Raw genomic sequence first — 69532 nt, forward strand, 5'->3', positions numbered from 1 at the left:
AATCCACTTTTACTTATACTTGATTTGACAAAAATTTTTAAATGTTTTATTTGCACTTCTTAACACAAAAAGTTTGCAGTGCTTCAGAAGATGTTGCTTTACATTAGAGATTGCACCATAAACAAAATCGTTACGATGACACGTTCTTTTATTATAACATTTAATGAAACAAGTTGCAAATCATAGAACAGACAAGTGGCTAAGGAAAAGACAGAAGGATACCATGCATGTGAAGTAGCTTTCGCGAAAATTGTGATTCATTAAAGATATGGAATGGTCAGCTATTCAAACTGAGACTGTTTGTATAAACATGAAAGGCTGCGTCAAGCAAACTGAAGGATTAAAAAAAAAAAAAAAAAAAAACCACTTGATTAGGGAGAAAAAAAGGTCTCTGTTTTCCCGAGAATGTATTTTTATCCAATCTGCCATTATGAATGAAGCGCTTTTTTTTCTAACGCACTAATGTATTCTAGGCGAGTTACTCGATGTTATCAATTTCCATCATGATTAAACAAACGTAATCGTTTTTAAAATCTGCTGTTTCGGGGATACGTTGACGATTTGGTAAAACATATATGCAGAGTTCATGTCGAATATGCATTCAAAGTTTTTATTTGATTTTTCCGATTGTCAAGGTATCTTTTTTTATCATTCAAAATTATGTCTGCTTGAAGATGAGTCAAAGGCGCCATCTAACGAGGTGGCCGGAGTATTATGAGTATTATGAGTATTATGGTATTATGAGTATAATAATATATATGAACTTCATATATACATTGTATTATGAGTATAAGTTCTAGTCTTTAGGAGAATCTATAAAGACACTGATTTTAGTTTCCTACATATGTAACGTTTTTTAAGTCGCCTTTCACAGCGGAAGACCAGGGTTTTTGAAAATTAGTTTTGTGAATTTAAATGAATTTTCACGTTACGTTGGTCACATCCCACTGATCTAATGGCAAACATATCACGGTGCCACGCTACAATCGGAACTGATATGAAAACTTTCTGAATTAAATTTTATTTCAAAAAGCTTTCTTTATCTATCTTTTGATTTTATGATTCTGAGCAGCTTAGTGCTACTTACAAGCTAAACTTGATCTACAAATTAAACTCTAAACAAAATTGTTCATAGGGACGTTTCGTTTGAACTAGACGGAACATCGAATTAATTATGGACCAAATAAGAGGCCAAGAAATACCAATAGATGAAGCCTTTCTGCTATGGCTGAAAGTTTTGAATCGGGAAAATTACTAATGTCAATTTAAGAACAATTTTTCGTAATGGCTTAGAAAATGCATATTTTCCGGGTTCAATATCAGCGTCAAAAGGTTTTTTTGTTTGAGGTATTTCATGTATCCGGTAAAAAGGTTTATTGAAACAAGAAACTGGGGCACTGTGTTTCCTTCACAGAAAAGTAGGTCCGACGGTAAAGTTTCTTTCAAAGTGGCAACTCAGGAACAATTCCCTGACATTTTATAATTATTTAGAAAATTTCATATCCATATATTTTGCCGATACATTTGAATTTATTGTGTTTTGCAAAACAAAGATTCGCAGTTGAAGTTAAATGTTTTGATATGCTTGATTCAACTTGCATTAATCCTTACGAGCAAATGAGAGCCAACAGTTCCCACTTAATCAAAGAAATTTGTTTTTGATCTGCCTTTCTTAAAGAATAATAACTTCCTCAGATTCTGGAGAGGGAGACTTCATTGTCAATTGTCTCATAAGTTAAGTTTTTGAATTAGTCAAGAAGTCTATTGTTAAAAGATAGTTATGTCACAAAAGTTTTCGTCTTCCTTGCCTCAAGGCTCTGCCAAGACTTGTAGGCATTCGTCTTATTCACGTTCTTATTAACATAAATATTTATCTCAGTTCAAAAATAGCATTCAGTCGTAATCGTAACAGTATAAATGTTGTATCGGAGTCACTGTAAGTTCAGTCTTTATTAGTCAAAGCACGGAAAAACAAACGAGCCAGTCACCCACAATAACTGATTCGAGATGGAAACTCTTCGTGGATTGAAGTTCTTCGTTCTGATGAGTATTTTACTCGCCCAGTTTTCCTTTTACGGTTGGTTAGCAAGCTTACGCGCACACTTTTTTCCTTTCGCGTGTGTGGGTTTAATTTCTTAACATAAGGAATACAAAACCCATAGTCTTTAAAAATGTAGGGTTTCAGAACGAACGAGCCTTAAATATTTTCTTGTTTTCGTGTTTTTTTTACAGACGCCAATGAGAAGCTTCAAATGACGCTTTCCGAGCCCTCCAGCTTTAAACCTCCCAATGCTGCGATATGCCCCATGTTGAGGAAACTCGAGAATCTTGGCTATAAAAAAGAAGAAAGAACATCGGTGAAGAGGCTGGGAAAAGGTGGACCGGATGCTGAAGTAAGAATCATGCATTGTTAACTTTATCAAAAATGAAACATCATTAATCGTAACAAGTCCATAGAGTGTGTTTACCCTTCACAGCACGTATCGGGGTACAAGAAAAAACTGTGCTTAAAATCAGTCTTTCCTTTGCTTCTCCAGAAAGAGGCTTATTATTACAAATTGGTGAATTGCTCAGAGAAAGCCTTGCTTGAAACTGGAAAGGAATTGAACTCATCTATTCCAGGTACTGATAATGAGTAGATCTGTCTATGCTTGGTGAGAATAATTGCCGTCGAAGTAAGGGTGCGTAACAGTTGACGTTATCCAACTGGACTTGAGAGATCCCACCTAAAGGAATTTATAATTGGCCATCGTGCAAGTGCATGTAGTAAAAAATCCAGTTTAAAGTAGGGCATTTGCCTTTAAGCCTGATCCTCAAGGGAGGGAAAGGGGAAATCGATGTGAGGAGAAGAAATGAAATTTGCCTCCCGCTAAGTTTTTCATACTTTCGGCTTTCGCGAGAAAATTGGTGAGTCATGTCGTTTTTTTTACCTTATTCGGCCATTTGAAATAACAGGAAAGAAACCAGCGTGGCTGATTTTGTAAAACGTCTTCTCACATATGAATCTCGGTATTTTTAATTCCTGCCTTCCTGATCATCTCTTAGAAGGAGGGAAGGAGAATTTAAGCCTCTTGGTGGCTACTGCGTGTAAATCGAATGTCTCCAGACATGATATTGTACAAAACTAACAAATTAATGAAAAGACAAATCAAACAGAAATGGAGTATTATGAACCTTCAGGATCCTTTGGGGGCAATAATTGCTTGAGAAATCATGCGAAAAACGAATTATTCATAACATCATACATGTATTTGTTCCTCTTCAAGGTTCTTTTGGGAAGGAAATGACTCGCGAGGTGGTTAAAGAAGTATCATTCAGGCGTTTGAAAGATGATAACGGAATGTGTAAAGTGGGTTTGGTGGTTAATTTTAGGGGAGGCCAGGACTGCGATAATACGGAGCGTAAGAAGACTGATCGTTCCCACCAAAGTATGAAGACGAAAAAGAGCCCTATTCCTCGAGAGGCTGAATTAAGCAAAAGAAGATTCCGTTTCCGTGTTCGTATAAGAATTAGAATCAAGGTCAAAGTCGCTGTGACCGTAAAAAAATAGTTCTCGTCGTAAGAGGAATGATTCATGACACGCGCACATTTAGAATGGCACATTTTTAGAATGGCCTTTTGAACGACTGTATGTTTTTTTTTTTTGTAACTATTTCAGTAGGGCTGAATGGTCTTGTAAAACCAAACTCACGTTGAATGACGGTGTATATGACGCCCTCAGTGAAAGAGGATCGCAGATTTGTGTGTATTCATTAATCTATTTCTCATATTCATGTTATCCGTGATGAAACTGCTTGTAACGTCTAAATTATGGGGGCAAAATGTGTTGTAATAAAATGAGTGTTTAAATGGAGCAAAGTCTTCCTTCTGGTTTAACTGCAAAGATAAAATGTAATAAATTTTTTAACTGTAAAAAAAAGGTTGTAAAGAAGCTTAAGAAACTCGTCTGGTTGCTTGGACAATACTCCCAAAAGTGAATGATCAGCCCTTCGCGTGACACTTACAGAGCTTAAAAATTTGTCGATCCCATCTCAATAGTATTGAAGTTGACGATAAGCTCTAAACGAAAGAGAACGCAATTTTAATAACTGGAAGGAAGGGGGTGGGCAGTGGGGGAAGGTGGAAGGGGGAGAACCTAATTAAATGTTTCCAATTTCAACTCGTTGCTTGCGATCAATAAGACAATAGCGAATCAATTCAAGAAAGCGTCCCAGAATCCCTTATACCTTGAAGTTTCTCAACAGGAGGTGATGGCATACAGTGTCAAGGGCCTTACTTAAATCTTCAGACTCGCAGTAATTTTTTTCTCATCTAATGCTTCTCTCCTATCCTCAGTAGGGCTGTACAACACAATTTCCCTCCCCCCCTTAAGAAACCAGAGCTTGAGAGTATGTCATAGAGTAGGGGACGTTGTACAAAGGCTGGATCCAGTAACATGGCAGTCGTCCAAGTGATAAATTGGTGTTTCACTTTTCGCTGGTCTTGTTTTTACTTCTAATATGAAAAGAGGAGCAGCTAGTGCATCTGGACTAGCACCATAATTTGAATAATTTGGATCCTCAAAAAACGGCAGACTTGGGTGTCACTGTCAGAAAACTTGCATAAAACCAATATTGGTTCTTTCTTAAATTTGTGACCCGTCATTTTGGTGTTCTATGGAACACCTTCAGCAAATTGCTTAAGAGTGGCTGCTTGTCAAGATCGAGAATCGCCCGTCAACGATCCTTTTGGAAAATTTTTCCCTTTTTGCCCAAAGATATCCTTTGGTAAACTATTTTCAAAGGTTTACGCTTTGAAGTTCCAGCGATCTTTAAAATTTTTATAAATTTGCGAAAATCTTGAAAACGTACGGTGGTTTTCGGTTATCCGGGAAGGAGTCTCCGCATAGCGCACCATTAAAAATTAACTGCTAAAACCAAGCCCCGTTGAGGGCTTAAAATGAAATCAATCAGCACCAAGGTCTGCACGATATGAAGACAGCTATTCTTATCCATCGCTACTACGTTAACTTCTTTTGACATATCGCGATTATCTAAGCCCTCTAAAGAACATCCACATATACATCTTATGCCTCGAAAAATGAGTGATATTTCACGCGGTAAAAATGTATCTGGTACCTAATTTTTCTGTTTTTAAATTTATATTCATGCTATATTGCTATTTCATATTCACCGTGCAACGTTTGGTGCTCGGAATCGCACTGCTTCCGACTTAGGAAATGCCTGAAGTGTTCTTGACTTGTTCTTTTTCTTGTACTTGACTTGACTGTTCTTGACGGTTGAACTAACCGCCTCCCGGTTAGCTCAACCGCCTCCCGGTTAGCTCAATTGGTTAGAGCGCTGGACTGTTGTGCGGGAGGTCGAGGTCGATGGTTCGAGCCCTGGCCGGACCAACACTCAAGGTCTTAAAATAACTGATGAGAATGCGCTACCTTTCTATAATATCAAGAAATAGATAGACATTCTAGTCTTCTCGGATAAGGACGAATAAACCGTAGGTCCCGTCTCTTGCATCTATTAATTAGTTAATTTGGTTAGGCAGGGGACGTTAAAGAACCCACTCACGAGATTAAAGTGATGTGGTCTGGCCTGTTTACTGGGAATTGGGGGAGGAGGCATCTTGAAATAAGTTTCCTTCGATTGTTTTGTAAACTGCTGATGCAGTCCGGCCAAAGTCCCCCGAAAAGTGTTGTGATGCGCATTTGATGATATCCACATGTTCATTTGGGCAATATAAATATTGAATCATTATTATTATTATTATTATATTGAATTATTATTATTGACTTGAACGAGCAAAATGATGCAAAGTTTGTAAACAAAGCACTATCATTTTAACAGTTGATCTGATGAAACGGCCACATTAGAAAGAAATTAGTATACTTCCACCACAGTGAGCTACTTACTACTTGATTCCATAATGTCAAATTCGGTTTTTTTTTATCTGTTATTTTGCGAACTCATTTTCTGTAGATATGAAATGAATACATAGAGAGGCGAAATATAGTAGGCTTTTGACCTTCAAGTAAGTAAATATCAAAGTAACGCAACGTAACGCCAGGTATCTACAGATTACCTGACTATAATGGAAACGTGGCAATTAATTCATTAAATATGCACATTTCCTTTAATTCGTTTTTTATAACAATTGTTCCTTTATACTCCTCCTATAGAACGTCGATCACTTAAATCAAGGCAAGAAAAAGAATCAAGATTGCTCTTCATTTTAGCAACTCAACATGTTGAGAGTGCTAAAAATATACATGTAGCAACCAAAACTGAGATAATGATAGAATGAGTCGTTAAATTTAAGAAATAAATATTGCTACGTTAAAAATTTAGTAGTTTGAATGGTCTCATCTTAGTCATTATGCTAAGGTTGGCTACTAGATAAGTGAATTTTATTAAAGATGTAATGACCGAACAGTGAGGGTAAATATTGGTGTAATCGTCAAGGAAAAACAAAACAAAACGAAACAATCCTAATAACTGTACATCCATTTATATGAATAAGATAATTAACAAATGGTGAACGGCATAGCGTGTACTATTGAGTTATGGATGCACGCGGGAGGTTGCTAAGCACGAAAGAAGTGTAAGAGTCGCACGAGGCGATAGCTTCTTGAGTGCTTAGCAAACCTCCCAAGTGCATCCATAACTCAATAGTGCACGCTATGGCGTTCACCATTTGTTTTATAACATAACATTGACACATTGGAAGAACAGAAGTCCTTTTATTGAGCTACATCGCAAAAAAATGTTCGTGTAGTCTTACATAACAAGAGAAAACAAGTGTGCGAAAATTCATTCATAACAACCGACTGCACACCAGCAACTCGATAAAGTTTAATCGCGCTTCCTGAAATACCGACCAAAATCCTCTTTTTTATATGTGCACGATCCTTCGCAGTAAAGCACTATTTGAGCAATAGTGAAAATCAGACCTGAAAAAAATTTCAGGCCTGTACGGGATTCGAACCACTGACCTCTGCGATACTAGTGCAGCGCTCTACCAATTGAGCTAACAAGCCAACTGGGAGCAGGCATCAAATTAATTCGACATAAACCCGTAGATTGATAAATCAAACAACAACAAACATATGAAACATATGTATGAACTGCGGTTATGAAACGTATATGATGGCCTGCTCCCAGTTGGCTTGTTAGCTCAATTGGTAGAGCGCTGCACTAGTATCGCAGAGGTCAGTGGTTCGAATCCCGTACAGGCCTGAAATTTTTTTCAGGTCTGATTTTCACTATTGCTCAAATAGTGCTTTACTGCGAAGGATCGTGCACATATACGTTTCATAACCGCAGTTCATACATATGTTTCATATGTTTGTTGTTGTTTGATTTATCAATCTACGGGTTTATGTCGAATTAATTTGATGGCCTGCTCCCAGTTGGCTTGTTAGCTCAATTGGTAGAGCGCTGCACTAGTATCGCAGAGGTCAGTGGTTCGAATCCCGTACAGGCCTGAAATTTTTTTCAGGTCTGATTTTCACTATTGCTCAAATAGTGCTTTACTGCGAAGGATCGTGCACATATACGTTTCAGAACCGCAGTTCATACATATGTTTCATATGTTTGTTGTTGTTTAAAATCCTCTTTATAAGCTCTGTATCCAACAACCGGTAAAAGAGCTCAGCAGAACTATGAACAAACTGTACTGTGGTGTTTACCTTTTGTTTTAGTAACATAACATTGAAACATTGTAACAAGGGTTGCCTTTTATTTAACAAATCTTACGTGATCAGAAAAAACAAGCGCGCGCGGAAAAATAGTCTTAGTATTTGCTCACGTCAGCAGCATACACCCATGCTAAATTAAGCAATCAGAGCGCGCGCTTTGCTTTAGTTATGTTATAATCAGTAACTGACGATTAAGAGCGAGTCTCCGTTCATTTTTCCTCTTCTTCCCTTTCTAAGTCTGCTAAACTAAAGAGAAAGTCAACTTCATGATGACTTTTGGCAAACACGGTTGCATTGATTCGATAGTCTCCTTTGCCTCGCTAAAATTACTATCCTCCCGAGCTACTTGCAAATCAGCTTCATCTGGAGGCAATCTGTGAGACTGTGAGGAATTCCGATGACTGGAATAGTCGTGCACCATCGGTGCCCCAGACTTGCCGCAGTGCTTCTTTTAAGCCGAGTCTTTAAAAAAACACTAGTGCAGCTGTCTTGACGACATGAAGAAATCCCTGGTGCCTGGCCATACTCCATGGAAGCATCAGAAGATGCTTCTTTAGCCACATTCTTCATCTATTGACGATCTGTGGTGTGTACTTTTAAAGGAACAGAAATCTCTCGCGGAAAATGACAACTACAGTATCTCTTTTACGACGAAGATTGCTGTCCATGACAAAGATTGCTGGCTTGTCGTATCGCCCACAAACTGCTTTAAAAAAAGAAGAAAGCAAATCAGTTAAGTGATATCGATTACCATATCTAGCAAGAGAATATAAACAGTTCGATTCATAATCTCGCGATATCTAAATATAGATTAATCAATTAATCATCAATCAATTGATCATCAACCCCTCACACGAAAGAAAACGTCGGCGAAAAGCTCATTAATAGTTGATAGAGTGGAAAGATTTCTCACAAATGCACTTGAAAGAATATGATCAAAATTGTGTTATTACGTATGTTACTATAATAAGAAACCGCCCCTCTATGCTTGGCAATATTTAGTTCTTATTAACCGAGCGGGAGGTCTGTATGGCGAATCTTGACCGAGGTCGCCAGTACAGACCGATCGCAGTGAGGTCTGTACCAGCAACCGTGGTCAAGATTCTCCCATACAGACCGACCTAGCTCGATTAATAAGATTTTTATTATATGGCTGTGTCTTATAAGCCAATTTTTTATATTCTTTGTACCTTTTTTTCTAGACCGGTCTAGATGTCGGTCTAGACGGGAAAATCTAGACCGCTTTCAATATTGATTTTAGCCAATCAAATTCGTGAATTCGGTAGTTCCCAGTCCTTGTGAGACAGCCATATAATAATGACCTGTATTAATCCAAAGCGACTAGGCCAAAGTAGTGAAGTTGTAGTCCAAATCAATTGATTTAAATCCAAACCTGTTCTACGAATTTCTTTCTTTTATAGATTTCCACTAGGCCCTCGCTATTTTGACTTACACCTATATGGGCTGCACAATCGGCATAACAAAGCACCAAACTCTCTCCTTAACCTATGGTGCTCTCAAACGAAGGTTTTGTCACAGTCTTCACTGGCAACAGCACTTTTATAGAATTCACAATAGCCTTCCCTTCCGTAGCCAGGAGATATTTCTCCCCTTAAAAAAAGACGTCTATTTAGGAAACCTACCGATTTCTCTCTGATTAAAGCACAACTCACCCTCTACTCAAAAAGCGCAGCTCTCTCTTTAATCAAAACACAACTCTATAAACAAAGCACAGCTGTCTCCCTACACCAAACGTAACTCTCTTCTAATCGAAGCGCCGCTTTCTCCCTAATCATAGCACAACACTCTTCATAAACAAAGCACAACTCTCTACATAATTAAAGCATAGCCATGACAGGAAGGAAAATGCGTGCACTGTAAGTACCCCCCGTTGCCCCATACAAAGCCTTAGAAAACTTTTCTAAGGCTTTGTATGAGGACAACGGAAGGTACTTTCAGTGCACGCATTTTCCGTCCTGTCATGGTCTACCTAATCAAAGCGCAAGTAAATACATAATCAAAGGACAGCTGTCTTACTCATCAAAGAATAGCTCTCGCCCTATTCAAAGCAACGCTTTCTACTTGGTCAAAAAGCAGTTCTCTATCTAGTCAAAGTAAAGCTCTCTCTCTAATCAAAGTACAGCTCTCTCCCTAATTGAAGCGCACATCTCTTCAAAATCAAAGAACGGCTGTATTCCTAACCTAAGTGTAGCTCTCTCCCTAATCAAAGAGCAGCTCTCTCTCTCAAGTCAATGCACAACTCTCTTTCTAATAAAAGCGCAGATCTCTCTCTAATTAAAGGCGCAGCTCTCTCTTCAATTAAAGTACAGCTCTTTCTCTAATCAAAGTGTATCTCTCCCTCTAATTAAAGCACAGCGCTCCCAGTAATCAAAGCGCAGCTCTCTCTCTTGTTAGAATGCAGCTCTCTCTCTAATTAAAGCGCAGCTCTACCCGAATTTGCAGCGCCGATCTTTTGACAATTAAAAAACAGCTGTCTCCCTAATCTAAGTGGAGATCTCTCCCTAACAAAAACGTAGCTCTTTTTCTAGTCAAAGTGCAGCACTCTTTCCCTAATCAAAGCGCAACTCGCTCTCTGATAAAAGCGCAGCTCTCTTCCTTATCAAAGTACAGCTCTCTCTCTCTAATTAAAAGTGCAGCTTTCTCTCCGAATAAAGTGCAGCTATGCCTTTTTAATCAATCGCAACTCTCTTTCTAATAAAAGCGCAGATCTCTCTCTAATCAAAGAGCAGCTCTATCTCTAAGCAAAGCGCAACACTCTTTCTAGTAAAAAGCGCGGCTCCCTCTCTAATCGAAGTACAGCTCTTTTTACAATTAAAACACAGCTCTCACTCTAATCAAAGGTGCGGCTCCCTTTGTAATTATAGCACTGCTCTCTCCCTAATCAAAGTGCAACTCTTTCTCTGATGAAAGTGCAGCCTTCTCCCTAATCAAAGTACTAATTAATACGCAAGTCCTCTTTCTTCTCAAAGCTCAGCTTTCTCTTCAATCAAAGCACAGCTCCATTCCTAATAAAAGCGCAACTCTATACCTAATCAAAGCACAGCTCTATCTCATATTGCAGCGCAGCTATCTCTGTAAAGAGAGCTTAGGCCTATCATTTATCAAAAGACACAACAGTCTCTAATTAAAGCACAGCTTTCTGTAATCAAAGTATAGCTTTATTCTAGTTTGAAGTGCAACTCTTTCTTTAATCAAAGCGTAGCTCCTCCTCTAGTCAAAGCGCAGCAATTTCCCTAATCAGTACAGCTCTTTCTCTCTTTCTCTGATCAAAGCGCAGCTTTTTCTATAATCAAAGCGCAGGTCTCTCCCTAATTAAAGTGCAGCTCTATCCCTAATCAAACGTCAACTCTGTCTCTAATTAAAGCATAGCTCTTTCTCTAACCAAAGCGCAGTTCTCTCTTTAATCAAAGCGCACCTCTCTCTCTTGTCAAAGCACAGCTCTACTCTTAATCAAAGCGCAGCTTTTTTCTCTAAAGCGCAGCTCTCTCCCTAATCGAAGCGCAGCTCTCTCTCTAATTGAAGTGTAGCTCTTTCCCTCTTCAAAAAACAGTTCTTTCTCTAATAAATTACTTCAAAACGATCCAGAGACAAGCACTATCTTTTCGCAGTCTCCGCTCATTTCATTCAAACGCGACAAAAACATAGGCAATTTTTTGGTCAGAAGTTCTATTCAGACTAATGACCAACCAGGCACTTTTAAATGCACTCGTGCACGATGCAAAACATGTCCTTTCATTCACAACACTGATAAAATATTGGGACCTAAACGATCCATTAAGATCACCGATCACTTCACGTGCACCTCCGCCAATGTAATCTATTGCATAACTTGCACTTATTGCAAAAAGATATACATCGGCGAAACAGGCAGAAGACTAGGTTACCGATTCCGAGAACACCTTCGAGACGTGGAAAGGAATGACAAGGACACATCGAAACCAGTCGCTAGACATTTTAATTTACCTAATAATTTTAAGCAACATATGGCAATCTGCGGTCTTTCCTTGCACTTAGGTAGCACGGAAAGCCGTAAAAATCTTGAACAAAAGCTCATCTTTCAAACCGGCAGTCTAAATCCCACAGGGATCAACGAACGCTTTTCATTCCACTAATTTATTCATGGTTTTCTCGTTGCCATGTTCCCACCAATAACGTAGCTCCATTTTCCGTCTTTAAAAGCACACACAACCCACAATTCCTCTATTCGCTCCGACGAAGGGCTAACGCTCGAAACGTCAGCTTTTGTAATCGTTACGGTGGCCAATTTACCATTTCAACTTTGTTGATATATCCAAATTATTTCTTTACTCCCACCGACTCAGCCCCAAACAGTTTCTTTAAAAACTATCAGCCTTTCTCTAATAAAAGTGCAGCTCTCTCTCTTTATTCAAGGCGCAGCTCTCTCTCTAATCAAAGTGCAACTCTCTCTGTAATTAAAGCAGAGCTCCCACTCCTATGAAATCGCATCTCTCTTTCTCTAATCAAGGTACAGCTCTTTTTCTACTGAAAGCGCAGCTCTCTCCCTATTCAAAATACAGCTATTTCTCTGATAAAATTGCAGCTATCTCCAATCCTAGCTCAGCTCTCTCTCTAATAAAAGTGCAACTCTCTTTCTAATCCAAGCGTAACTCTCTCTTTATTCAAAGCGCAGCTCCCACTATAATCAAAGCGCAGCTCTCTCTAATCAAAGTACGCCTCTTTCTCTTATCAAATCGCAGAACTCTCTCTAATCAAAGCACAGCTCTATCCCTAATCAAAGTGCAGGTCTCCCTCTAATCAAACCGCAGCTCTTCTTCTAATTAAAGTACAGCTCTTTCTCTGACCAAAGATCAGCTCTCACTGATTAAAGCACATCTCTATCACTACTCAAAGCGCAGCACTATCACTAATCGAAGCGCACCTCTCCATCTAATCAAAGCACAAATCCATTCTTAATCAATGCGCAGCTTTTTCTGTAGTCAAAGCGCAGCTCTATCCCTAATTAAAGCGCAAATCTCTCTCTAATCAAGGCGCAGCTTTCTCCCTAATCAAAGTAAAGCTCTTTCCCTAATAAAAGTGTAGCTCTATGTCTAATTAAGGCGCAGCTCTCTCTAATCCAAGCGCTACTCTCTCTCTAATCAAAGTGTAGCCCCTTTTCTAATTAAAGGGCTGCTCTTTTTCTTATCAAAGTACAGTTCTCTCTCTAATTAAAGGGTAGCTCTCTCTCTAATTCAAAGTACAGCTCTTTCTCTAATAGAGGTGCAGCTCTCTCTAATCAAGGCGCAGCTCTTTCTTTAATCAAAGTGCCACTCTCTCTAATCCAAGCACAACTCTCTCTTTAATCAAAGCGGAGCTCTCTCCCTAATTAAAGCGATCCTGTCTCTTTCTAATCAAAGTACAGCAGCTCTCTCTCTCTAATTAAAGCGCAGCTTTCTTTCTAATTAAAGGACAGCTCACAATCTTATGAAATCGCATCACTCTTTAATCAAAGTTCAGCTCTTTCTCTAATAAAAGCGCAGCCCTCTCTCTAATCAAAGCACAGCTTTATCCCTAACTAAAGCGTAGGTCTCTCTCTAATCAACCGAAGCTTTCTCCCTAATCAAAATAAAACTCTTTCACTAATCAAAGCTCCGCTCTCTCTGATTAAAGCTCAGTTCTATCTCTACTCAAAGCGCAGCTCTTTCATTAACCAAAGCGCAACTCTCTCTCTAATAAAAACGCGGCTCTCTATCCCTAATCATAGCGCAGCTATCCCTTTATCAAAGTACGCATCTTTTTCTAACCAAAGCCCAGCTCTATCCCAGATTATAGCGCAGATCCTTTCCTAATCAAAGAACAGCTGTCTCCCTAATCTTAAGGCAGATCTCGCTTTGATCAAAGTGCATCTCTCTTTTTGATAAAAAGCGCAGCTCTCTCTTTAATTAAAGTACAGCTCTTTCTACAGTACTTTCTACATACATGGGACCAAAGTGATGATCAAGAAAGTTCGATTTCATCCAATCAGACAAGTGGTGTATCTCACTGAAATTTATCCCTACATAGAAGTCAAAGAGAAGATAAATACAATCAAACCGTTCCTGGATACTCCGTTTAAACACAAAATAAAAGCGGTAAAAGAGAGGCAACATAGCAAGTACCTATATACAAGCACGTTTTACACAAAACCTCGACATCTATATGTGATAAAGCGATTGGAAGAATTACAAGGAGCATAATCCAAAGACTTATTTAGCTCATATGATATGGACTTGCTTTACATGTGACGAAACATGACTAAAACGTGGAAACATTGCCACGGTCGTTACGCGACCGTATTCCGGACGCGCGCGCAGGAGCAGGAAAGAGGAAGAGAAGGAAAGAGTGTACATGGAATGACCACTGTAATAAACTGTTTTAAACTGTCACATTTGTTAGTGATAATGTCTTATCGTGAGTGTAAATGAGTCCCAAGAACTGAGTAAAGTTGAGGAATAAAATGACTAGAACGAGTGAGTAAATGTGAAGAATAATTAACAACTATTCACCGAAGTGGAGGTGGTTAGTGGTGGATATTTACCGAGCCGCTTCGCGGCTCGGTAAATATCACCCGCTAACCACCGACACTGAGGTGAATAGTTGTTTTAGTATATACTAAAACAGTGAGATAATATACACCACCAAAAATTTATTTAAATTCATAAATTCCAGCAACGATTCCAACATTTTCCCGCGCGTAACGATCCAACGCGGCTCGGATCGCGGTAAGTGATTTTTTGTTGTAAAAACTGCCGTCACGTTTTTTCGCTGACAGATAAAATTTTGTTTAGCTCTGGTGGCGACATTTCTTCAAATGGTGTTGCAAACTCTTTTTTTTTTTGAAACCATTCTTTAAAAAATACCATTCAACTTTTATTTTTAGGTGAACAAGTGAGGTTACGCAAGATTAATTTGCATTTGTAAACAAAACCTTTTTCATTGGTTTTTATCGATAAACTCCCGGTTACCATTACCTTTAAACACGGCCAAACCAAATTTAGTCGCTTTCTCTGTGTTTTCAGGGACTGCTTCGTCGTTATTCAAGTGATTTATTCGCTTTTCACGGATGCAAACCGGCACGCCATTATTTCCCGATGTGATAAAACTCGAAGTGTCTACCTCCACACTCATTTCTTACCTGCTCACGAAGAGTGTGGACAATGGCGAGTACTCAGGATCTTTTCGCGATTCTAAAGTCGTATTGACAAAAAATGCATGCTGTTCATGCTCGCGTAAAGTATCAGGAAAATGTGTCGAAGGAATATAAAAAATATGCTGAGAATGGAACGATCCCCAAAAGATTGAAATCAATGAAACGTCACCCTAAGATGCAAAGTCCTGAAGCTCAGAAACGTGTCAATGAAGCATACCATGAAGTAGAATGTGCGGTCTTAGATCAAGCGATTCAAGAGATTGAAAAGAATCTTGCCGTACACAAAGAACAATATCAATCCTTGCTACAACAGCGACAAAGTGAGCGACAAGTACTGGAAGGCAGGAAAGAAAAGACACCCAGAATATCTTCCCCCACACAGGTGAAAATTGAATTGGTTGAATTACAGAAAAAATACTATCAACTCTGTGCCAAGTTAGACACATTCTCAAAATCTAGCGGGAACAAAGATATCTTACACACGGGTGAAGAGAGTATTAGTGGTGTATGAGGCGGTGATAGTTTAGGGAAAGTGGTGAGACAATAATATATAAAAAGCAGAGAACCTTACATTTTTTCATTAGTATCGCTGTGACACGAAATGGGAGTCGTGCTACCTTGATAAATTTCTGATTGGATAATGCTACACCTTTGCGCTACTACAATAGAGCATTCACGCGTTCGGATAACAAAGAGCGTCACGAGAAAAATTCATGCGTGAACTCAAGGGTCAATCCAAATCAATGGTTCCCTTCAACTGTGAAGACCCATTCCATTCCACCCGTGACTACAGACCCGACTCAGTCGTTCCATCTATCACAAAGGTGGTGTGAGGGATTCAAATTCAAATCACCCAGTAGCATATTAATCGTGGGACCTTCGGGATGCGGTAAAACTTGCTTCACCAAATCATTACTGCTACAAAATTTGGATGAATTGTTTGCGTCACCCCCTGCCGTCATTCACTACTGTTACGGTGCTTGGCAAGATGGATACCGTGAGATGCATCAACATGGTATAAAATTTCACGATAACCTTCCCAATGAAGAACAGTTAAAGCAATGGTTCCCTAAAGATGGTGGAATACTGGTCATGGATGATCTTATGACAGAAGGAGGAGACGATAAAGAAGTGTTAGACCTTTTCACCAAACATTCTCATCATCGTAACATTATCTATCTTTGTCACGATATGTTTCCACCTGGCAAATATGCAAAAAGTATTTCAAGGAATGATCATTACGTGGTTGCTTTCAAAAACCCACGCGATCAATTGGGTTTCAAAAATTTATTGTTACAGGCCTATCCCATGGAATGGCAAGATATTATGCAAGTGTATTCTGAGGCGACTCAACGACCCTATGGGTATCACCCTGGATTTACATCCTGCTAGTAAGGATGCTCACCGCGTATTCAGTCATCTTTTGACATATGAAGGATGTATGCGATTGTATCCTAGAAAAGTGAAACTTTAAAACAGCCCTACACATTGGTCAGAAATCGTTTAGGAACATCTACCAGCAAGTACACATAGAGAAAACTTTAGTGCGTGTGTGTGACCATGACTTATAATTCACAGGATCTAGATGTCTTTGGCGAACCACTAGAAGAAGATGAAGAGACTGAGAACACAGATGATGAAGAAAATGATGATGCAGGTGAAGATGAAAGACAAGGATGACGGTGACGATGATGATGATGACAATGTCAGTGTGAATCCGTGGTCAGAATTGAAACAGGAAGTGAAAGATGATATGGAAACAACTTTGGCTGAACAAGAAGAAGAACAGGAAAAAGAGGGGACATCCGAGAATGACAATTCGCTCTTACTTTTAGCTAGGCGTAAGTTGAGAAGGTTATACTTGCATCGTCTAAAGTGGTATAACCGTATTAAACAGGATAAAATACATAGGGAAGTCATGCATACCGCTCGACGATTGATGAATGAAGACGGTATGGATGAGGAGGAGGCCTTTGCCGTGGACAGGAGAAAATTACTATTGAATCGTCTGATCAACAAACCGTTATTGGATGAAATCGATGATGATGATGATGATGAAAAAGAGGAGGAAATGAACACTGTGTAACCACTGTAGTATGCATGTATTTTTACGCGAAACAAAGACAAAATAGAATCATTTTGTAAACAATATTTTGTCGAATTTTATTTATGACCATACTAAGTTAAGAAATGTACATCATCTGCTAGTCCGTTATTAGAAACTTCTATCACATCAAACTCTCTGGGTGTTACCTGCGACACCTCTGTGTTCGATTCTACCAGTGTGTTCAATGGACCTGTCTTTGCAGACATGTGGTCTACAACCATTTCTGGCAGTAAAGGAGGGTGCTGGGATTTTCTCTTTTAGCTTATAAGGACGAGTTCTCTTTGCTCGCTGCTTTCTCTTGTTTTCGAAGACTCTACATGAGAAGAAAATTATACATTTTAATATATTTTATATTCCTACGATAATTGTCTTAAACCCTCAAACTTACTTGTTATCTTTAGTAAACTTCCATAGGTGATCTGGACGAATCACGGTCCTCTCATATTCTCCATTATCAAAACAATTCATACGCGAAAGAGTACAGCTCCCGTTATGTCTCCAATCATTCTCTCTTCTCTCTTTCTCTCTCAGAATATCGGGAAGTTTGCTTCAATGAAGTCACAAATTTGATTCGGGAACATACCCCCTTTTACTGTACTAAACTTAAGACCGTCGACTCGATCCCTCACTAAAGTTCGGCAGAACTTAGAATAGCCTTTGCAATAACAAATGAATAAAGGCTGATAGTTTCGAAAGAAACTGTTTGGGGCTGCGTCGGTGGGAGTAACGAAATAATTTGGATATATCAACAAAAGTTGAAATGGTAAATTGACCACCGTAATGATTACAAAAGCTGACGTTTCGAGCGTTAGCCCTTCGTCGGAGCGAATAGAGGAATTGTGGGTTGTGTGTGCTTTAAAGGCAGAAAATGGAGCTACGTTATTGGTGGGTGCATGGCAACGAGAAAAACATGAATAAATTAGTGGAATGAAAAGCGTTCATTGATCCCTGTGGGATTGAGACTGCCGGTTTGAAAGATGAGCTCATCTCATCATGAGCTCATCTTTCAAATCTTTCAAACTTTACTCAGTTCTTGGGACTCATATACACTCGCGGTAAGACATTATAACTAACAAATGTGACAGTTTAAAACAGTTTATTACAGTGGTCATTCCATGTACACTCTTTCCTTCTCTTCCTCTTTCCTGCTCCTGCACGCGCGTCCGGAATGCGGTCGCGTAGCGACCGTGGCAATGTTTCCACGTTTTAGTCATGTTTCGTCACATGTAAAGCAAGTCCATATCATATGAGCTAAATAAGTCTTTGGATTATGCTCCTTGTAATTCTTCCAATCGCTTTATCACATATAGATGTCGAGGTTTTGTGTAAAACGTGCTTGTATATAGGTACTTGCTATGTTGCCTCTCTTTTACCGCTTTTATTTTGTGTTTAAACGGAGTATCCAAGAACGGTTTGATTGTATTTATCTTCTCTTTGACTTCTATGTAGGGATGAATTTCAGTGAGATACACCACTTGTCTGATTGGATGAAATCGAAATTTCTTTATCATCACTTTGGTCCCATGTATGATCATACCATTCCGACTCATAGCCACTCTTATACACCCATTGCTAGATTTCCATTGGTCTATCATTGATTGACACACGTCATGACTCGGTAACAATTTGGACAGACAAGTAATTGACTTTGATCCGAAAAAATGTAAGGATGCTATGACTTGATTAAAATTTGATGGACAGATAATAATGAGACTACCTAGGTTACAACGCCTACTGGCATTTCGTATTTTCCCCCGGTTTGTATGCTCTACGGTTCATTTTTCCAGAGAAATGGGAATGTTCATGAGCATGGTGCTGCGTTTTTGAAAACCCTTTTCGTTCGATTTTTTTCCTGATAATTTTTTTAAACGGGAGATTTATTTATTTCTCTTCGAATCATTGTCATTGAATTTTGTCGATGTATCGTTGTTATTTTCCTCACTTGTGGAATTTTGTATAGAGTTTAAATCACTTTCGTTACTGCTAGTGATCACACTCGCGCGATACAGTTTATATTTAATTAAGATTTGAACTAAAGTAAATAATTTTATTTAAAAAAAAGGTATCGCATGTTTATACCTCAAACGGACCACTGTTCATTTTCAGAGAATTTTGAATACTTATGAACTGAGTGATCACCATCCGAACTATTTTCATTTTATTGGAGTAGGATGAATTATTCACATCCCATCATAGAGTTTAGGAGGAAACAAACCTCTTTTATTCTCGATTTTATTTACACGATACGAATGCTAAATGACATCTTGAAATCACTTTTACCATTGGAAGTATGAGTCGCCATCTTGCGTTTTATTGTCTCCATTGTTTGTCTCACTCTGATGTTTGACTGTTAGGGTTTTTATTTTTATTTTGATATGGGAATAAGTGCCTTAGGGTGAGAGTTAGGGGTGTGGTCGTGTGAGTGACCGAAATAACCCAGGTTTGAATCCTGGTCACGACAAATTTTTTCCTTTTATTCTAAAATGAACGTTTTTTTGAATATTAATTTTATCTTGAAATCATTTTCCCTAAGGGAGGATTAAACACCATCTTAGGTTTCATTATTTTTATTGTTTTACACCATCTTAGATTACCTTTATTTTTTCAAATTATGAAAAAAAACACGCTCCTATAACCTACGCAATTTAACCCTAAACCAGGATTTATTCAACGCTTTTAATTTGTGTTTCCTTCCTACATCTCTCATACATTTCCTTCCAATTTTCAAGTGTGGATACTCTATTGTCCTAGAACCGGTATGGGTAGTTGCGTGATACTATGTATCATTCATAAGAAACACTCATATTTCGTCTATCCACTTTGGTTTCTAGAGTGCTCTTATTATTTTTAAATTGTCCTGCCAAAACGCTTCTCTCTCTTTTTCTTCTTCTTTTAGTACACACCAGTCGCATTAACCGCAATCACAGGAGAAATCGTAAAAGTCAGACATTATAATACTGACCAAGAGTTTATAGCGACAAGGTCTACCCTAACACTTTGACAGCTTGTCAATCCCTGTGTCTTACGATCGTACACCTCTTACATTTTTTAAACGTAAAAGTCATACGTCCTGAATAATAACCCCTCGTACTCCTACACGGTACGAATAAAATATCCTCGGCCGAGACACTCGGACCCAGACCCCGCGGGATGTGCTAGTCAGGCCCACTATACTAACGAAGGGCTAACGCTCGAAACGTCAGCTTTTGCAATCATTACGGTGGCCAATTTACCATTTCAACTTTGTTGATATATCCAAATTATTTCGTTACTCCCACCGACGCAGCCCCAAACAGTTTCTTTCGAAACTATCAGCCTTTATCCACTATACTACTACTTATTTATTTATGCTATCCGTTTATACAGATATAAGAGCTGACGAAGTCTTGGAAATGAGATTATTCGATCACAACTTTCGAGCCTCAGATAAAGAGATGCATAAAATGTTGCAGGAAGCAAACCTTACAGGACGCGGTTACAAAAAGGAAGTCATTAGGAAATTTGTTGAGGGGGAAGGTGGCAAACAAAAATATCAGGTAAGTGATCCATTATGGCCTGCCAAAGTAAGAAATTTCCAACTAATCTGACTACATTCATTTTCTTTACCTTTAGAAAATCCATTTATTGTACAAACAAGTCAATTGCCATAAAGCGTTGAAAGTCGAAAAAGAATCGAGACGCTTATTCCCAGGTACGACAACTAAACTAAGTTTTTGATCCCCCCTTACTTGAACAACAAACTACAAAAATGTCAATCCACGGATTGATAAGAGATGTGCTTATAGTAATTTCTACTATACTTAGTCAAACATTAGATATAGTATGCACTGAGTTTAATACTGCTTCTCTATTCTGTTCTTTGACAGCCATGATAGGAAAAGATATGGTAAAACAGTTTAAAAAGGAAGTAAAATACAGGCACCTAACAAACATGCGGAAGTGTAAGGTGGGACTTGAGATTCACTTCCCGGGAGATCAGAGTTGCTCAGACGACGGTCAGAAAGCTATGTCTAAACGGGACGCGGGAAACCCTTGCAATGGGTGCACAGGGTGCTATGTCATAGTCATAATCAATAATACTAAACGTCATGATTTTGATAAGCAATAAAACTTTCAATTGTGAGTGATCTTTTTAATACTGGTTTAGTCAGCATCACAAAATTTGAAAATCAAGTGCAAATAGGGAGTACTTAATATCCCTGGCGTGCAAAAAATGAGGATATTTTTTTTATTCTATGGCACAAGATAGTGTAACATTAGGAGTGGAAAGCCTTTATTTCAAAAACTTTGTAACAATCCGTTTCGGATGAAGTTCTCGAGTCCCTAGAAATTGTCTCGCAAAGCGTTTTAAAACACCATTTTTTCTCCTGACTTTTTTCTCAGCGTAAGCTTAACAGCGTTTGATTTGCGAAAAAAAAAAAAAAATGACACTTAAGAGTGTGTCCTCGATTGCACCAGGCAACCGGGCAGTCGTGCTACATACCTTCTCCCCGGTTTCAGTAAACCATTGCCCGTTTTAAGGGTTTACCCCAAACCTCAAACAGACAAACTGGTTTCTGTTCTGGTTATTTCTGGGAAGATACACCAACTTCCCCTCCCCCAGTTTTTCTAGGTTTTCACCGAGGAAATCGCTTTAAAATAGGTAAAATTAATGAAGCCCTCACTGTAATGGTATGACCTAATTGTTACATCCTTTATGAATGCACGGCGCAAGTATCAGTCAATTTAATTGACGGCTTGTCAATAAACCAAGGCAAATAGCTGTGCTTTTAAACTTTTCGATTTATTCAAATATTTAAAAATTTTAAGGTCAAATCAGTATCTCCGCTTGCCAGAAAGCTACAACTCTTAATTTAATGCCCCTTTATGATCCATCATTTCATCTCTGAATGTATAAAAAAAGTGTTTGGGCACTGCCATATTTTTGTCTTGGATGCCTTTAAAATCTGCGACTGTGACAAGCTTCTCTCAACTACGCCTGTCATGCAATTGTGGCTTTAAGCGGTCACCTAAGCAAATAAACCCACATTTTACAGCTATTCATAAAAGACAATTGATCAAGGAAGCTATGATTCTCGAGATTTTAAGTAGGAATGGAACATTTCACGTTGATGGAGAAGTATATATGTAGGCGAAATTTTGATGGGAAAATCGTAGCGTTTCTCTCTTCTGTTGTTTATTAGTTTAGACATTTGCTAAAATCAGCAAATATAACTTTTGTACGGTACAAAACATTCATAAGTCTTTGATTTGCTTGTTCATTATCGCACTGTTTATAATTAGGAAATTGTGACAGTAGAGGAGGAGGAAATTTTAAAGTCACGTGCCGCGTGCTTGTTAACATCCAATTCTCCGTGTGCAACAACTTCGGCTGTTGCAGACAGTGGATGACGAGAAACTCTACCCTCTCACTTGTTCTATGCCTGCTCAAATCGCTGTTGCAATAGGAAACTAGTCGCTCTTCTCTACTTAACCTAAGCGTTGGTCCGTCTCCAAGAAACGGGCTATTCTCTGCGCAAACAGAGCAAAATTAACAGTAACAACAACAAGCGATATTCTCCGAACCCAAACCCCAAAAAACAATTCACTGTTGCTTGCCTGAACATTGCGCTGTTCTCTTTCTGACTAAAACGGTTTCTCTGCTTATTAATTAATTGTAAAGCACAACTTTCTCTCAATCGGAGCACTGTCGTCACCATAATTAGAGTTTTGTTTCTTTCAATCATAATGAGCTTCTCTCACCAACAAAAGCGCAGTTTCCTCCCAAGTTCTTTTCTGTCCAATCAAAGCCCAGCTTTTATTTCTAGCACCCAAGGAAAGTGTGAGGTTTAAAATCTCTTTTCTCTCTAAGATCAGGCTCAGATTCTTCGTGGCTGCTTTACATCGAGACAATTTTAACATTCATGTGATTTTGAGGCCATAAGTAGTCTTCTGTTGGAGCCTTACAAAGTCGGCCAAGCGCTTCTGGAACATACATAAACTGTATAAGAATATGCCATTGATTCGCCCTTCCCTGTCTTAAAATAGATCATAGATTTTGACCCTTTCATCAGTACTTCCCATGGAATGATCACACTTTTGCCCTTATCCTAGTGCGAGGCAAACATATTTCGCTAATTATCACATGTTCAGATACAATGAATATATGAAGTTCATATACAATGAATATATGAAGTTCATATATTCATTGTATCTGATTTATCATCACGGGTTTATTACGAATCAACTTAACGGCCTGCTCCCAGTTGGCTTGTTAACTCAATTGGTAGAGCGCTACACTAGTATCGCAGAAGTCAGTGGTTAGAATCCCGTACAGGCCTGATTTTTTTCAGGTCTGATTTTCGCTATTGCATAAATTGCGCTCTCTACTGCGAGGATCGTGCATCATACGTATCACATGTTCGTTGAGAAAACCTAGAGCACGAAGTAATGCATCTTGGTATACGATACCGGTTTTCAAATGCGAACGCCTTCTGAACGCTTTAAATTATCTATAGGCGGCCTTCTACAGCTTCCGGATATAAGCATATTATGCTTTCAGGCGAAAGAAAGATATCAAGACAAGCTATGGAGCTGGGACCTTTAAAATAAATGTGTCAATGAACAGTCCGGGCCATAGCCAGTTTTATCTATTCCACTATGTCATGAAACATGGCGTCACGGTCCATGTTTTAAATTCTTGGGCTAGCACCACATTTTAGTCCTGCATTTTTGTCTCTGATATTCATGGGCCTTAGGACCCAGTTAATTTGCAAGAGCACAATTCCCAAGCTTCTTCTAAGAGTACATCCGGAAAGTAATCTAGTATTACAGCTTTATATTCTAACAAGAGGGTATTACTCTTAAAGGATCTTAGGTTACGCGTGCTATTTATGAAAAGAACTGTTGTCACGTATTTCATCATTATACCCCTTCCGATTTAGCAAGATTCACTAATTTGATCGTTTGAAACTCAGTTTAAACTCAAAATAAATTCCGCTGATCAGTTCGAACCTGATAACATACGGCTTTGAATTGGCGATCTATGGTTGTTGGCGGTCGTTGGCACGCTTGCACTGAGGTAATACCCAATACAAAGGAACAGGCGCCCTTTCAGGCGACTTATTTGCGTGCTGTTCCCACCATAGTACTGCATTGCGCATCATAAAATCTATATTATGTGTAAATTGTCATTTTATTTCAATCCAAAGAAAATGAACCACTCTTCCTGTTTAGAAGCTTTATTAATCGATAATATGGAATTGCAAGGAATGTTCGTGAAGATCGTGATAATAGAAAGCGCTCGTTGTTATCATGATACTCAAAACAATATCATTTGTACTTTTGCTCAGGAACAAAGCTGCTAACACGTGGCATGAAGAGTCCCCAAAATTTTCTACTTTCATTTTTTAGCTCTTAATTGTACATGTTTGCTTCCTAAACGCCGAGGAAAGGCTAGACTTAAAAGTGGAATCACTACGACAAAGAAACGTGATGTGACTAATGATTTTTATCTCGTTTTTGATCACCGAACAATCTCTGCCATCGAGTTGCTTTTATTTTGAAGTTGAAAATGGCGCCATGAAAACGCCCTACAAAGTATGGCTCCTCTATCAAGTTAGTTGGCTCGACGAGTGCGGAAAATAACGGTAATCCGGTTTCTGATTCGCTCGCCTAGTAAGGATAATTACGGGAATCCTGCCTTCTGATTGGCAACGCGAATGGGCAGTAAGGGTATGGTAGGTCAAGTCATGCCTCCTAGGAATTGCCCGCTTTCGCTCAATTTTGCACAAAAAAAGTCTTGAAGTTGCCTTATAAACTTCGGAGCATCAATAAGACTCAAGCTCAAGGGTGTGGTTTTCAGAGTTCTTCTTTTTAATTATACCAGTATGTTTGGTTAATCATTTTTTCAAACTTTATTCTGGAGAATGATAATGTGGATCTCAGCTCGAAAGTCGGTTCATTCTGTTTTTTTCCCTAATATTTTCATAGTTTGAATTTCAAAGTTGTCAGTTGCTCGATCTTGAGTGACACACGTCAAACAGCTTTCAGCTTTTTAGGTTCGTAAAGTTACCGGGTCTTTAAAGAAATGAGCCCCGGGGTAAGAAAGAAATCGGGATACGCTTAGGAACCAGTCTTTATTTATCACCGCCGGTAGAGGGGAAGTGGGATGGAGGAATTTTGGTGGGTCACAATAAAATCTACCCGATCCCGTAAGGCTCTGTAGTATTCTATAGGTCCCTCCTCATTTGCGGTCATTTTCCTTTATCCCCCCTCCCTTTATATCCTCTTAACGACGACTGATCTCCCCTCCATTCCCGCTGAAAAACCTGTAACCATCCCCCAACCCCTCAAGCTATGAATAAAGAATGGTGCCTATACTAAAAATGTATTGCAAATTGTAGCCTCATTCAAAACTGGGCTATTGGACAATTTTTTATACCCAAGATGGGAAAATGTTCCTGCTACTGTTCTGCTAAGTAGAGCTGGATAATTTTGTAACACTCTGCATACCCTAAGGGGAGGAGTAGCGGATGCTTTGTTGAAAAAGGGACCCAGAGATTTTCCCTTAAGTTACAGGTTCTAATCAAGAAAATTTAAACTTCTCCTAGTTATAATTGTGTCATAGAACTGTTGGTTAATTACAACAAAATGGGACGCAATAAAAGCAGGGTTAAAATGCTGAAAATTATTAAGTGTGCTTTCTCGGCTGGAATTTCTTGTTTTAGTTTTCGAAGGAAAAAGCTTAAAAAAAAAAGGGAAAAAAAGACTGCTACATTGTCGCCTAAGTGATATTCTTTCTCCCAAATTTAACCTCTTCGCGTGACCCACAAACAATCTTAAAATGTGTACCCGTTTGCTTGCTAATTATAATTGGCTATTAATTGTGTTCACAGTGGGAACGAGACCAATAAAACAGTTGAAGAGATAGAGATTGGGGAAGGTGATGAAGTTGCATGTAAAGTAAAGCCGTAAAAAGAAGATCTATGCTAATGAAGTTGGGTACCCTAGATTGTGTTTATACTGGTTTAATATACTCTGAAAATATATCTGCTGGTCCTTCTTCCTTTGTAAAAGATGTTCCAAATTCAGAGCGACGTTTTATTTCGAAGAGCATCGAACAGATCCCCCAAAAGACTATCATTGACTATCACTGTCGAGCCCCTTAAGAGCGCTACACTTTTCCTGAGCACAGCATTTTACTGAGCTAAACTACAAGGCAATAATCTGCCTTATCGAAACGGTCTTCCCTGCTTTTCAGAGTGTTGTGTCCAAATCGATCCCTGTACTGAGATCAAACAAAGCGCCGTACTATGGCAAATCAAGCACTATCTTGTGACTAATCAACGCGTGGTGCTATGCGTAAGCAAACGCTGTAATGTGCTTAACCAAGTTCCTGTACTCTGCTTTACCCAAGTGCTTTACTGTGTCCATATGAAACAATCAAAGAGCACTTCTGCGTTTAATTAAAGCGTTGCACTGAGTTTTATTTAGGCGCCTTGCGTGCGCTGCGAGACTCGCTATGATAAACAAGTTGTGCACTCGTTTTTGACTTGACTAAACCAGGAATTCAATGCACTTCGCAATGGAATGTTCAAGACGAAGCGTTAACAAAGTCATGTGCTAATGTGCTATCGTTTCTGCATTATCAGGCTCTTTACTTGAATCAGCATCTCGGGCCCACTTTAAAACTTCTCTCTTGTATCTTTGAGCGGCGAAAAAAAAAGAAAACTTTCCAGCAGAGCAACGGTCGCGCACACAAAGACGAAAGCCCACAATCAGATACAAAGAACTTTAACACAGATTTTAAAGACAACTTTTATTGAAATCAAAACTTAACTTCGTTAAGTTAAAGTCTATGACAATGCTAAAACTAGAATTACTGAGACTTAAGAGAGAACAATGGAAACTCGTTTTCTATTTTCGTTCAGCTACTCCCACTCAATAGTGATTCGAACGCAAAACGCCTCAATGGTTATCCTTCCCCCACGTCTAAAGCGACGAGGAATGGCCATGGAGGAAGCGAACTGATGCAGATCGGATTTCGAATGGATCTCGACGCCTGTTTTGCACTTTGCGACCCTGCCCTTGGCTGCCATAAGGACTTCCATTTCTTCAACCAGTTGTTTCCGGGACTTCCCTGATGGCCTCATGGTGTCTTGAGGGTGCAAAAATCAAAAGATAACAGTTATGAAACCGTGGATCAAGTAGGTTATTCAAGAAGCAATTTTAAAGCATGACGCTACAAGGCTATGATGAGGACAGTTGCGTCGGTGGTAGGTATTACAAGATTGTTTTTATCGAGTTGAGACGTCAGCTATAGAAACTCTTTCCTGTAGCCATGCAATTTACATTATCACCTCAGTTTATTAAACCACGGCCAAATCATTTCATGACAAGAACAAGTTTTTGTTTTTTTTTTAATTGTTATTCTCTTTCTAACCGAATGCAAGGGTTGTCATAGGAAACATTGGCACTATAGAGCGCTGGACTGTTGTGCGGGAGGTCGAGGGTTCGAGCCCAAGCCGGACCAACACTCAGGGTCTTAAAATAATTGAGAAGAATATGCTGCCTTTCTATAACATCATGAAATGGTTAGATATTCTAGTCTTCTCGGATAGGGACGAATAAATGGAGGTCCCGTCTCTTGCAGGGTTGGGGGCAGGAGACGTTAATTTCCCACGCACGAGATTACTGTGTGATGGATGTCCTCCCCTGGGGTGGGATGGGTGGTTAACAGGACCCCCGTTGATACGAGTGTTTACTACACTGAAGGGGCTATCCTGTATAAATATAGATATATAGATATAGAATGATATAGATATAGATATAGGTCCGTACACAAACGACCGAGGACCAATATTCCCCTTGCAGTACGCCTCGAGCAAACGAGGTTCGTAAGCACTTGGACCAAACTTGTTTAAATGAATTTGCCAGCTTTTGCGAACAAAAATACACGGATCAAGTAAGAACTAATCGGAACGCTCTGACTTAACTCAAGACTACCTTACCATATGATCGGAATTAGAAATTTTAAGATTCAGATCTTAAGATTTTAAGATTCAGATCACCTGAACGCTGAGGTAACTCACCTGGTAGAAGCTTTCCTTCCTCCAGTAAAACCTGCATCACTTGTGATCGTGTGCAGTTCACTTTCCTTTGATAGAAGAGGTTCGTCATATAAGCCGAGGAGTTGGCCAGCAGCTCTCCTGTCGAAAGCACTGTGCGGGACTCTTCTTTATTAAATCCATGGCCTTCAAAATCTGCCTTTTGTAGCATCTGCTGCACCTTCTGTTCTGTTAATCTAACATTGTCAGAGTAGCGAACCCTCAGAGTGATAGACTCTTTCAAATACCGATCGGTGCTCACTCCATCTGTGATAGGATTAAAGTATAACTCGTTATTCGCGCCTGAAGCTTGCAAGAATTCAATGGTAACTGCATGTCTTTTCGATATCCTGTTTTCACGCAATTATGTTTGCAGAGCGGCAGATAACTTGCCCATCGAGTACAAGATCAACCCCATGACATTTGCACGCAGAGTTGCTATTCGTCAACGCTTCACTTTGTTCCACGATTCTCGTTAAAGAACCTCAGACTTTATTACCCACGTGTGTTCTTCGTTATGTTTTTTGCGAATATAGAAACAGTGTTCTTACCTTACGCGAAATGCACATCAACTAGCTCAAGAATGTTACTAGCCAAACGTCGCCAAGATATTTTACTTCATTTTATGCGCTTATGATACTTAACTATTTTCAAAGCCTTTACGGTAAAGGAAATCACTTTATATCTAGCTATCAATACAAGCCATTGCTAAACAAAAAGGAGCGTTTTGTATTGCAGACAACCAAACTGTATTATTTAAAGCAGATTTACACGGAGCACTAGCCATGGATGTGATGCCCTTACAATAATAGAAACAGAATTTGGTAGCGACTCCTCAGAGGACAAAGCAAAAACTTAAAAAACTTTGGGCTTTTGCGCTCACCTGCTATATTCCACGAGGAAAACACTACCAAGAACGCAACGAAAATGTCAAGAAGCATCCTGAAATATTCAACGAGTTGAAAGCCTTGCTTGAACATAAACTGAATTTTTGGTCATGTCTAAGCCACAATTTATAGCATACGTTACTTCCTTGCAGCTCACAGCTTCCTCGTGGCTGAGTTGCAATCTACTTTCCCTTTTGATGAAGGAAATATGCCCACAAAAATTTAATTCTAAAAAAACACTCGAAAACAATAGTAACATGATTGCGTTGTCATTGTACTTGCACAGCTGCAGTTCAGTATAACTTCCCTTCAGTTGCATTATTTTGTAACCTTCGCGCTTAAACGTGCTGATGAGCATCTGAACGTAAAGAAAAGTATTGTAAATGTAGCTGTAGGTATTCTCGACTGTTTACTTAGTTCGCCTAGTTTTTGCGGTCGTAGTTTAGAATGACTTCCTTAATTTGAAGTATATTTTCATCTTCACGCCTTAATGAGCTACGAAGCTTTTAACTGTGAAAGTAAAGTGTATTCAAGTCACACGCAAGATGGAATTCTCTTCCTTAATTTTCTTGTTTACGAATAAAAAAAGGTTTTTCATGAACTATCAGCATAGGAAGGTGAGCTGTAACCAAAATACTAAAGGTTTTGCCAAAGATGGATAAAGGAAAGGAACGAAGGAGGTAGTTTGGCGGAGATTTATTCATCTCAAACTCCGCCAATTGTTAACATTATCATTTAGCGGTCTAAACATACATTTGCTTGTGAACATGCATGTTTATGATCACGGAAATATCTTTTCTTAAACAGCGTTTGACGCTTAGGAAAAAGAAAGCTCGTTAAAAGACTTTTTTTTCGCTAATCTAAGAAGAAGAAATGCCCGACATAAGTTGAAGGTTATAATTTTACAAGGTTTGTTTACAAATCTATACAGCGACCGTGCGCTTTTTACTTGCATAATGAACTAGATCAAAGTGGCTCACTTCGTGAAAAAACCCCTTAAGTGGTTGTTAGGCCAATAAACGTAACCAAAAGAACTGGTTTTCCTCGGAAACAGTTGTGACACTTGCTTAATGGAAAGAAAACTTGTTTTCCGAATGTTCTTTCCGTACAGGCCTGATTTTTTTTTTTTTTTTTTTCAGGTCTGATTTTCGCTATTGCATAAATAGCGCTATCTACTGCGAGGATCGCACATCATACGTATCTAATACCGCAGTTCAAAATATATGAACTTCATATATTCATTGCATCTCATTTATCACTTTCACGGGTTTATTACGAATCAGCAACGGCCTGCTCCCAGTTGGCTTGTTAGTTCAATTGGTAGAGCGCTGCACTAGTATCTCAGAGGTCAGTGGTTCGAGTCCCGTACAGGCCTGATTTTTTTTCAGGTCTGATTTTCGCTATTGCATAAATAGCGCTATCTACTGCGAGGATCGCACATCATACGTATCTAATACCGCAGTTCAAAATATATGAACTTCATATATTCATTGCAACCCGATACTAACAATACTTACAAAACTAAGGTATCAGTCATTACTAATGAGGGGGGGGGGGGAAGAAAGGATTGGGGGGGTTAATTGGTTTTCAAGTGGAACGGAGGGGAGATTAGTTGTCTCTGACAGAGTATGAAGGCAGACGTTGAAAAATTGACTGTCAATGGAAGGGGATCATTAGAATCCTATAGGGCTTGAACAATACATTCAAACATGCTTTGTTTTATTTTTCAGACGGCGTATAATTATGAAGAAGTGGTGAATTGCTCTGCGGGTGCCATTGAAAAAATGGGAGCGCAATTGAACACTTCTTTGCCAGGTACTGATCTTTATAAGCGAGATCGAGTTTGTAGTGAAATAATTCATCGAGTTTACCCCTGGGCATTCCCTTGGGAAATTGGTTAGTTCAAATTCCCGTCCCCCCCTGGAGATGCCCTACCCAAGCACAATGTTTTGTTGAACGTTTTTTTTGCGTGATCAACAAATTTTGAAGAATCTAGCAAAACTTGTTTTTCGTGCCGCTGTCTAATGTTTTGCTCGTTAGAATTATAGTCTAAGATATAAAAACATTCTTTTGAGCCATTTGGTTACGAAGGCGGACGCTTTGTCTTTAAACTCCACCTTATTTGAAACTAAAACTCCGTATTCCGCTGGTTTAAATTTCCAAACCTACTTAAGAAAGGTTCAAATTCCTCCCTCCCCGGAGCTTGGAAGGCAGTTATACGTCCTTGGGTTGCTGGTGGGCGTTGGAGATTCGAAATGATCGGCGCAATTTTCTGAAAAACATGGTTTATTGTTCAGTCACATTAGGTTCGGTAAACACAGTTAGGGCGCATTATTGGTTTTTGCGAGGGTTAATCGAAAAGTGTAATCTAACTTGCAAAATGTTTCCCTCTCCCTTAAAGTGCTTTCGGAAAGGAAATGTCCCATTGGGTAACAAAAGAAGTGAAAGGCAGGGATTTCGACAATAATGGGAAGTGTACAATGGGAATTGAAGTTGATTTTAAGGGAGACAAGGGTTGTGATTTGAGAAGCAAGAGCAAGAATGTGAAGAAAAGGATCCGTAGACTCTTTGCCTTCAGCATTAAAGCATCTGTAAGACTCAAGCTTCAGGATGTGGTTTTCAGAGTTCCCCGTGTTAACTATACCGGTATTCCCTTCTTGTAACGTACAAACCATTGAAAAACGATCGCTTGTTAATGATAGTACGCTATCACACGTGTTAGTGTGCTCGTGACCGAGACGAAACCAATTAACTTGGAGAAGAATAAGAACGCAGAGGGAGAGTAATAAAGCTGCATAGAAAGTAAAAGTTAGAAAGGCGCAAGTTGGAAACTTCTGTTAATAAATATAGTTGCAATTGCTCTTTCCAGGGTTGACGTTGCAGTTTTTACTTTCTCCTAACCTTACCCCACCTCCATGATTCATTGGCTGGTCCCCTTAGTTTCTATATTTACTTTGCTGTACTCCGCAAAATGTTCCCACTAGTTCTTCGAATTAATGCAGTTTTGTTTTGGTTGTAAAAAAATATAACTATACAAAGAGACGTTTTTTTTTTATTTCAAAGAAAATAAAACATATTTCCCAAAAAGGAATTTTGGATCGTTCTTCACCTTGACAGCGCTGCACTGCTGGTGATCACTGCATTTTACCCAGTCAAACTTCTGGGCCGTTATTTGTCTTATCAGAACGACCTTCTCTACTCAATAAGAGATCAGAGCGTTATATTGTACCTGATTAACCCGGCCCGCTTAACTATTCCAAATCGAACCCTTTACTGAGGCGAGAAAAGGCATCATATTGTAGCAATCATGCCCTGTCCTGTGACTAGTCAGTGAGCTGTACTGTGCCTAATCAAGGGTTGTGCTGTACCATTTCCAAGAACTGTTGATTTCATTTTTGAGTGTTTTTTTTTTCAAACCATTAAATACACCGTCGTTAACTTAACCTCAAATGCACTTTGCTATGCATGCGCTTTAAGTATTTGATGTTTGGCTTTCTTAAAAGGTTATTTTGAGACCCTCTGAGAAAAACAATTCGTCCGGGTCTCCTCCCCCCCAACAGCTCTTTTGTTTGCGAGGAAAAGAAGAGAGGCTTTTGCCGTATGTAAATTTAGATATTTGAAAAGTGTCTGTGGATAAATCGTAACATAATTATCTTTCAATGCTTAGAAGCGCTAAACGGTCTTTTTAGTCCTATCAGTCATGAAGATGCAATTTATAAGGTGGCGGCGCACTTTTATTAATTAATGCTAAAGTCCTATAGTATTGCAACCCCCTCAATTTACTTATTTAGCTCGATATGTTTCTCGTAGAGTCGTGAAGGAATTTTACTGACAAAACAAAAGAGTGTCACAGATGTTTTCTAGGAAAAATACTAACCTTTTTTCCGTAGAGTGTGTTGTCTTAAGAACCACCTTAAAGCTACTTAAATCAGAAATTGAATGTTGAAATTGAATGCTATGCCACTTTTAGCCACAGAGATTTCAATGCTATCATCCTCAATATACGAGTGCAATTCGTACAGTGGTTGTCAAATTTGTAAGATTGTGACCTCAGCCTTCCTTTCATTGTGAATAATCCTCGTGTTTATTCGCACAATAAAGGAAGGATCGCTTGACAAGGTAATAGTGTTCTGGTGATTATCAATATATTTACAAGCTTCATGTTATGTTAGTTCAGGCATGTCATTGTAACGATAACAGAACCAATAAGATCTAAAGCAAGGTGAGGTGTATGCCTTTCAGTCTGTTTGAAGAATAATTACATTTTTGGTTTGAGTTAATCGTTAATCAAAAAAGTTCTCAAAAAGGGCTAAACTTGAGCTATTCAAAGATTCTCTCCACGTTAATGTTTAAACGATACTCTCTAGGAAATTTCTTGTAAATTTCAAGTTATTTTAAGTTAATAAAACGAAGATGTGGTGTACGGAGTTTTGATGATATAGACCAAAAATCGGGAGGTAGATGTAAATTTCACATCAGCACGGGTTATGAAATGAACTGGCAAAAAATTTTATTACTGATTTTGGAAGCCCAGTGATGGCTTTCACTGCCCAGATAGAAATAAAGATCAGAAGTGGTTGGTTATCGAAGGTGCTGGGCCTTAAAATGCCCTTATTTTTGGACTTTGTCAAAACCAGAAAAAGTCGTCTTTACAGCGAGAGGTGAGGGAAGAAATGAAATGAGAAAGTTAAAACAATTCAATTTCCTTGAAGGCTGACAGATATAGAATACAACCCAGTTAAATGAATTTGCAGATGGATTTTCAGTTTGTCATAGCAGCAATACAAAGTTAGGTAATTAATTATGCAAAAATGCAGGAAATGGGGGTTTTCCTAGGAGTACCCTATAGTCCCAGGGAATTAAATATTTTGACCTATTGTTTTCACACATTTATTAACTCGTGATTTTTTGTTTGAAGACAAGGAAAAATGCTCCAACAGCATAATAGAAACATTTCTTATTTATGATATATGTATATGACAAACTGAAAGAAGTGAAACTAGAGAACTCCTCCAGTTAACACAATTATACACTGACCTTTTGTTCATACGTGATATTTTTAGTTCCGTTGATACTGACTTATCGCACGTACACATGCTGTATAAGCTGTTCGTTCATCTAGAAGGAAAGTAAATTCCAGTCCGTTTGCTAAGGGCAAGGAAATTATGCAAAATATAAATATCGGCGAACACAGCTGAAAACGTCAATTTATTTCTTCGTGAAAGATTTCATCACGTTAAGTCTTTCAAGATGACTTTTCCTATTGTTGTGACGTTCATGGCATTGCTTTCTTTGTGGAATATCGCAGGTTAGATTTTTACCATAAATATTAGGCAAGAAATTTCTGAAACTGTCTATATAACCCATATCTAATTGAAATTTCCAACCTCGAAGCATTTGCGTAACCGTACATCGTCATTTTATTTCGATCAAAAGAGTACGAAGACCTATTCCTATTTAAAAGATTTTTAAATCGAGCAGAATGGAATATGTAAGAAATGATCACGATGATCATGATTATAGAACGCTCTTGTAGTTATCATGATAATCAGAAAAATATTACTGTACGTACAAAACCAAAGCTAACAACACGAAGCATGAAGAACACCTGGTAACCTTTTACTTTATCGCTCTGTGCTACAGTCTCTACATTTTTGCTCTCTGAAGGCCGAGAAAAGACTAGTCTTACAAGTAATTCCTCTCTACAACAACGAAACGTTCGACTCAATCCGAGCCAAAAATATTTTCGTGATGTTATCAATTATTGTATCTGGTTCATCATCAACGATCAATCCCTGCCATTGAATTGCTCTCGTTTTGAAGTTGAAAATGGCGCCATGAAAACGCCTCCCTCAATATGGCTTCCCTATCAAGTTATTTGGCTCGCCGCTGAGTATGGAAAATGATGGGTATACTGTCTTCTGATTGGCGACGCGAACGGTCTGTATCGGTATGTCAGGTCATGTCATGCCCTCTAGGTATTGCCCGTTTTCGTTCGTTCAATTCTGCACAGAAAAGACTTGATGCTGCCTTGTATACCATCTGAGGAAGTTTTTTTTCTTCCTTTTTTTTTTTTTCCAGGGAAAAAGTTTACCAGAAGCTAGAAATGCAGTAGAGAGTCACAGAACACAGATGCTGTAAATTTTTAAGAGAGCCAAAGAGGTGAGCATAATAACGAAGTCTGTTCAGCCATTATTGCAAGATATTGTCCTCCTCATTTTTTTCTTTTGATATGGACAGAAAACAGAAATGACGTATCTAATATCTAGCCATCTTTATCATGACCTAACGCTTGATAAACCACGCACATATATTTTTTTTCATTCTCAGTTGAGGTTGTAGCTATAAGCTATTACGACTTATGCTCGTTTATGCAAACAGCTTGCGACAACACTCATAAAAAGATTATAGCCAGACGCCCTAGAAATTCGATTCGGTATGAAAATAACTTGTGACTTGATGATCCTTGTCCTTGTGGGTTTGAATTTCAATTACTTTTGTGCGGTTGGTAAGTTAACTACTTTTAAGTTTTCTTAATGTAGCACTGTAGTACCGTGCCTAATTAGGAATGCTCAACAGAGCCGACCCTCAAAACTGTTGTTCGCTTAATTATACAAGTCAGATAGCTGAAAAATCTCCAGATGAGACAGAACCTTGGCTAATCTTAACTCAAAATGAGCTTTTTTAAATCGCTTAACTCCATGCCTAAAAAAATATTGTAATACAATCAGACAGTTTTCTGCGCAAGAGATCTGCTGTTTCAATTGTTCCTTCAGAAAAATGATCTTTTCGCTGTCTCATTCCTTTTATGGTTCCCAAGCGGTTAGGTAAGGAAAGTGCTTCTACCTGCTTGCGTTCAAAAAATATAACTTAGCCGCATTTACGAAATGTCGAATTTTCAACTTATCGTCTGTGTCAGGGCTTAATTAAGATCGAATGAAACTCTTGTTTTTGTTGTCTTTAAAGGTGCCACGACTGAAGACCTGCAAATGAAAGTTAACGAACCCTCCAGCTTTCGACCCTCATCGTCTGAAATGTGTGACATGTTGGAAAAGGCAAACCTCGAAAACCGTGGCTTTCGAAAAGAAGTTGTCAGGAAGTCGTTTCTGAAGCCTGGAAGAACAAGATCGGATTTTGAGGTAAGAATTATGTATACTTAGAGAATACTTAGTAGTTTATTCTTCTCTTTGTTTTATATTTAATACCATATATACCTCGTTTACAATACGTATATCACTTAAAATGCTAAACGTTACTTACAATACTAACATAACGTAGATGTACAATATTAACCTCTGTGACAATACTAACATTACAAAGGTATTAATGATACTAACAATATACTTACAATACTATCAGTACATTTAGATTACAATACAATGCAGAAGCTCGCAAACAATAATCATAGTTCATTAGTTACTTAGTGAGAAGAATTTGAATTCAAAGTACAATTTCCTTTTTTTTTCTAGTGTTAGAACTTTTTTCTTTTATGGGCTTTGCAAATATAATAGAGTGTGATAATAATGGAATACCATTAAAATGATAGCAAATACCATACTTATAGAGATGCTTTCGTATCAAATGCTGTTACAGGGATGTATAAGATGCTTATTTTATATTTTTCAAACGGGGAAATTTCTACAAATTGTATCGATGGGTACTGAGTGTTCTTGTCGTTTCTGCTATATGAATGAGTACAGGGGAATAGTTTACATCAGTATATTGATCTGATGGGTGTTAATGTTCATTATTGCATACGACATGATCAATACATTTTAAACAGGCTGTGTTTGTTTGTTTTTTTTTTTCAGACGGTGTACAATTATGAAAAGGTGGTGAACTGCTCTGCTGGAGCCATTCAAAAAACGGGAGTGGAATTGAACACATCTTTACCAGGTACTGACCTTTATAAGCGAGTCTGCAGAGAAAAAAGTCATCTAATGTACGTCGAAAGCGGTGGATTTACAGCCAGTAAATGAGGGAAAACCATTCTTAAGCCTTTCTGTTTTTTTCAAATAATTCTTCAGTTGAGAAGTCTCGATATTTTTACCATCTGCCGATTCAACTGATTCTTAATAGCGGAATGGTAAAGAGCATATTCGTCTCTATTGCATGAAAGCAATTTATTAAGATTTGTTCTGAAGTGATGCTTCTAATCACTGCAATGCGTGAACTGAACAGTGTCGTTATGCTGAACGAACGTGGTTTATTGTTTACCGGCACATCAAGTTTGGTAAACGAAGTAAAGGTACATTATTGGCTTTTGCGAGGTTTATTCAGAAAAGGTGAAATCTAACTAGTGCATTATTTCTTTCTGTTCCAAGGTGCTTTCGGAAAGGAAATGTCTCGCTGGGTAACAAAAGAAGTGAAAGGCAAGCATTTCGACAAGAATGGAAGGTGTACAATGGGACTGGAAGTTGATTTTAGGGGAAGCAAAGCCTGTGATGTGAGAAGCAAGAGTAAGAATGTCAAGAAAAGGATCCGTAGACTCTTTGGCTTCAATATCAGGGCATCTATAAGACTCAGACTCAAGGGTGTGGTTTTCAGAGTTCCTAGTTATAACTATACCAGCATGTTGGGTTAATCATATTTTCAAACCTTATTCTATGGAATGATAGCGTGGATCTCAGCTCGAAAACCAGTGCTTGATGTTTTTTGTTGCTGATATTTTCATAGTTTGAATTCCGATCTTGAGTGACACACGGCAAACAGCTTTCAGCTTTTCAGGCTCGTAAAGTTACCGAATCTTTCGAGGAACGAGCCCCAGGATAAAAAAGAAATCAAGATATACACTTAGAGACCATTCTCTATTTACTACCGCCGGGATGGGGGGGAGGGGGGCTGGAGGATTTTTGCTGTGTCCAAATGGAATCTACCTGACCCCCTGAGACTGTGTAGAATTCTAAAGATCCCCCTTCTTTTTTGGTCAGTTTCTTGTACCTCCATTTTATGCCCTCTTAACGACGACTGATATCCCCTCCGACTCCCTGCAGACCTGTAACCCCTTCGCCCCCTCAAGCTTGAATATAGATTGGTCCTTTTACTAAAAATGTGTTGAGAACTGTAGCTGCATTCAAAACTGCGCTATTGCACATTTTTATACCGTCTTTGAAGTACACAAGACGGGAAATTTTCCTGTGACTGTTTCGCTAAGTAGAGCTGAATGATTTTGTAACAATCTGCACACCCTGATTGGAGGAGTTTCGGATGCTCTGTTGAAAGAGGGACCCAAACTTTTTCACTTAAATTGAAATTTCTAATCAAGTAAATTTAAACTGTTGTTGGTTATAATTGTGTGATAGAACTGTTGGTTAATTGCAGCAAATGAGAGGCAATAAAACGAGGATCAAAATGCAGAAAATTATCATGCGTGCTATCTCGGCTAGAATTGCTAGTTTTAATTTTCCACAAAAAAGGGAAAAAGACGCTTAAGTGATGCTCTTTCTTCTAAATGAGATAGAGATTAGGTGAGGGTGATGAAGCTGCATATAAAGTAAAGCCGAAAAGAGATTTATACTAATGACTTGAGTATCCTAAATTGTGTTTAAACCGATTTACTGTACTCTGAAAAAAATTTCTGCACGTCAGTTTTCTTTTGCTTGGTGAAGGATGTTCAAATGCAGAGCGACATTTCATTTCAAATCAAAATCAAAATCAATTTCCCTAAACACAGCATTTTATTGAGCCAAACTACAGGGAACTCAAGTATCTGCCTTATCAAAACAGTCTTCCCTACTTTTCATAGTGTTCAGTATCCAAATCGGGCCCTGTACTGAGATCAAAACAAAGCGCCATACTGTGGCAAATCAAGTAATATCTTGTAACTAATCAATGCGTGGCACAATGCCTGATGAAGCGCTGTAATGAGCTTAATCAAATACCTGTACTCTGCTTTACCAAAATGCTTTGCTGTGTCTATTTGCAGCAATCAAATAGCTCTCCTGTGTTTAATTAAAGCGTCGCACTTAGCTTGATTTAAGCGCCTTTCGTGCACTGCGAGATTCGCCATGATAAAGAAGTTGTGCTATCGTTTTTGACTTGATTAAACCAGGAATTCAATGCTTTTCGCAAGGAACTGCTCAAGATGAAGCGTTAACAAAGTCATGTGCTAATGTGTTATCGTTTCTGCATCATCAAGCCCTTTATTTGCCCCAGCCTCTCGGGCCCACTTTAAAACTTCTCTGGGACATCTCTGAGTGGCGAAAAAAGGCAACTTTTCAATCCTTTCTATTCGCTGAAATAATCATACTTTTTCGTAATTGGGACATTTGAAACAGCACCGTTGATGAAGAAGAGTAATGGTCACACACACAAAGACGAAAGCACACCTGCACATACAAATAACTTTAAAACAAATTTTAAAGAAAACTTTATTGAAATTAAAACTGAACTTCGTTAAGTTAAAGTCTATGACAATGCTAAAACTAGAAATAGTGAGACCTAAGAGAGAACAATGAAAACTCGTTTTCTATTTGTCGTTCAGCTACTCACACTCCATAGTGACTCGAAAAAAGGAAAAACAAAACAAAAACAAAACAAAAACAAATAAGTGCAGCAGGGGACACCCACAGAGATATATCAAAATGTGTTTGGATGGGCATCTGGATTGTTTTTTCTTTTTTTAATCAGAGTCTAGTTAGACTGTAGGAGGGGGCGGTGGGGGGGGGGGGTGGTTAGTTCTAGACCAAGACCAAATAAATCTTACTTCACATCTAAACCTGCGTAATACATATCGGGGTGTAGGGTATGGATTATTCCGAACTGTAAAGTGCTGTGTTACAAGCCTGCAGCTAGTTGTAAGAGTAAACCGGAAAGCCATTCTTGAAAAGTTTACAGTTTTATATTCTAACAAGACATGAAGTTAAGCGCTGCTGTGTCACGCATTTCACGATTATTCTCTTTCCAAGGTACCAAGGGTCACTAATTAGGCTATTTCAAATTCTTTTATTTGAGGTTCAACTAAATTTTGCTAATCAGTTGGTACCTGGAAACATACGGCTTTGAATTGGCGATCTACGGCCGCAGACGTTCGTTCGGCACGTCTCAACTGAGGCAATACCCAATACAAAGAAACAGCTGTCCTTTCAAGACTTACTTGTATGTAAATCCCATAATAATGCGTTGCAAATCTTTATCGTGCACAGTTTCACACTATAGTTAAATCGTCATTTCTTTTCAATCCGATGAGTATGAAGACCCATTTCTGTTTATTAGTATTTTTGGATCGAGCAATAGGATAGTCTGAGAAATTGGAGTGTAGAAAGCACTTGTAGTTATCATGATATTCAGAACAATACTATCAGTACTTTTGCTCTAAAAAAAGGCTGCAGCCATAAGCATAAAACATGCAGAGCCTTCCTATTTTTTTCGCCCTATGCTACAGTCTTTACATGTACACGTTTGGTTCCTGGAGGCCGAGAAAAGATTTTCTCAAAGCTAAAGCCACTACATCAGTGAAACATTCGACTCAATTCATGCCAAAATATTTTCGTGATGTTACCAATTATTGTTTATCTGATTTATCCTCATCGAACAATCTCTGCCAGTGAATTGCTTTCCTTTTTGAAGTTGGAAATCGTGTCATGAAAACACCTTATACAATATGGCTTCCATTCGGCTCACCTATAGAGGATAATGACGGGAATCCTGTTTTCTGATTGGCGACGTAAACGGGCAGTATGGGTATGTCAGGTCATATCATGCCCTCTCGGGATTGCCTGCTTTCGTTTAATTCTGCACGAAAAAATTCTTGCAACTGCGTTGTATTATAAGGTTTTTTCTTTCTTTTTCTCCAAGAAAAAAGGGCTGTCCAGAGGATAGTACTGCAATACAGTCAAAGAAATTGGCGGCTGTAAATCTTGAAGTCAGCCCAAAAAATTAACACCACAACGAAGTCTGTTCAGTCACTATGGCAGGATACTGCCCTTCTCATTTTTTCTATTGATATGGACAGAAAAAAAAATGAAGCATCCAATATTCAACAATCTTTATCTTGAATTAACGCTTGATAGACTACGCACATACAGTGTTTCCATTCTCAGTTGTGGTAGTGGTTATCGACCGTCAAGACTTATGCTCGTTTATACAAACAGCTTGTGCCAAGGCTAATCGAGAGATAGCCAGAAGTTCTAAAAAATTCGATTCGAAATGAAAATTATTGGTAATTTGATGATCTTTGTCCTTGTGGGTTTGATTTTTATTCAGGGTTTTTCGTTTGGTAAGTTAACTTTTTTTAAGTTTTTATCAAGGGCTAAAATGACATGCGTAATCAGGAAAGCCTAACCAAACCAATCCTCAAAACTGCCTTTCGAAGCTTAAATCATGATCAGCTGGCATGCAATTCTCAGGTTACGACAGTACCCTGGCTACTTTTGATTACAATTGCCCTTTCAAAATGAGCAACTGTTCGCATAAAAATTACTGCAGTGAATTTAGATTAAGTTGTTTTAGCGGAACCGATTTTTTTGCGCAAGAGATTTTCCCGTCTAAATTTCTCTGTTGAGAATTTTCTCTTTCATGCCTCATTCCTTTTGCGCCTCCCAAACGATCAAGTTAAGAAAGTGCAACTGTCTTCTTTTGTGGAAACATAGGTGTAGCCCCATTTACGAGCTTTCGAACCTTCAACTTATCGACATCGACATAGGTTAAAGATCGAATGATCTTGTTGTGATTGTTTTTAAAGGTACCTCAACTGAAGACTTGCAAATGAAAGTTAAAGAACCTTCCAGTTTTCGACCCTCATCGTCTGAAATGTGTGACATGTTAGAGAAAGCAAACCTCGAAAACCGTGGCTTCCAAAAAGAGGTTGTCAGAAAGTCGTTTCAGAAGCCTGGAAGAACAAGATCGGATTTTGAGGTAAGAATCATACATAGAGAATAAACAGTAGTTTATTCATCTATTTGTTTTTTATTTAATACTTTATAATCATCGTGTAACAAAACCATTTTACTAACACTATTAAGCATTATACTAACAATCTCTATATCTCTTTGTGCCATAAGGCTTTGACATTCTCTTTCCATCCACTTTGTTTTGTTGCTAAAGTTCTAACAGTCATCCATGATTGCCACCCAGCTATTCGTCTTTCGTCTTCAATCATTCTCCTCCATGTTGTTTTTGGTCGACCCAGTCTCCTTCTCCCTTCTGGCCTCCATTCTAATGCTGTAACACAGTGTTTCTCTCTGTTCTTCCTCTGTTCTCTCAGAGAACAGAGGAAGAACAGAGATGAACACTGCGTTACAGCATTAAAATGGAGGCCAGAACAGAGGAAAAACATTATACTAACAATACTAACACTTATACCTAGTTGTACATAACTATGACAATATTAGCACTATTCATGACCTGTACTAACAATATTTCATGGCTTACATAGATAATGATAATACTAACAATACTTACAAAACTAAGGTATCAGTTTTTTACTAATGAGGAGGGAAGAAAGGATTTAGGAGGGGTGGGAGGAGTCACATGGCTTTCAACGGGAACGGAGGGGAGATCAGTCGTCTCTGACAGATTATGAAGGGGGACTGTAAAAAATGACTACCTTTGAAAGAGGATTGTTAGAATCCTACAGAGCCTGAACAATACATTCAAACATGCTTTGTTTTCTTTTCCAGACGGTGTATAATTATGAAAAAGTAGTGAACTGCTCTGTGGGTGCCATTGAAAAAATGGGAGTGGAATTGAACACTTCCTTGCCAGGTACTGATCTTTATAAGAGAGATCGAGTCTGCAGTGAAATAATTCTTCCACCTCACCACCCGGGCGGGCAGTACCCAGGGAGTTTGAATTTTAAACTGATTAGTTCGTTCAAATTCCCGTCCCCCCCTGGGAAAAATTTCGTTCAAATGCCCCACCCAAGCGCAATGTTTTGTTGAATGTTTCTTTGTGTGATCAACGAATTTTGAAGAATCTAGCGAAAGTATCCACTTGTTTATGGAACAGCTGATTTTTTGCTTGTTAGCATTATAGTCTAAAATGTAAAAACATTCTTCTGAGCCATTTTCTCACGAAAGCGGACGCTTTTCCTTTAAATTAAAACTACCTTACTTGAAATTAAAACTAGCGTATTCCACTGGTTTAAATTTCCCAACCTTCTTTTGGAAGGTTCAAATTCCCCCCTCCCCAGGGCTCGGACGACGATCAAATGTCCGTGGGTTGCCGCGGGGGGGGGGGGGGGGAGGGGGAGGGGCGTTAAAGCTTCGAATTTAAGTTTGGTAAACGCAGTGAGGGCGCATTATTGGTTTTTGCGAGAGGGTCAATCGAAAGTTATATTCTAACTTGCGAAATGTTTCTCTCTCCTCCAAGGTGCTTTCGGAAAGGAAATGTCCTGTTGGATAATAAAAGAAGTAAAAGGCAGGCATTTCGACAAGAATGGGAAGTGTACAATGGGACTGGAAGTTGATTTTAGGGGAGGCAAGGGCTGTGATGCGAGAGGCAAGAACAAGAATGTTAAGAAAAGGATCCGTAGACTCTTTGCCTTTAGCATTAAAGCATCTATAAGACTCAAGCTTCAAGGTGTAGTTTTCAGAGTTCCCCGTGTTAACTATACCGGTATTCCCTTCTTGTAACGCAAACTATTAAAAGACGATTGCTTGTTAATGATAGTATGCAATCCCACTTGTTATAATTAGTGTGCTCGTAGCCGAAACGAAACCAATAAACTTGGAGAAGAATAAGAGGGTGGGTGATGAAGCTGTATAGAAAGTAAAAGTTAAAAAGGCGGAAAATGGGAACACTAATAAATATGGTTACAATTGCTCTTTCCGGGGTTAACGTTGCAGTTTTTACTTTCCCCTAACCCTTATTCTACCTCCGTGATTCATTGGCTTGTTCCCTTAGTTTCTGTATTTACTTTGCTATACTCTGCAAAATGTCCCTAATGGTATTTTGAATGCAGTTTTGTTTTGGTTGTGAAAAATATAACTATACAGAGAGACTTTCTTTTATTTCAAATAAAATCAAACATATTTCCCATAAGGGAATTTTGGATCGTTCTTCCCCTTGAGAGAGCTGCATTCATGATGATCACAGCATTTTACCCAGCCAAACTTCTGGGTCGTTATTTGTCTTATCAGAACGACCTTCTCTATTTAATCAGAGATCAGAGCGTTATATATTGTACCTGGTTAACCCACTTAACTATTCCGAATCGAGCCCTGTACTGAGGTCACAAAAGGCATCGTATTGTAGCAATCATGCCCTGTCTTGTGACTAGTCAGTGAGCTGTACTGTGCCTAATCAAGCGTTGTACCGTACCATTTCCTAGAACTGTTGATTTCGTTTTGGAGTGTTTTTTTTTTTTTTTTTTTCAAACCGTTAAATAAACCGTTGTTAATTTAACCTCAAATGCACTTTGTTATGCATGTGTTTTAAGTATTTGATGTTTGGCTTTCTTAGAAGAAAGGTTATTTTGAGACCCTCTGAGGAAAACAATTCGTCGGGGTCACCTCCCACAGCTCTTTTGTTTGCGAGAAAAAAAGAGAGGCTTTTGCCGTATGTAAATTTGGATATTTGAAAAGTAGCTGTGGATAAATCGTAGCGTAATTATGTTTCAGTGCTTAGAAGCGCAACACGGTCTTTTTAGTCCTATCAGTGATGAAGATGCAATTTATAAGGTGGCGGCGCACTTTTATTAATTAATACTAAAGTCCTATAGTATTGCAAACCCCCCAATTTATTTATTTAGTTCGATATGCTTCTAGTAGGGTCGTGACGGAATTTTATTGACAAAACAAAAGAGTGTCAAAGATGTTTTCTAGGAAAAATAATAATCTTTTTCCGAAGAGTGTGTTGTCATAAGAACCACCTAAAAGTTACTTAATTCAGTAACTGAATATTGTTACCGAATGCAATGCCACTTTTAGCCACAGAAATTTCAATGCTATCATCCTCAATACACGAGTGCAATTCTTGCAGTGGTTGTAAATTTTGTAAGATTGTGACCTCAGCCTTCCTTTCATTGTGAATAATCCTCCCGTGTTTAGTCGCACAATAAAGAAAAGATCGCTCGACAAGGAAAAAATCATTCTCCTGATTATCAATATGTTTACAAGCTTCATGTTATGTTAGTTCAGACTGTTGTCATTGTAACGATAATAGAACCCACTAAGGTATATAACAAGGTAACGATAATAGAACCCACTAAGGTATATAACAAGGTAACGATAATAGAACCCACTAAGGTATATAACAAGGTGAAGTGTATGCCTTTGTCTAATTAAAGGATAATTAGATTTTGGGCTTGAGTTAGTCTTTACCCAAAAACGTTTTGAATGAGGTAGATTTCTCTCCGCAGAACTGCTCAAATGATCTGACGTTTGAACTTGCTAACTTTTGCTTTGATCCGATAATTTGCACACTACGCCTCCAAACCCCCCCTCCCCCCACCCCCAACCTAGGTGTTCCTTTTGGAAAACCTGAAGCATTTTCGTTTTGATTTTGCCTCAACATGATCTGATGATTAACGAAAGCCTTTCTGTTCGAGGACAAGGAAACTAAGAAAGAGATGGAGAATCCTTTTTAGCACGTGACATGTACAATGGTTGGTTACCTCCACGGTCAGATGGTTCTGTTCTCAGCCCATTTAAGTGGGAAGCTGAAAATAGACTGGCTTTAACTAGAGGAAGTCGTACTGAAGCACGACTGCGGAAACTAAGTGAGCAGTCAAGAATCCCTTTCTAGTGCACTTACAATCCTTTTAGGGATGCGCAGCTGTAAAGCGTTCACATGAAACTATAGTTTAGCTGAAGGAGGACATTTTGAAGAGCAAATGCGGAAACTAAGTAATAAACAGTCGATAATCCCTTTCTAGTTCACTTACAATACTTTTATTCGCAGTAAGATGCTCTTGAGCAAGTTTAAAGGTTAAGGTAGAAAAATGCTGCAACTCAAGGGAAGTAACAGGGACGCACAGCTGTGTAACCTGAATAGCAACAGCAGACCCCCCCCCCTCCTTGCATTTCCTTTAAGAATAATGTCATAACTATTTTGGAGGGTTTCTTTGGAATTGAACCGGCGTAACGTTGTACTTCCTTCAGTTAGGGGGAAAGCAGATGGCAGCTCAGTTACGAGGAAGCTATGTGCTACGAGGAAGTCTTGCATGCTATAAATTCAGGCCGGGCATGACTTAAATTCAATTACTCTCAGGCAAGGCTTTTGATCACATCAAGTCTTTCAAGATGAATCTGGGCTTTTTTGTGGCGATCTTAGCAGTTCTTTCGCTGTGGAATACAGCAGGTAAGCCAGATAGCCCTTATTTTTAAGTTCTGTATTTTTCTCGCAGGGTATGAGCAGTCTATTATCTGCGAGTTCTATCACTTCAAGGAAACCACGTTTCGGTCTGTGCCCTTGAAGCATCTAGCCTTTATTTTCAAGTTTTTTTCTTCTTTCAGTCTTCCTTCTTTGTTGAGTACTGAATCCTTTGAATTTTTAACTTACCTTTCCATGCTGATGTTGAGCGGTTCCCTGTCCTTTGAGGATATTTTCGCTTTGCGCAAAAATAAAGAGAATTATTATCTAACTACACTCCGTAGAGAATAAATAACGCCCAGGACGAGTATAAATATCACGTGGTATTTGTACTCCAGAGAACTAGTTAGACAGGTTTTCTCGCATCGCGCAAGCGACGAATTGGATCATAGTACTAACTATGATTGGATTGAGGTTATACTAATAAAAATGGCGGACAATTCAAATTATTTTTCTGACGACGAAAAGTCGGAATGGCTGGTGAATATTGATCCAAATTTATTTGATAAATCGAACGAGGAAAAGCAGTTAGACGACAATGAAATTTCCTCATTTATTGAAGAAAACAGAAACTGCAACACAACAACGTGCCAATTCTGTTTCGCTTCGCGAACTTCTGTCACGCACTCCCTTCAATAAATATCCGTGAAATTCGCCCTCACTGAAGTAACAATTTGAAGTGTTGGGTATTTGTATTTTGACTCACCCTTCGGGCTCGTCAAAATACGGAACAACTCATAAAAATACTCAGCGATACTACACATCAAAACGTCTAATAGATATATATATATATCTCGTTTAATTAGCGACTTTACTAATTTGACACGGCGATGTGCATACCGCATTTAAAGTGTCGTAATTGAGTGCTTGAAAAGGTAATTCAAAGGAAAGTTAGAGGCGCTCCAGATAAGGCATGCTATAGAATCGCTCAGCCTCAAGCTTGCCAAAAACCACCCGTGCATTATAGAGACATAATTAACCAGTATAATTTGAATATATCAACAAAGTAGATATATCAACAAAGTTAAAATAATTAACCAGTCATTGCCGTGAGATGGAGTGGAGAATTTTTTAGGGCAGATCTCATGGATTGTAGAGGGAACAGATGAGGGATCAGTCGTGGACAAATAAGTATAAAGGGGGGGCCATAGAAAATTGACTTCTAGTCAACTGCCAATGAACCCCTTCCCCCAGGCGCCCCCCTCCCCCCCCCCCCACTGCAATGGCCACTGCCTCAAAGCGAAGGTGAAAGTAAACAACGCTCGTTCATGCATGCGCTTTCAAACAACTTTTTTTTCCGTTTACCGGAGATGAACCCCTGAAACTGGCCCAGAGTCACCAAGATTTCTCTCTTAGATGAAGAACAGGGACGTTTTGAGTCGATTTTTCTGAGACTGTTTGTATTTTAGATTTTGGGTTGATTAATTTCCATTTTTCATACAGATGCCAACTCTGATGAGTTATTGGACGTGAAAATTCGCAATCGCAAGTTTCGACTCAGAGAGTCTGAAGTGCGTGAAATGCTGAAGACGGCAGCATTAGAGAAGCATGGATTCAAAGTAAAGGTTACTACCAAGGTGGTGAAAGATCTAGAAAGCGGTGAACAACATTGCCAGGTATATTATTTTCATGTCCTCTTCTCTTATACCCAGAGTTCTTTGCGTGTTTTGTGTTGTTTCAAACTCATAAACGACCTTATTTAAAAGTAAAGGCTGATAGTTTCGAAAGAAACTGTTTGGGGCTGCGTCGGTGGGGGTAACGAAATAATTTGGATATATCAGCAAAGTTGAAATGGTAAATTGGCTACCGTAACGATTATAAAAGCTGACGCTTCGAGCGTCGGCCCTTTGTAATCGTTACGGTGGCCAATTTACCATTTCAGCTTTGTTGATATATCCAAATTATTTAAAAGTATCTGTGTGCTTTGAAGATTGAGGTATATAAGCTTAATCACTGTTTCTTGTTGGGGAGATAAGTTAGTGACAGGCCGGGTATTCCTGTAATTGATACATCACCTGAAAAATTTCAATTTTCCTTTCTTTAGACATCATACCAGTACCACAAAGAAGTCGATTGTTCACGCATGCAAAGAGTTGGAAAGCAGTTGAACGACCGGATTCCTGGTAAAATGGAATAAGTCTTTAATCTTAATGCATATTTAGGAAAAGGAATCATATCACTGTTATTTGTACTATAGACTAAAACTGATCATGACCATTGTTTAAAGTGAGTACCAGAAACGTAAGCAAGATTGTACGTTGCTTATAAATGGAAACTTATGGATTTCTCTATTCACGGATCTATATGCAAAAAACTAATGCTTGGGTCTGCCCACAACCTCTTCGGCGTATTTGGCATCAGGCGCTCCTGAGGGATTTGACTTCTAATAAGAATACTAATAAACGGAATATTTTGTTCTCTATTCAGGTGCTTTTGAACGAGAGATGACTCTAAAAACAAGAGAAGCGATTCAAAACAGAGGTCTGTACAAGATGGGAAAATGTCAATTTGGACTGGCGATAGACATAAAAAAAGACGAGGGCTGTTTTGGCGTGCAGAAGGATACTGAAAAGGCAACCTTAAAACGCTTCAATAAGCAAGATCGTTCTTCATTTGCCAAAGTTAGCGTTGAGATAAAGAATGTGATATAGATATCCACAGAAACAAGAGAAACTCATCAAAAAATAAAATGTTCATCGTATTCAAGAAGCATCAGGATATGTAGCTCCGATGTCTTTGAGATGAAGATTGACTAATGGAAATAAGTGTTCCTTAAAGAGTGAATGTACTCTTCATAAATGTTATATCTAAATGTGTTAAGGTTAGCCTGCAAGAACTACCAAAAAGAACCCAAAAAAAACCCAATAATTACAATAACAGCAATATTATATTATCAAAGGCAGAGATAGCGGCTTTGATTGCGTGGAAATCACTCGCTCGTGTTGTTTAACATTTGATAACGTGTAGATTTTGTTTTCTTTATTTAAGCTGTCTTTGTATATTTTTGTCAGTTTTGTTTCAGACATGATCGTAAACACGCAAATATTGAAGCAGGGCGCGACTGACCTTTTAATGGCATCGTGTTGAATAGTTTTGTATTATTTATAGCGGTTAAAAGAAAACTAAATAAATTTTGCTTGTCGAGATGAATCGTCATTCAGAGCCTGGATGTGTGTCATTTTCGTAAGCAAGTCGATCAGGATCATTGTCATTTCCAAAACCAAAAGTATGATAAATTACTGCTCATTAGCAGTTCAAAGCTACTGATTTATTGATACGTTAATCGTTTCCCAATTACCGGGGAACATTTTTTAAACTATATACACTCTATTCAAAATTTTTCAATTGTCCCCTCTTTTATTCTGCCTAAGACTAATTGATAATTCATTTAGCATCCCTATCAGTTGTCTGATCACTGCAGCTAAGCCCTGGAATATATAAACTGCAATTAAACGAGGAAGCAGATATTCTGTACGATGTCTTCTTGGATTCAATATGATTTGAAAATGCAAGTTGACAGGTTCTTTGCTGACCTACCCTTGACAATGTAGTTTAATTACCTTACCGTTCTGTAATCAATTCATTGATATAATGCATATTGGGGTTGCAAAAAAGAAATCGTTTCGGGCGGTTTTATCACGGTTAGCGGGTATATAACACTCCGTTGTAATTTAAGGCTTTGTAAGGTCAAAAGTGACGAATATTTTATGCAGCAAATGTTACCGTTTCAAAGAGCGTGAAAGCTTGTGTGCTTCTTTGATTCGCCGACCTATTGTCGAGACATCGACATTGATAAAATAATTGATCTCTATCAATAATACGAGGCTGTGGGCACTTCCTGACTCCTTAGGGGGAACAATTCCTGTCAAGTATAAATTATTTTAAGAATTGTTTCTAATTTATGAAGGAAACATATATTTTGCTGTCTCTGTACCACCTGCGCATGAGTCTAGAAATATCATAAACTACAGAAAAAGTAATCTCAGTTCCAAGGCATAACCTTAACACCCTTCCAGCCCCAAGAGGAAAAAGAACAGTGCTATGCAAAGAGATTGTGGAATATAATGTCAAATCCACTCATAAATACGACTTTGCATCAGTCCTTCGGTCAAACACATACTGCCCCCGATTCCAAAATGAGGAATACCTAACGATTACCTACTCAATCGCTCTGGCGACGTTAATTCTTAACACACTTAGCTGCCCTGCAATCCCTGCCCTGGCATGAACGCTTTAGTAATAGTGGCGGTGAGGACCATACAGAGACTTCAAGGCCGTTTACACGGCAGAAAAATCGGGTACGGACGTGTCAAAAAAGGAGTACGGACTGCATAATTTTAGCCGTTTACACGGATGATGTTTTATCACGGGTCGGACAAAAAGAGGCATAAGGACCAAGTTAGCAAGGTTGCGTTTACACACCAATTTCTTGCATGGGACTACAGCATGATTTGGTACAGCTATGTGCTGTTATCGAACATGCGTAATTCTTGTAAACAAAATGGCGACGCGTGATGCTGAGTTCAGGGGTACGGACCCGTGTTTTTTCTGGTTTTGGGGCCATAGACGTCTATGGCCCCAAAACCAGAAAAAAACACGGTTCCGTACCCATCCCCCAAAACATGGTACGGATTGTTTATACGCGCAAAAATGTGAGGTCCGTACTCCTTTTTTGACACGTCCGTACCCGATTTTTCTGCCGTGTAAACGGCCTTTTCAGCTCGAATGTAACTTACTGTTAGCCTCTTTAGCAGGGACAGGAGTGGACAGTTCACAGTTCACAGGAGTGGCACTCTTCCTGCCACCATCGCTGCCGAAATTTTCGCCATGGTTACTGGCTCTGGGACGGTGTACTGTACCATTACGAAACATACTTTGAATTTACGATTTATCTCCGTACTAACCGCTCTTTTTCAACTATTGTTGATCAGTTTTGAGCGTTACCTGGCATTGCGATATCATTTGCGCTATCCTTTCTTTGTAACAAAATTTCGCTTGGCGATGGCTATTGTATCTACTTGGCTTTTAGCCATCGGGTATGTTCTTTTCAGAACACTTTTTGTAACTCATCTGCGTCAGGGAATTCTTCTGTTCATTGTTATATTTTGTGTATCCTCTTTAGTGTATTTTCTCAGCTCTGTGTACGTAATCGCGCGCGGCCACGAAAGGAGAATTAAAAAAGAACAGTCTCCCGCGGGGGAAGAAAATAAACGCTTCTTGAAGGAGAAGAAAGCCTGGATTTCAACGGGCATCATTATTGGTTTCCTTTTGCTGTCTGTCTCACCGACGCTCATCGTATTTTTGGCTTCGAGGTTTCAAGTGGACTTGCGATTGCTGATTTCTTGACGCCCTCTCGAGCAATCGTGTCTCCTGTTGAACTCACTTTGTAACCCGATCATTTGTCGCTTTAGGATTCGAAGTATGCGCCAAGAAATGCTATCGTTCATCGAAAAGGCATAATATAGGAGTATAAGGAATTGTGTATTTGAAATTGGATTTAAATATTTTTAAAGTACAGGGTGATTATTTAAAGACAAAAACACACCACAGCCTTGCGTTCAGAATACTAGAAACGTGATTATTTGTGTGTCTGAATATCTAAACTTAAATCTGACTAGACAAAATAAACGAACATTACTGTTTCAACCATGATGCATTAATAGAGGACAACGTTTGAAATGTATTTCAAACCCAGAAAGGAAAACAATAGTATGGCAACACCAAAATTCTGTATTTTGTCTCATGAAGCCTTGGTTGTGACATGGGGCCATGTCAAATTGTAGGTTTTATTTTTAAGTTGAATAAACAATGGTCATTTGAAGTTTGTCTTTATCTTCTCGATTCTTGATTATTGAGCCTCGTTCTGTTTTGGTCAAGTTTTCTCTTTTTGGTATAAATATCTCTCTCTTAACTTTCTGATTTTAGGATTCTGATATTGAGATTCTAATATCGTTGTGTTCTTTTCATGTTCCTTTCATATGGGTCTTGACGCTTATTTTGATAGAAAAAAATAGGACCGCCGTAAAGTGAATAGTACTGAAACGTAGTCAATAAAGTGACGCGTCGTCAAAATAAACTCGGTCAAAAAGTCATTTTGAGAAAATCGATGAAAAATAACGTACGGTTATCTTAGTTTTAAACCAAATTCTAATGACTCGTAAGCCAACAGAGAAAAATATGGTCACCAGGTAGGAGAATTGGCTTCGAGATATCGGCAGCTGATGATTTAGACATTCAGCAGGCTCTTCATATGGAGCACTTTTCCATATAAATTATTCACAAGTATAAATGTAAATTCTTTTTTGTGGTAACCGTTTGTCATTATAACATAACCAAATTAAAGCGCGCGCCCTGATTGGTCAATTTAGCGTCCACCACTTGCCCATGGGTATAAGCTGCTGATGTTCCGCGCGCGCTTGTTTTTTCTGGTCACGTAAGATTTGTTAAATGAAAGAAAACTCTTGCTTCAATGTGTCAATGTTATGATATAAAACAAATGGTAAACGCCATAGTGTACACTGTTGACACTGTTGAGTTATGGATGCACTTGGGAGGTTTGCTAAGCACTCAAGAAGCTAGAGTCGCTCTCAGCTATCGCCTCGCGCCACTCTTACTCTTCTTTCGTGCTTAGCAACCTACCCGCGTGTATCCATAACTTAATAGTGTACGCTGTGGTGTTTACCATTTGTTAATTGTCAGTTCAAGTCTGTGACATTATTATTCGTTTGCATTTTTATGGCTGATATCCATTCTAATTTTTTTTTTAAGGGAAGAAATAGACAGAAGTGTCTTAAACGATCTAAACATTTAGTTACATGCAAATGAGAACACTTTTCAAGGATGATATTCAGCATCGGAAGATATTAATCAATTTTAATGGATGAAATATTGCACGAAGAAGACAAATTGACGTTTTTAGAATACCTCTTAAGAGAGGATCACAATAGGTAATGGCTCAATAGGTAATGGCTTTTACGGCTAACATTTAAAATTTTGGCCATATTATGGTAGTTAATTTTTTTTTCAGCTCCTCAGGTCACGGGAATATTGCAGTCGCTCGGTGACACTTCTTTTTTGAGTACCAAACATGTCCTTATTTTCCTGGGAAGCGATGAAAGATGAGTACACGGTTACTTTCTTTCCGTCGCGATCAAAGGAAAAATTCTTAGTTATAATTCTTTTTGATTAACGGTTAAAATCGTTAGATGTTATGCCTGACTGCTAAATTTACGGCTAACGGTTACTTGCCATGATGTTTTATTCAGAGGTAAATTGCAGTAAGGTGCATGACATTGCGAAAGATGTGATCAAAATATGACTCATCATTTATTTTGCGGCGGATTTGATATCGGAAAATGTGTCAAAGGATGGCTTAAAAATCATTTGAAAAGTAAAGTATTGCAAAAGGTACTTAGAAATCGCTGCAGTGTACACGGAAAACTTATTAGGGTTGCTTCTTCCTTTTGAAAATACCGCTCTGATATTCATTACAACGACAAGAGTATCTCGGCTGGAGGACACTCGTAGAGTCGATTTGGCCGACGTCTTCGCTACATCCAGGAATTGAATAGCGTATTCTTGATGCTCTGCATAACACACGTGGTCATATCAAGCAATGGCCGTCATGATTCCCGCCTTTTGAAACTTTGCCAAATATACTTAATCATTCGGAATAAAGATCACTTCCAGACTGGTTGTGCCAAGGCTAAGGGATTTTGATGGCTAAGCGTTCCGTGGGTGTAAAAAAACACTAATACAGCGCCTATGCGTATGGCCTGTCTTAACTATTGTCGCAAATTGTTAAAAAAATGTTTTTTTTTTTTTTGGGGGGGAGGGGGATTTTAACATTTTATAACTTATGCTATTGATCTATTTTGAAACTACTGCTAGTTTCGATGTCATGGTCTTATCTCGTGCTGAAGAAAAACCTACACTCAAATTGAAGCCCACTTAAAAGGCCAAAATTAGTCACGATTAAAACTTCCCTCCAGGCATTACTCCATCCTCCTTCGCTTTAGAACACTTCATCGCCGTTATTACTTGACAGCTATATGTCTGTATTTGTTATCAAAGGTTGTCGCTTTCTTCGCACGAAAAGTAAATCCCTTCGAATGTGATAGTAGTCACCAATCTCCTCTCTTTTTGAATAGGCGATAACCAGAGGTGATATCAGATAGTAGCCTAGGCCATGACCAATTACAACAGCCATAAATAGATATGTGTTGTAAGTGTAGGTCACCAACATTAGGAAGTAGCCAACTGATAACTGAACCACATACAAACAAGTGTTTGAGAATTCAGTGAGGACTTTTTGCCTGAAAATGGAGAAGACAAAAAAAAATACAAAAAAAACAAACAAAAAAAAAAGAATGGTTAAGAGAACTCTAGCTGTGTTTCAACATTTTTTATCCTTTCGCCTAGTTTTCTGCTAGAAACCTGATGCTTTAACATCTTATAGTTTCATTTTAAAAGCTAATGCGAGAATTATACTTTGAAGAACTCTTTAAGCGTTTGTTTGACCTTTTATTCTTACCTTTTGTTCAGACCGTCTCGGTGTTCACTGTTCCATTGAGGAATTCTGCTCGGGTCTTCTTTTTTTCGATAAGCTTTAAGAATGGTATGAATCCCCTTAAGGCATTCGTACAGCATCGCAAGGGCAATAACGGCGACGAAGGATCCCACAATACCTGAAGAAGTCAATATTTCAAATGAGAAACCGTTCCCTTGTATCATTCGTGGACGCAAAGTATCTAGAGTGCTTTCCGTTTACCAAGTCTGGCTTAACCCAAAAAGAGATGATTCAAACGGAATGGTTCGCTGCTAGGTGTCTGATGAAATGAAACCAGAACTCTTTATAGTATAAAGGCTGATAGTTTCTAAAGAGACTGTTTGGGGCTGCGTCGGTGGGGGTAACGAATAATTTGGATATCTCAACAAAGTTGAAATGGTAAATTGGCCACCGTAACAATTACAAAACCTGACGTTTCGACCGTTAGCCCTTCGTCGGAGCGAAAAAGTGCTAACGCTCGGAACGTCAGCTTTTGTAATCGTTACGGTGGCCAATTTACCATTTCAACTTTGTTGATATATCCAAATTATTTCTTTATAGTATAGTTTTAACCTGCGATGCGGCGTTCTATTTAAGAGGGAGCTTATAAGCGTAACCAAAAAAGAACGCCTGATCGTACGGCATTGTAGTACAGGCGTGCTAATTGATGTCTACTTATGTATTTTCATTGCCTGGAGGACTGGAGGTTATTCGTTCGAATTGCGCGGACAGTTGCCATGGGAGCATGAAAACTGACTGATCCCACTCAAAGAAGTCAGAGGGCTTGTTCAGACAAAATTAAAGCCATTTCCATTTACAGACAGGAAGGTAAAATTGAACATTCAGTGAAAAACGTTAAGACAATAATCGCACATGTACAATGAATTTACCCCATTTGTGTTCATTGGTTCGTGGAAGATTTTTCAAGTTTCCTGATATTGGTAAGTCCGAAACTAAGAAGAAAAATTCTGCAGGTTGCCCTTCCAAAATGATTATTTTTCGCCCTCAAAGAGTTACCAGACGTCTACAAGCTAAGTTCTTCACTCGAGTTTGCATAAGCATTAACAAGAATTAGGCAATGGCAAAAACTTGAACTTCGACCCCTAAAAGTTGACAACACAGGTTATTGTTCTTTTGGCAAGCATGCCGACATTCACGATTTTTTTCTGCGGTTGTAATTGACAATATAAAACAACCTTGAAATGTGTGCGTGTATTAAACGATTCAGTGTTCGAATTATTATCTGGGAAAAGAAGAGTGAACATAACGGTATTCAATAAGAGGTTTAAGCAAACTGTAATAGGAACATACTAAGTACGTATATTAGGTACTGCACATTCAGTAAATGTTTACCTTTTGATGAAACTATTCTCCATTCTTGAATCAGAACGAAAATTTGTTTCGAGGTACTAAGCGACAGATGCATTTGAGCGGTTCAAGTCAGCCTTTGGTGCGGTGGACGCGGAGCACAGTAATACACCTACTGATCTATTTTTCAGTTCTTTAGGGTCGCATGAATATTGCGGTCGCTCAATAATAACGAATAGAGGGCACTTCTCTCTTAAGTATCAATCGTGTAATTATCTTTCACGGGGGCGGGAGTAGACAGAGGAAGGCACAGCTTACAAACTGTCCTATTCGAATTTTTAAACCGCTGTTTACATGGGGCAAACAGAAATTCCCTTAAATAAATAGGCCTTGTAGGAAATACACTGGAACATGCGCCTTATTTTGCTCACCGTATCGTAGAGTCATGTATCAGAACGTAGATAGCGTTTTGATCATAAGAGGCCTTTAAAACGTCATTTTTCCTTCTTGGCCCAATATTTGATTTTAAATGGGTTAATATCGCTTAGTGATGCATGAATATTATTCTCGACAGTCTCTAGAGCTACATCAAAACCAAAACAAAAATACATGTACGGTAACTGTTAAAAGTACTCAAACATATACATTTAACAACAAATACGTTGTATTGAAGGGAAAATATACGTACTAATAACAATTGACTTTTGAATTCAAGAAAGTGCAACTTTGAGAGACCTTTAATCCCTTCACTCCCTGCGGTGATCAACATGAAACCTCTCCTAAAAATATTCATACATTATCTAGCAAACGCGTGATTAGAATTCTCAAACTTATCACCTACATGTTACTATCTTGATGTAACACCAATTCTTGTAACTTATTTCCAAAGAAATGTTTCCCAACTTGAGAGAAGAACTAGCTCTCTGATCTTGGAAGTTGATGGTACTGAAAAAAGGGTAATTCACCCTTCCGAAACCCAAGATCTTTGAAAAACTAATTATCCTTACGGTTTTACGTAAATTTGTGGCGACCTCGCCACATATCCGCGACATAACGGAGTCTTCTTCTTTTACCTTTTTTAAATTTCTTAGCGTTTTTTTTTTTTTTTTAAGCAATAGAAAAACATTTCCGGGCTCCATGACGTGTAAAGCCACGTGGGATGTTGGGGGAACACAAGAAAAGCTTTAATTTCATGACATAACTAGTTGTCATCGATCAAATGCAGGCTTTATAACCTGATAATGCATCAGCTTTGAAATTGAATTGACCAATCGGACGAAGCGTACTATGTTCATAATCAACAATATGGATCTCCATCTCTTATAATTAATTCTTGCGCAACTAAGTCAAAATAGCAGTTCTTTGTAAAGCGACAGTTGAGGTTCTAGGTTTTACATTAAAATTAACGGCGTCCGATATCATTTTTAGGGCTATTTTTGAAAGGTTGTAAATGTATGTTATAAGACGTTTTCTTGTGTAGTATCGCCGAGTATTTTTACGAGTTGTGCCGTATTTTGACGAGCCCGTAGGGCGAGTCAAAATGCAAATAACGAGTACAAATACTCAGTGATACGACACACTAAAATGTTTAACAAGTTATTTATTATCCAACACCCCAAATCGTTATTTCATTACGGGCGAACTTTGCGGATATTTATTTACGGAGTGCGTGACAGAAGTATGCGAAGTGGAAGGGAATTGGCGCGTTGTCGTGTTGCTGTTTCTATTTTCTTCATTAAATGAGGAAAATTCGTTGTCGTCTAAACGCTTATCTTCGTTCGATTTATCTAATAAACTTGGATCAATATTCGCCAGCCAGTCTGACCCTTCGTTGTCAGAAAAATGATTTAAATTGTCCGCCAGTTTCTTTCGTAGCCTCAAACCAATTCATCGCTTGCGCGATGCGAGAAAACCTGTCTAACCGGCTCTCTGGAGCACACATACCACGTGATATTTGTACTCCTCTTAGGCGTTATTTGTTCTTTACTACACAACAAAACGTCTAATCAGAGATTCATTATCCAACACGCCAAATTGTTATTTCAGTGCGGGCGAATTTCGCGGATATTCCTGGAGCACTAATATCACGTGATATTTGTACTCGTCTCGCACGTTATTTGTACTCTACGAAGCACAATTTGATAATAAATATATCTTATTAGACGTTTTGTTGTGTAGTATCGCTGAGTATTTTTACGAGTTGTGCCGTATTTTGACGAGCCCGTAGGGCGAGTCAACATACAAATAACGAGTAAAAATACTCAGCGATACTACACAACAAAACGTCTAATAAGTCATTTATTATCCAAAACGCCAAACTGTCATCTCAGTGCGGGCGAGTTTCGCGGATATTTATTTACGGGGAGTGCGTGACAGAAGTATGCGAAGCGGAACGGAATTGGCGCGTTGTTGTGTTGCCGTTTCGATTTTCTTCATTAAATGAAGAACTTTTCTGGTCGTCAAGCTGTTTTTCTTCCTTCGATTCATCTAATGAATTTGGATCTATATTTGCCAGCCATTCTGACTCTTCGTCGTCGGAAATATGATTCAAATTGTCCGCCATTTGTTTTTTTTTCGTAACTACAATCCAATTCTTCGCTTGCGCGATGCGAGAAAACCTGTTTAACCGGTACTCTACAATAGACGAGTACAAATACCGCGTGATATTTGTACTCGTCTATGGCGTTATTTGTACTCGTCAAGGTGTAGTTAGATAATAAATATATCTCATTAGACGTTTTGTTGGGTAGTACCGCTGAGTATTTTTACGAATTGTGCCGTATTTTGACGAGCCCGTAGGGCGAGTCAAAATACAAATAACGAGTAAAAGTACTCAACGATACTACACAACAAAACGACTAATAAGTTATTTATTATCCAACACGCCAAACTCTTATCTCAGTGCGGGCGAATTTCGCGGATATTTATTTACGGGGAGTGCGTGACAGAAGTATGCGAAGCGGAACGGAATTGGCGCGTTGTTATGTTGCTGTTTCTACTTTCTTCATTAAATGAAGACATTTTCTGGTCGTCAAGCTGTTTTTCTTCCTTCGATTCATCTAATGAACTTGGATCTATATTTGCCAGCCATTCTGACTCTTTGTCGTCGTAAATATGATTCAAATTGTCCGCCATTTGTTTTTTTTTTCCTAACTACAATCCAATTCTTCGCTTGCGCGATGCGAGAAAGCCTGTTTAACCGGTACTCTACAATAGACGAGTACAAATATCGCGTGATATTTATACTCGACTATGGCGTTATTCGTACTCGTCTAGGTGCAGTTGGATAATAATTAACAATTATTGGACGAGGTTGAGCAAAATGTCGTGATTTGTCAGTGGCGAGCAGATCAATTATTTGCTGAAGCCGAAGGCTAAGGCAAATAATTGATCTGCGAGACACTGACAAATCACGATATTTTGCGATAACCGAGTTCAATAATTGTTTTATCACTCGATCACCGAGTTTGTTTTCAATTTTTTGGGGGAAGCGGCAAGCGCGCACTGCTGCCAGAAATCAAATGGTTTCCTTCTCAGTTAAATAATTTATTCTCTCGACTTTAAATTGTACGTACAGTCAACTGTTATTAACAAAATTTATGCCTTCAAATGGGTGAAACTTCCAGAAACAAGTTCACAGTCTTCAAGGATTTGAAATCCGAAATAAAGGGAAAATGTATTCATTGATGAATTAGCTTGAATACAATCTCTGAAAGTTCACTTTAAAAAGTTGAAAGTGCAGTTGTAAAAGATATTAACTGTCCGCTGCATGCTAGATTGCTTGATACTTAGCTCATTTAGAATATGCTCTTCCTGAGAGGCTGTGAGAAGTGTTTGCGGTGCACTCTCAGCTACAGGAATCGAAGAGGTTGCCGTAATGGTTGTTACGGTCTTCTTGTTGTTCAACGATTCTGATGATTTTTACACACAAGAGCGATCACAAGAGCGACCACAAGAGCGACCACAAGAGCGACCACAAGAGCGACCACAAGAGCGACCACAAGAGCGACCACAAGAGCGTGGTTACTACTGCGCATGAGCAGAATATTATTTGCAGCAAAAACGGAGTTAGACGGTAGTACGCATGAGCAGACCATTATTTGTAGGCCACGTGGTGGGCTCCCAGCCAATGAAAATGGGGGAAAAATCCATCGAATGATAATGGCGATAAAAGGACACGTGCCTCGTGTCTGGTGTCACCTCAGACAGTTATGCCAGGATTCTTGTTTTTGCACCTCTGATAACTAATGAACGGTACTTAAGAACAGATCAGCAGTTTTTCTTTACTTTTTTTGGGGAGGAAGGGTGGGTGGGAAAGGGGATGTTAATCATGATAACGAGAAAGGTACTGCATAAATTATTGTGTTGAAACGAAGCGCGATAATCTCTTTATTGAGGATTCGCGACGGCTGATAAGGTAATATTGCTTAGATGTAGTATACAAAATTTGATATTTCGGCGAGATTCACGTAACATATGTAAGCCATGTTTCTCTAGTTCTCTGGTTAATAAAACGTCTTGAGCATTGAAAGTACTCCTTGGAGAGAAACCTGTGGAATCCTGCCCTAAATTTGTCTAGTAAGACTTGTTTTCAAGAAGGAAAAAAAATATCAGGGAAATTTTGCCCTAAGAAAACTAATCAAAACCATACCAAAATCCTCGAACATGATTGGTTATAAGTTAAGTTAAGTTTTTATTTAATGTGGCACCACACGTAGCTACAAGCTACTTTCCAGGAGGCCCATAATAAACAACAGAAATAAATAATTCAAATTGAACATAAATTGTTAAAAATCCCAACTGGCTGGGGGTAAACCAGTTGGCTATTTACAAGCGTGGCCAAGGATTTGAACTCGGAGCTACCGTGAAACAAATCCAGATAGTGGTCAGCCGGCGGGACTCGAACCCAGGAGCAGCGGATTACGAGTCCGACGCGCTGGCCACGCTGCCTCCTTATATCACCAGCCCCATGTGAGCAGTATACGTGGCATGCTTGTAACTGGACAACATCGTTGGAAGCTTCATGCCTGTGTACTTGGACAGTACATATGCGCGTTATGTGCGGCCGCTGTTGGTGCGCGTTTCGCCGAGTTATTTATGTTATTTTTTTTGTGTAGAAAGGTATAACCGAGGACTAGTATGTTTCTCTAATTTTGTCAAAGTTTTGATTCATTGGTAACAGGATTTCGCTTCGTTCAATTCTAGATCTGTTAATCATACTCGCGGTTGTCTGATTTTGTAAATCGATCACTACCCGTATGAATACAAACCGAGTTGGACTCCACTCAGTCCTATTATCGTAATATACAATGACCTGAAATAATATTAATTCATGGTGTTTTGCTCGTTTCACTGTAGTATTGGGTACCGAGATATCTTTAGAAGTTCTAACTAAAGAGTAGATGGCTATGAGTTGACTTTTATAGGATATTTTTTCTGTTGTGCGCTTTATCGGCAATACTCAAGTGGGAGCCGAAAGATAGGGACCCTCTAAATCCAAAATTCCGACTGAATTCTCCGACAACGAATGAAAACAATAACATTTCATTCAGTATTGCTGCAGTTGCTTTTTCCTTTGTCAATTACGGCTTCCTGTTTTCGTGTTATAACAGTAGCCTCGTTGCGAATGGGAACCATAAATTGGCATATGACGTGCGATATTTTTTGCGACTTATTTACAACACGGAAGTAAATTTGTGATGTCGGTATTTCACTTAGTAACGGAACTTGATCTGGAAAACTTAACTGATATGACCCACTTATATCATATACTTAATCTTCCCTTTTAGGAATGTTCCTTTCGGCGAAAACATCCACTTCTTTCAGTTGGTTCGGTAGTATCAGAAGGTACATTGACGCATTTTGTCCTTTGGTAGCGTTATATTTCCTCTCGCTGGTATAGAAGGTAGGCCTTCAGTCAAGATGTGGCTTTCAATATTTTTTTTAACTGATCTATTTTCCTTTGCCTCGATCAGTTTCGAGACAACGGAAATAGATCAGCTTCGTTTCCTTCTCTGAAGATGATGAAGTTCTCACTGGCAAATCGTGTTTTGCGATCAGAGGAGTGCACGAAGCCTTGTAAACCAAATTTACATCTTTTCCAGTTCAGCTTGTTTGTTTCTTTCATCGTAGTTCCCAGTAGAAAAAATAGAGTGACATGAACAAAGCCAAAAATAAAAACAAAAGCTTCTTAGTATTCCTTTTGAATGTACAGTGAGAATGCGTGATGGTCAGTTGTTGAGAATCATGACAGAAATTCGGCCAAACAAAGAAAGGAAGTTTTTTTTTTTATCTGTGTAAGGCACCAGCCATTATGTTTACTGTTTTTTTACTGCCTGCAGGCGTCATCTAAAGATATCGTCCGGGCTGATTTACAAGCTCTGAAAAGCATTTATATTGATAAGGAATTTGACCGAAAATATCTCTCCTACCCCAGTGGGAGCTTATGGGCAGGAGAGGTAGAAAATAGATAATTTTCAGAGGAAACGAAACTATTCATGAGAAGACACACAGAGTTTGTACTGTAAGTATCTCGGAGAGCTCCATACAATTCCTTATAATAAAATTATTAGGAATTGTATATGGAGCTTTTTCAGCATTAGTCGAGGCGCGGTGGGTGTTGTCACATATGATTCTCGCAAGGATCATACGTGACAACACCCGCCGTGCCACGACTAACGCTAAAAAAGCTCCATACAATTCCTTATAATAAAATTATAAGTAAGGAGCTCTCTGCGATACTTACAGTGCAAGCCCTGTGTGTCTTCTCATGTTAGGGACAAGAAAAGCGAATTGATCGAATCAAAAACTTTTCGCCATGCACTTCCTTGTAGCAACCTGCAATATTTACCCCGTGACGATCCCAGAAATCTTCGAGCAAACACAAGGATCCGATTACTGTGAACGCATTCATTCAGAATTACCTTCAAAGGAAATTTAAAAACTCTTGTTTTAATAACGAAAATGAGTTTGCATTTTCGAGTTAATCCGATCTCATGCCGAGCGTTTTAGTGACAACGTTCATTCTGATAACTGACAGGAAAACTAAGCTTGTTTAGCCGGCATAAATTTACTAACGTTCTATCAAATAAAACTTGTAACTCGAGTGCCACTGACGTGTGACTTGTAAATATAACAGACGAATTGGCAAATTTACAAAACCTTGATTGACCTAAGTCGTGATACCGAGGGGAAACCTAAAAGCAATTGCTTTTCAGAGTGCACAACAACCCAAAAGAGGTAAGAACAAGGAAAAAAGGAATGTAAAATGGTCCAAGATGGAAGTAATACGCATTGAAAATGAATAGTCTGAAAAATTGAGGATTATAGATGCCGTAACAAAGCATTTTCATACATGGACGAACAGAAAAGCGCAGCTAAAAGCGTGGTGTCAAGTATAATTTCTGTAATAAAGCTATCTGCTTCTGACCTTTCAGATGTATTTCACGACCGAGCTTCGTCAAATGCCCATAATTTTTGAACAATGGAGAGTTACGACGATATCAGGTTAGTAAACCATTTATGTATTATTAGTTAATTCAGTTAAGATTGTTTTCTAAATAAGTAATTTGTTAAGTAGTCTTGAGGACTACGATGTTAATGTATTAGTTTTTTTCGTTTTTGGCTTTTGCCGTTTTTGCGCAGTCATATATGTTGTGATTTTGCAGATGTGTACACACTCTGAAATAAATTTTGTAGGGTCCAACTGAGAGAACAACGGATATTGGTAGTTTTGGCAATAAAACTGACGGAATTCCTTTACGCATCCGTCTCGCCAAATGGACCCGCAAAAGTGTGTTTTAGTATCGCTTTCACGAAGATCGCAATATACTTATGCAGTGTATTGCAAACACCGCTTTATCATCCAAAATGTATTAACCATGTGGCTAAGCATCCACAAACCACCATCAGTTAAGCGTAAGTGGCAGTTTATGGAAGCTTTCCCGACACAAAAAGATTCGCCTTTAAGAATGCGAAACTTGAGAAAATCGCTGATTATGTAAATATGTGGGAAAAAAGCCGTGGGGTCTTATCGTTCATGATTCGTGCTTTTTAGGTGCAGTGTTTTCGCAAGCATAATACAAGTATCGTAATGGAACATCCGGCCCAAACGCTGAATCATGCAATAACATATATTTATTACTAGTTTAGCCAATTTTATACGCCCCGAGCTTTCAACACTAACAATCGCATAGGTCATCCGTGGGAAAGTCTCGTCGCACGCGAAAGTGGAACACATTGTATGTTACCAGATTCTGATCAGCTCTCATATGCTTCACGTATATACACAAGATAATAAAACTTTCCGGAGCTTCATCTCTTCAGCTCTTCTTTAAATTGAACAGAGATTTTCAGTCCAACTCAGAAATGCTGTTAGCTAATTAACTGTAAGATATATATTAAGGTAAGAAATCTTTTGAACGAAATTGAACAATCACTAAGCATCTCACCAGGCTGCATTTCAGGAAAGCAGCCCTTTTCGTTGAATTCAATTAGTAAATGATTATATAAATGCAGAGGTTATGTTTCCTGTTCCATCTAGTATTTAGAGAGAAAGAATGATTGAGAAAGAAGCATTTCTGTGGTCTCGTAAACAAAAGTAGTTTAACAGTAGTCCGGTGATGGGTAATTACAAGACGTTTTAAATGGCCTTGTGTTGGGTCTTATCGTGTGATTCTGTCCAAAATTCACGTTATCGCTCTCCCAAAGCAGATCTCTATTTCATATCATTACCAGAAATCGGAGACATCGATCATATTTCACCTCACCAAGCCTTTAAGGATTGCGGAGAAACGAATACAAAGAAATGTATAGGATAAAAAATATATATCCGAATTACTTACCTGTAAAAGAGGATGACCATCTTCCATCGCTCTTAAATCAAAGAGGACATCCTTGTGATACTAAAAATATTGTCTGGTGGTTGATTTTTAAAAGAAAAGTTTGGACAAATGATGATTCAAGATTTGACGTAAAAGAAACCCAAAATGTCTCCTAGTTCGGTAGGGACAAGTACCGTGAGCGAATGATATTGAAAGGATATAAAGAATCTAGAGAAAATGAGTTAAGCATTCTCGCCTACTATCTTATTTTTCTCTTGCTTAACAAACAAGGAAGGACGAGAGGTTTTGATGGTTCATATTCGGGCTTTCCTTCAACATTGATCGATTCTGTCAGTTTCATTGGGATTGTCCACGATCGTTTGAGTTTTAATGCATTTCGTACAAGTGGGGTAAAAATGGGTGATCTACTTAAGAAAGTCTTATTGTTGAGAAAGTTCCAGTGTTTAAAAGTGGCCGGATGCATGTGTTCGGACAAGAAGATATGTCGAAGATCACCGAGGGACAACTCGGCCAGGGACAAAATGGTTGAAATAAACTTACAATTGCAAAAAGAAATCGGCGCTGACCTGTTTTTCAACAGCTTATGGGAAACAACACGCAATTGTAAGCGATCGAGAGCGTGCGTGGGAAGACCAGAGCTCTTGAGCAGGACGGATGCTTCAAATTGGATCAAGACCGGACACATGTCCTTTAGTTTAGCAGAAACAGAGATATTTTAGTTCGGACACTATAATTAGATTTCTAAAGCGATTTCCAAATCACGACTTTTCCTTAGATAGTCTGTTAATGTCAACCTGAGCAAGTAAGGAATCTTGCCGTTTCAATTAACGCACAAAATTAGCCTATATCCGATTAAAAATAAACAATTGAATAAATTAATGAGAAAGGGCCTAAAAAAAAAAAATGAACATGAAAACTCCCCAATTTTTTATGATAATATGATTCTGCCTCTTGTACATTTTCTTCAAATTACGCACTTGATTTATCAATGTTAGTGCTTTAATTTCGATAAGTTGCTTAAACTGTTTTTCTTTGTAACTTACTTCTGAAAAGCGTAATTTGGGAACTGTGATAAGAGAATTACTGTCTTGCCAAACTTGCCGTAAAGTTTAAGCCGCAGAAAATCAATGTGAATCACGAGAAGAAGGACTGACCCAGAAGTAAATATCAAAATATCACATTTTATCCCGGACATTTTCAGTTTACACAACCAAAGAATATTCTTATATTTGCAGGTGTTAGTGGCTCTATAGTAGCAGTTCTGGCGCTGGCTGTGCTCTACGAATGTACAATAGGATTACACGTGTATCTACGATCACGCCTTAAAAACCAGAAAGAAAGACGACGAGATGATGTTAAGATGAAAAATAGGATTCATTCTGAATATACTAGGTAAGGTTTTCGTTAATTCAACTTACTAGGAGATTGGTCGGTTACTCAGCGCCCTATTGAAAAAATCAGAAGTTATTTGTATAAGATATAACATTTCTTTCCGATATTCGCATAGCAAATAAACCTGTAAAATCTCTACAAATTTTTAATGAAACATCCTGAAAAAAAACCATACACAAACAGACAAAAAAAAAAAAAAAAACAGGAACGAAGCCAATCAAAAAAGGGCAAGTTTAGATTATCAGCAGTTGTGATGTGAACATAACCTGACTTACCGCTGACCTAAACTTTCCTTTTCAACATTTTTATGCACAAAATCGTCTCCCGTTGGAATTTTTTTTTCTGACAGAGCCTTTTGAACATTTACATGGTCATCAAATTATTGCAGAAATACGTTCTGTTTTTCTTTCTTGTAAACCAAAAACATTTAACTTTCAGGTCAGAAACATTCACTCAGTTTTTAAAGACGTGTCTTTTTTCGGCCGAGCTTTTCTTCGCATATTTCCTGATGTTGATCACTATGACATACAACACGTGGCTGTTCAGCGCTGTTGTGATTGGTCGAGGGTTGGGCTTTTATCTGGTGACACCGCTGATCACCTCATACGTTGACAGAGAGGAGACTGATGACTTCATCGACATCTCGATGGATTCGCTGTCCACAAGACATCAGCAATTGTAAAACCAGCTCAAACATCATGAACTGCAAAGCTATCTATTTAGCTATCTTGTCCATTATGCCTCCTGGCATATAGAGCAGCAGCAAAAGCTCTCCACTCCCGTCTGTCTTGTCTTTCTTGAACTGCAAAGCAGAATACAAATATTCTATTCGTGCAATTTAACGAAGGTGGATAGATAGATAGATAGATAGATAGATAGATAGATAGATAGATACTATACTTTATTATAAACACCTTGCAGCCATAGGCTGAATTACGGAATATTTACAAATACAGATGATAAAAAGGAGGTTTAAAAATATTACAACTTCGTCGTTAAGAAAGAAGGAAAATTGTCTACATCTTATAATTATGGCTAAAAATAAAACTGTTCTTCAAGCGCTCGGTTTTGCATATGGGGAGAGTGAAATCACTTTTGCGCCTCAGTGCGTATCTACAACTCTTCCTTTGGGGAAGGAGGCTGTGGAGTCTATGGGTGGGGTTAGTGACTATCTCATCAAACAGATTGGTTGAAATTTTTTCCCTCCTCACGTGAAGTTTCGGTAGGCCAGCTGTTTCTAGTGCTACACTATATGACAGGTCAGGATAGATGATTCTGAGTGCTCTTCTTTGGATCCGTTTCAAATCTTCGCTGATGTAGTTTGGTAGAGAACGGTGGAATACAGGACTTGTGTATTCCAAGACGGGCCTAATACATGTCACATAGAATTGCACAAGGTGTATTATATTAACTAGCTAAGCCGAGTCCCCTTTGTCTGCCGATGAAGTTAAGATTTTCGGTATTTCTTCAGAAATTATTAAACCTGTATGGCTAGTACCAAAACCTTTTTATAACAGTCGCTTCCCTTCCCTTAGACGGACGTTGTGTTAGCCTATAGATTAAGATAGAGGTCTCTATCGGGTAGTCAAGCGAAGAAATCATTGCTCACCTCATTTATCTTCTTTGTGAACTTAGGGACCAGTTATTATTTAGCGCCTGGTCGGGGTGGGGTGGGATGGGGTGGGGTCGAGGGGGAGGAGGGGAATTTTGGGGTTATTAGGGAAACAGAGGGGGATCAGTAGTCGCCAAAAGAGTATAAAGGGGGGACTAAAGAAATTAACTGAGTCGATCGGAAACCCCCCCCCCCCCACCCACTCCTTGGTTATGAATAATGACCTTAGTAGACGACGTAAACAGATCATTCCTCTTGGCTATTTGCCGCCTTCAATACGAGACGTGCAATAACGTTTGGAACGTTTTGAGATGAACCATGGTATCTTAACTGTCCTTGGTCAATTGTCCAGTTTGACGTTATTTTGGCCCAGTGTGTGATGTGTATAAACTTCTTAATTACGCGTTATTGTTGCTGCATGATGCAATTGTTTTGCAGAATGAAAAAACACTCACTAAATGATTGTTTGATTGATTGATTCTTCTGTACTTTAATTAGTTTCTCCATCACTTTTTGTCTTTGGACGTTTTTTCACTCTGTGTAAACAGCACCATTTCTTGGAACAGATAGATGGTTTAAAAATAAACATGAACTAACGAAAAAGAACCTTATATCAGTCAACGCCTTATTGCGCAGCGCGTCAGTTCGTTGCAGCTGCGAAATCATTTGGCAAAATGTTTTCTTCCCTGATCCTGAGTTTTATCGTAGCGACGTTTTTACGTCAGACGATGGCATCGCATTTTCGCGGTGGGATCGTAACCTGGAAGCCGGATGGAAATATTACGAACAAGGTAAACGAAAAAATATTGCACGGGTGAAACTAATCTCAAACGAGGATTGAAAATAAAGACAAAAAAATTGACACCAGAATACTAAGCGTTGTAAATAAGCTTTTTCTCATTTCGTAGTCTACTGTGTTAAGACTTGTTTTATATGGATTCAATATAATTTTGCCGGATTTGTTAATACATAGGTTGAAAAATCTTGAACTTAGGTAAGCGTCGTAAAGGTCGGGACATACCATAAGCATTAGTTTACTGATTGTTTCGAGTGGAGTTACACTATATTTACTTACGGCCAAATATCTGATCCCAATATTTGGTATTGTTCAAGAGCTTTTATCGATCTCCGCTGTTGTAGCATTTTTCCGTTTCATAAATTTTATGGAAAGTTAGAGTAAAAATTCTGAAGAGAGAATCAAGTCTTATTTCTATGAAAGAGACCAAACCTTGAGTGAAAAAAAACTGCTGCTCAGAAAGAAAGATTTTCGGACTTCTCATACCTTCTGATGTTCATTTGATGCAAACGTCGCACTACGTACTTATTCGTTTTCCAATTTCAAAACTCTTAGCTTGGAATTCGGCAACTAGTTTCACGAGAATTTGAAGAATGCGAAGGGCAGGATCAAAGTTGTACTGTATCAATAATAATTAGCAAGAGAACGCATGGCAGCGTATATTTAGCTTTCCCGTTGTTTACCAAAATTTTTGTCCATTGTCTAGAGCGCTCAACCTTCATCGAGTAAAATCGCATTATGTTTTCTCGTGCTCCTATAAATAGAGTAACACTGTATGACATTAGAAATCGGCTTTTTCAGCTAAGGTAAATAATGTATAGCACATTACGCTCTTGTGTTG

The 69532-nt window shown here is 38.6% G+C and overlaps 9 protein-coding genes and 1 pseudogene across 10 annotated transcripts in view; 8 read left to right on the forward strand and 2 right to left on the reverse strand.

Annotated features, from left to right (window-relative positions):
* Positions 1–1903: 1903 nt before the first annotated feature.
* LOC111322929 (uncharacterized) lies at positions 1904–3858 on the forward strand. Its single transcript, XM_022926165.2, has 4 exons — positions 1904–2077; positions 2233–2393; positions 2538–2622; positions 3267–3858. The coding sequence occupies exons 1-4, from the start codon at positions 2008–2010 to the stop codon at positions 3548–3550; spliced, it is 600 nt and encodes a 199-aa protein (XP_022781900.1). The 5' UTR covers positions 1904–2007; the 3' UTR covers positions 3551–3858.
* An 11633-nt stretch (positions 3859–15491) lies between these two features.
* On the forward strand, positions 15492–16332 carry LOC148733492 (uncharacterized; annotated as a pseudogene).
* A 3391-nt stretch (positions 16333–19723) lies between these two features.
* On the forward strand, positions 19724–31972 carry LOC148733493 (uncharacterized). The gene is made up of 4 exons (XM_088757999.1): positions 19724–19727; positions 20332–20501; positions 30670–30754; positions 31340–31972. Exons 1-4 carry the CDS (start codon positions 19724–19726, stop codon positions 31600–31602), a joined length of 522 nt encoding a protein of 173 aa, XP_088614125.1. The 3' UTR covers positions 31603–31972.
* On the reverse strand, positions 26739–29475 carry LOC148733494 (uncharacterized). Its single transcript, XM_088758672.1, has 3 exons — positions 28936–29475; positions 28038–28319; positions 26739–27103 (listed from the first exon to the last, which is right to left on the reverse strand). Exons 1-3 carry the CDS (start codon positions 29030–29032, stop codon positions 26877–26879), a joined length of 606 nt encoding a protein of 201 aa, XP_088614798.1. The 5' UTR covers positions 29033–29475; the 3' UTR covers positions 26739–26876.
* Positions 31973–34955: 2983 nt separating the features above from the next.
* Positions 34956–38300, forward strand: LOC111327847 (uncharacterized). Of its 2 annotated transcripts, none has more exons than XM_022932139.2 (4): positions 34956–35101; positions 35906–36078; positions 36751–36835; positions 37264–38300. In XM_022932139.2, exons 2-4 carry the CDS (start codon positions 35929–35931, stop codon positions 37521–37523), a joined length of 495 nt encoding a protein of 164 aa, XP_022787874.2. In that variant the 5' UTR covers positions 34956–35101; positions 35906–35928; the 3' UTR covers positions 37524–38300. The 2 variants fall into 2 exon arrangements, with proteins under 2 accessions (XP_022787874.2, XP_022787873.2); XM_022932138.2 differs by lacking the exon at positions 34956–35101 and adding an exon at positions 35237–35447.
* Positions 38301–40958: 2658 nt separating this feature from the next.
* LOC111327867 (uncharacterized) lies at positions 40959–43712 on the forward strand. Its single transcript, XM_088758454.1, has 4 exons — positions 40959–41156; positions 41622–41794; positions 42559–42643; positions 43250–43712. The coding sequence occupies exons 1-4, from the start codon at positions 41087–41089 to the stop codon at positions 43510–43512; spliced, it is 591 nt and encodes a 196-aa protein (XP_088614580.1). The 5' UTR covers positions 40959–41086; the 3' UTR covers positions 43513–43712.
* Positions 43713–45982: 2270 nt separating this feature from the next.
* LOC111327866 (uncharacterized) lies at positions 45983–49354 on the forward strand. Its single transcript, XM_022932164.2, has 4 exons — positions 45983–46180; positions 47636–47808; positions 48237–48315; positions 48620–49354. Exons 1-4 carry the CDS (start codon positions 46123–46125, stop codon positions 48841–48843), a joined length of 534 nt encoding a protein of 177 aa, XP_022787899.2. The 5' UTR covers positions 45983–46122; the 3' UTR covers positions 48844–49354.
* Positions 49355–53432: 4078 nt separating this feature from the next.
* On the reverse strand, positions 53433–56257 carry LOC111327836 (protein SLC31A2-like). Its single transcript, XM_022932125.2, has 3 exons — positions 56094–56257; positions 54726–54879; positions 53433–54507 (listed from the first exon to the last, which is right to left on the reverse strand). Exons 1-3 carry the CDS (start codon positions 56164–56166, stop codon positions 54240–54242), a joined length of 495 nt encoding a protein of 164 aa, XP_022787860.2. The 5' UTR covers positions 56167–56257; the 3' UTR covers positions 53433–54239.
* A 6886-nt stretch (positions 56258–63143) lies between these two features.
* Positions 63144–67707, forward strand: LOC111327871 (protein SLC31A2-like). The gene is made up of 4 exons (XM_088755741.1): positions 63144–63287; positions 63485–63554; positions 66127–66283; positions 66722–67707. Exons 2-4 carry the CDS (start codon positions 63485–63487, stop codon positions 66963–66965), a joined length of 471 nt encoding a protein of 156 aa, XP_088611867.1. The 5' UTR covers positions 63144–63287; the 3' UTR covers positions 66966–67707.
* Positions 67708–68523: 816 nt separating this feature from the next.
* Positions 68524–69532, forward strand: part of LOC111327814 (uncharacterized) — a 13257-nt gene continuing 12248 nt past the window's right edge. The window contains exon 1 of the mRNA XM_022932097.2: positions 68524–68686. Coding sequence (XP_022787832.2) covers positions 68570–68686 — 117 coding nt within the window. The 5' untranslated portion in view covers positions 68524–68569. The remainder of the gene's footprint in view (positions 68687–69532) is intronic.

The sequence above is a fragment of the Stylophora pistillata genome, chromosome 4 (genome assembly GCF_964205215.1).
Source record: "Stylophora pistillata chromosome 4, jaStyPist1.2, whole genome shotgun sequence".
Classification (NCBI taxonomy): domain Eukaryota; kingdom Metazoa; phylum Cnidaria; class Anthozoa; order Scleractinia; family Pocilloporidae; genus Stylophora; species Stylophora pistillata.

Coding starts and splice junctions, on each gene's coding strand:
- LOC111322929 (XM_022926165.2), top strand. CDS start 2,008: ATGGAAACTCTTCGTGGATTGAAGTTCTTCGTTCTGATGAGTATTTTA. Junction 2,078..2,232: donor CGCCCAGTTTTCCTTTTACG/GTTGGTTAGCAA, acceptor TTTTTTTTACAG/ACGCCAATGAGAAGCTTCAA. Junction 2,394..2,537: donor AAGGTGGACCGGATGCTGAA/GTAAGAATCATG, acceptor TTGCTTCTCCAG/AAAGAGGCTTATTATTACAA.
- LOC148733493 (XM_088757999.1), top strand. Junction 20,502..30,669: donor GTGGCAAACAAAAATATCAG/GTAAGTGATCCA, acceptor TTTATTTTTCAG/ACGGCGTATAATTATGAAGA. Junction 30,755..31,339: donor ATTGAACACTTCTTTGCCAG/GTACTGATCTTT, acceptor CTCTCCCTTAAA/GTGCTTTCGGAAAGGAAATG.
- LOC148733494 (XM_088758672.1), bottom strand. CDS start 29,032: ATGTTCAAGCAAGGCTTTCAACTCGTTGAATATTTCAGGATGCTTCTT. Junction 28,320..28,935: donor TTCCTCGTGGAATATAGCAG/GTGAGCGCAAAA, acceptor ATCCTATCACAG/ATGGAGTGAGCACCGATCGG. Junction 27,104..28,037: donor GGAAGGAAAGCTTCTACCAG/GTGAGTTACCTC, acceptor TGCACCCTCAAG/ACACCATGAGGCCATCAGGG.
- LOC111327847 (XM_022932138.2), top strand. CDS start 35,378: ATGAAAATAACTTGTGACTTGATGATCCTTGTCCTTGTGGGTTTGAAT. Junction 36,079..36,750: donor GAACAAGATCGGATTTTGAG/GTAAGAATTATG, acceptor TTTTTTTTTCAG/ACGGTGTACAATTATGAAAA. Junction 36,836..37,263: donor ATTGAACACATCTTTACCAG/GTACTGACCTTT, acceptor TTCTGTTCCAAG/GTGCTTTCGGAAAGGAAATG.
- LOC111327867 (XM_088758454.1), top strand. CDS start 41,087: ATGAAAATTATTGGTAATTTGATGATCTTTGTCCTTGTGGGTTTGATT. Junction 41,795..42,558: donor GAACAAGATCGGATTTTGAG/GTAAGAATCATA, acceptor TTTCTTTTCCAG/ACGGTGTATAATTATGAAAA. Junction 42,644..43,249: donor ATTGAACACTTCCTTGCCAG/GTACTGATCTTT, acceptor CTCTCCTCCAAG/GTGCTTTCGGAAAGGAAATG.
- LOC111327866 (XM_022932164.2), top strand. CDS start 46,123: ATGAATCTGGGCTTTTTTGTGGCGATCTTAGCAGTTCTTTCGCTGTGG. Junction 46,181..47,635: donor TTCGCTGTGGAATACAGCAG/GTAAGCCAGATA, acceptor TTTTTCATACAG/ATGCCAACTCTGATGAGTTA. Junction 48,316..48,619: donor GTTGAACGACCGGATTCCTG/GTAAAATGGAAT, acceptor TTCTCTATTCAG/GTGCTTTTGAACGAGAGATG.
- LOC111327836 (XM_022932125.2), bottom strand. CDS start 56,166: ATGCATCTGTCGCTTAGTACCTCGAAACAAATTTTCGTTCTGATTCAA. Junction 54,880..56,093: donor GAGAATAGTTTCATCAAAAG/GTAAACATTTAC, acceptor TGACTTCTTCAG/GTATTGTGGGATCCTTCGTC. Junction 54,508..54,725: donor CGAGACGGTCTGAACAAAAG/GTAAGAATAAAA, acceptor CTCCATTTTCAG/GCAAAAAGTCCTCACTGAAT.
- LOC111327871 (XM_088755741.1), top strand. CDS start 63,485: ATGTATTTCACGACCGAGCTTCGTCAAATGCCCATAATTTTTGAACAA. Junction 63,555..66,126: donor GAGAGTTACGACGATATCAG/GTTAGTAAACCA, acceptor TTATATTTGCAG/GTGTTAGTGGCTCTATAGTA. Junction 66,284..66,721: donor ATTCATTCTGAATATACTAG/GTAAGGTTTTCG, acceptor TTTAACTTTCAG/GTCAGAAACATTCACTCAGT.